The sequence below is a fragment of the Ipomoea nil genome, unplaced genomic scaffold (genome assembly GCF_001879475.1).
Source record: "Ipomoea nil cultivar Tokyo-kokei standard unplaced genomic scaffold, Asagao_1.1 scaffold0179, whole genome shotgun sequence".
Lineage (NCBI taxonomy): Eukaryota > Viridiplantae > Streptophyta > Magnoliopsida > Solanales > Convolvulaceae > Ipomoea > Ipomoea nil.
The window spans coordinates 2,070,821-2,142,909 of record NW_017616607.1 but is presented as its reverse complement, the minus strand read 5'-3'; the positions used below and the strand labels follow the sequence as shown (position 1 = coordinate 2,142,909).

Genomic DNA, 72,089 nt, shown 5'->3' with positions numbered 1-72,089 from the left:
TATGGTGGCGAACAACACCTGACCAGTGGCGGACCCACAGAGAGGGTAGTGGGGCAGCTGTTCCTGTCCCCCTCACCCACCCCCTTATATATGTATGTATATGTATACATATATAACATAACTTATATATAAAAATCCATATTTATGTATGAATTACTAAATGTTATCTTATATATAAAAATCCATATTTATGTATGAATTACTAAATGTTTGAATAACTTAGTTGGTTGAAACTTTAAACATGATGTTAAATAGCTTATGTCACATGTTCGAATTTCACTAGCAATTATACTTTATAAAAACTTAAAGTTGGTCTAACTAAAAGAAATTAAAATTATAAAGTATTTATTATGAATATAATGTCTTTTGTATTCAAATTATTTAATCTAATTGATTTTATACTTTATATTTTGTCATAAATATTTTTATATCATTTTAAAGTGTTTTAAAATTTCACATATCACCTACTCAAGTATATTTTTGGCTCTGCTTCTAACTACCATGTAGTCTATCAAAACATTCTATTATAATATATAATGTATTTTGATTTAAATCTTATTATGCGTGTTTAAATTTGTGATTGACATTTCTAATGTCATTTAAAGTTCCTCCCCTAAGATACTTTTTTAGGTCTGCCGCCCCTGCACCTGACCATCTTCTACCGAACTGTACGCTCATCATTTCCCTTCAATGCAGCTTTCTCAAATTTTCAAAAATTAAATCAATACAAAGTAAATTTTAATACATACGAGTCTTTTTTGGACTAGAGCCTGGCGGCTGCCGTCTTGACTCTTGATGCTACGTGTACCGCCGGCTTTCATGTCATTATTGAGTGTGCATATAATATATATAATAATAGGTGAAAACTCCAATGTATGCATGTCTCTATAAATTAGTTTGAAGGGGTATTAACATGGCCGGCCTGTGGGAGATTAATTAAAAAGAAAGAAAGAAAGAAATATAATGGGGTCGGGCGATTGGGGGCCGGTGGTAATAGGGGTGGTGCTGTTCGTGCTGTTAACGCCGGGCCTTCTGTTTCAGCTTCCCGGCAACCGCCGGCCGGTTGATTTTTGCAACCTACAGACTAGCGGAATATCCATTTTCGTACACACTATTCTCTTCTTTGGCTTTATCACTATCTTCCTTATCGCCATTGGCGTCCACATTAACACTGGATAATCATTCACTCAATATTCCTTCCTTCATTTTGCATATTAATTCTTCACGACCGTATCAAACGGGCGTTATATGTCGACTTATAGCTAGTATCTTCCTTCTTTTTGAAACAATAGTATATTCCTTCTGATTGTACGTTTAGGCTATTATGGATGTTCCTTTAGTTTCATGGATTGTTGTAAATGGTCCCTATTTTTTCTTTTTACCAAGGCCGACATTATATATATATATATATATATTCTTGTTCATATGAGTCATTAAATAATAATATAGTAATTTAACGATAATAGAATTCATAAAAATTAAAAATATATATTCTATTAATATAAAATAAAAAATTCTAAAATAAAAATTGATATGTCAAATTTAATTTATTCTAATTAGATAAAATAGAAATCTTCTATTTAATTTAATGTTTTTATATTATTGAGTGTACGGGATACAATGTCGTCCTCAAGAGATTGGGGGATATGTCACGCAATATGCAATAACAAGAAACTAGACACTAGCATAAGAAAATCAACAAGAAGCTAAGCAATTCATAAAAGGTAGAACAAACACATATTAACAAGATATAAACACAAAACAAAGAAGTACTCAAGCTAGGGAGCATTATCTTCTAGATGCATAGATGCATAAAAGATTAGGGGAAATCACACAACCAAGAGATAGAGGGGATGCACGTAGGAATCCTAGTCTAAACGTCACTCACGTGAGCAAATTAACAAGGACTAAAATAAGGAATTGCCCACTCTCGTGGTGAATCAACTCCAAGTTCTTCAAGAACATAAAGCATCAATAACCTCCAATTTTGCATATTTTCACAGGAAGAAATCGCGTTTATGTAAGGAACTGAGTGGCTCAAATCCTTGACCCAATTCTCATTGTAGCCAAGATCAGAATCCTCCAAAACATGCTAATAAATGTTGTACACCAAACATTAACAATATACAAACATAAATCCTTCATAAACTCAAGAACCCTAGGTAGACAAAAATCTCCTTTATGCAATAATCACAAACTAAGCATTAAGATAGGTAATACAACCCTAACTCAAGTCCAAAAACTAACTACTCATTATTAAATAGCATAAAGAACACAAAAGTACAAGTAATAAACATAAATCTTGCAAAAGAAAGAGATAAAAGGAAGGAGAACTTATGTATTGAAAATGGAAGAACAATCTTGAAATGTTGGAATCCAAGCTTCAAATCCGAAATTACAGGCCTCCAAAATGTTATATAACATAAATCTAAGCCTAATCTAACATAAAAATATGAAAGGAAGTGAATGAGAGTGTTTAGGGTTCAACCTATTAGAAATAATTATATCATAACACTGATTTATATAATAAAGATTGTAATTCCATAAGGTACTCATGTCGATGATTAGTGATGTGTAAAGGCGGAATTACTGGGTGATCGAAATTCCCTCCCTCTCATTCTATTAAAATTTAAGTTTATAAGAGTTAAAAGATGTATAATGGAAAAATGTTATGAGTTTCCTAAAAGGAGGTTTCACATTCCTAAAATGATTTCTATTCCTAAAAGAAAGTTACCCATTTCTCTTGAAAGAGGGTTTCTCATCACATCTATAAATACCCAGGAAAACTCTAGGGATCATCAAGGGTTTTTGGTCTCTAAGTTTTCTAGTCTCTATCCTCAGTAGGTGATTACATACAAATCAAAGAGGTGAAGCATTCTTGATTTAAGTCAATTTAAAGATTACATCTCCAACGAAAAAAGTAAGTTTTATCTTTACTTCTGTTCAAGTAAAAATCCATGATCATGAACATTGTTTAGTTGATTAATTTGGTTTACATGCTATTCAATGTTATTTGTGCTTCCGCATTCAAGTCACAACGCATAAAAGATTATTTAACACAACCATGGGTCAAAACCAAGTTGAAAATGATGAAAACGAGCTTAAATAGGGGCAGAGCACGGGTGGCACGGCCATAGGCATGCCCGTGCCACTGGCCGTATCTTAAAACTGCAACTTTGGGCAGGTTTCTGGAAATTGCACCAAAAATACACGGCTACAGGCACGTCCGTGCAGTTGGCCGTGTATTTTAACCTTCAAAATTTTGAATTTTGGATTTCTAGTCTTCCCCAAACTTGTAGAACTTCAAATTGTCTTTCTAATGGCACATAAATCACTTCATTTGGACATTCCTAGGTTGAGATATGGTCAAAATATTAAATAGTGGTCGATTTTGGACTGTAAGTTTGAAACTTCAACTTCAAAGACAATTTTGACCACTGTAGCATCCTTTTTAGGCTTTAATGTCTTCATAAGAGTTGTAGGCCTTTGAGTGTTCTTTCCAATGGCACAAGAATTACTTGATTTAGAAATTTATAGATCGAGATATGGTCCAAAAACCAAACTGTGGTCATGTTGTGCAAGAATTTCAACTCTTTGATATTTTGCTCCGCATTTGCCTTGGTTTGCCCATATGACCAACACCATTGAAAACACAACTATTAGGCTTCATTTTAAGTGTTGCATCCATCTCCATAGCTTCATGTTTGGCTCCCTTGGACTCCAAATGCATCCAAAACGCTCCAAAATTCTCCACTTCTACTCAAAGGTGATGCATAGTGCCTAATTGGTCAAATGAGCAAACTAAGGATCATTTTGAACACCATTGTGACACTTAATAAGAAAAATAAGACTAAGTATGAGATAGATATGCTGTATAAATATGAACAATTATGCACTTATCAATTATAGATATGTTTAATTTCATTTGTTATATATATATATATATATATATATATATATATATATATATATATATATATATATATATATATGTTATAGAATATTCTGTGATATTGAGAATCCTATATATTAGGAAACCTAGAAATTAGAGTTTGAGATATATGGAACCTTCCATATCAGTTGTCCTCTAGCCCTGCATTTATAGAGAGCTGAAATCCTCTCTAAAAAGTGTGAGACAGACAGAGAGAGAGAGCTGCTCCAGAGGTACTGCATTCTAAACCTAATAACATGGTATCGGAGCCACTTGAATAAATTTTTTTTTCCGGCGGTCTCCTGTCGTCACTGCCCACTCAGAACGGTCCGACGGCGTCCGGCGACCACATTTGCTGCGTTTCCCGGTGCTCTGCTCTGCGCGTGGGCCTCACGCGCCGCCGCCGCCGCCTCCTCCGTCACGCGCCGGCGCGTGCGGCTTCTCCGGTGACCGGAAACTTCTCCGGTCAGGTCCTCCAGGGTCGCCTAAGTCCTGCCGTCTCAGTTCCGGACTTAGTTTGGACCATTACCACTTCGGTTATAAGGTTAGGTTGTTTCGTACCCCTTCGGGCTCACTTTTCGGGATAGTTTTTGATCTGTTTGGGCTCAAGTTTTGGTGGGTATGGCTGATAATAAATCTGTTGTTGTCACTGATATTGTTCCTGTGACTTCTAAGATCACGGACTGTAAGCTTAATGACTCTAATTACTTGGAATGGACTCAAGTCATTCATCTTTATCTCACTAGTTTGGATAAGACATATCACCTAACAACATCTTTGGCTAATCAAGAGTCTACTTGGGTGCGGGATGATGCACGTTTATTTCTACAGATTCGTAATTCTATTGATGAGAGTATTGTTGGCTTCATTAGTCATTGTGGTTCTGTTAAGGAGTTGATGGAGTATTTGGATTATTTGTACTCTGGGAAAGGGAATATTACTCGTATTTATGATGTTTGCAAGTCTTTTTATCGTGCTGAGAAACGGGATTTATCTCTTATGGCATACTTTATGGAATTTAAGAAAACGTATGAGGCACTTAATAAGCTTATGCCTTTCACTACTGACATTAAAACACAGCAACAACAACGTGAACAACTGGCTGTTATGAGTTTTTTGGCAGGTCTCCCTTCTGAGTTTGATACAGCCAGGTCTGCCATTCTGAGTACCTCGGACGTCCCTACTTTGGCTGCTGTATTCCCACGTTTGATTCGTTCGGAGCAATTGCAACCGAGTCTTTCCGGAGTAACCATCCCACCAAGTAGTGCTCTCGTTGGCCGCCATCCTCGTAGTGGGAACTCCCAGGGACAATCATCCAATCCGCCTCATAGTGGGAATAGTAGAAACTCCCAGGGGTACAGTTCCGGTGGTATTGTATGTCATTATTGCCATAAGCCTGGGCACATTAAAAGGGATTGTAGGAAGTGGTTGAGGGAGAGAGGAAATTCCGTTGCTAATGTTGCATATACACCTGAGGCATCTTCCAAAATGGTCACGGTCTCTGCGGATGAGTTTGCCAAGTTCTCTCAGTACCAAGAATCCCTAAAACATTCATCCTCTTCGGTCACTGCTATTGCTGACTCAGGTAATACAACCACATGCCTTCTCTCATCCTCATCCAAATGGGTTATAGATTCGGGTGCTACAGATCATATGACAGGTAACTCTAGTCTTTTTTCCACGCTCTCTTCCCATCCACATAGTTCCCCTGTCACCTTAGCGGATGGATCCTCCTCTCGTGTCCTTGAGTCTGGATCCATTACGCCAATCCCCACGCTTCCTTTGTCATCTGTGTTGCACCTACCTAATTTTTCGTTCAATTTAATTCCAGTCAGCCAGCTTACTCGTGTTTTGAATTGCTCTGTTACGTTTTTCCCTGATCATTGTGTGTTTCAGGATCTTATGACGAAGAGGGTTATTGGTAAGGGGCGCGAGTCTGGAGGTCTCTACATTCTTAACACAGCGAGGCCGGAGTCTGTTGCGTGTTCTGGTGCTGTCACTCCAGTTGAAGCACATTGTCGTTTGGGGCATCCTTCCCTTCCCTTGTTGAAGAAATTGTGTCCGCAGTTTTCTAGTTTGTCTTTTTTACATTGTGAGTCGTGTGAGTTTTCTAAGCACCATCGTGTGCATTTGAGTCCTAGAGTTCACAAACGAGCGTCTGCTCCTTTTGAGTTAGTACATTCTGATGTTTGGGGTCCATGTTCTGTGACATCTAAACTCGGTTATAAGTATTTTGTTACTTTTGTTGATGATTTTTCCCGCATGACATGGTTATATCTACTGCAGTCTCGTTCTCAATTGTTTGATGTGTTTTGTGGGTTCTGTTCTGAAATTGAAACTCAATTTGGTATTCCTGTCAAAATTTTACGTAGTGACAATGCTAGAGAATATTTTTCGCATCCTTTTGTCTCTTATATGCGTGGGAAAGGTATGATACATCAGTCCTCTTGTGTTGATACACCTTCCCAAAACGGGGTGGCTGAGCGAAAAAATCGGCATCTGCTTGAAACTGCGAGGGCCTTGATGTTTCAGAGGGGGGTTCCCAAGCAGTTCTGGGCTGATGCTGTTTCCACAGCCTATTTCTTGATCAATCGTATGCCCTCTGCGGTTTTGGATGGGAAAACACCTTGTCATACTTTGTATCCTTCGAAACCTTTGTTTCATATTGACCCACGTATATTTGGTTGCGTGTGTTTTGTTCGGGATGTCCGGCCCAATGTCTCCAAGTTAGATCCAAAGTCTTTGAAGTGTGTATTTCTTGGTTATTCTCGTGTGCAAAAAGGTTATAAATGTTACTCTCCTGAGCTTGGTAGGTACCTTGTTTCCATTGATGTCACCTTTCATGAGGATGTTCCTTTCTTTCCTGCATCTCCTGATGTTATTCGTGAGGGGGAGGGAGATGATATCTTGATGTATACGGTCACGTCCTCTGCTCCTATCTCTGTTCCTACTCTTCCTGTCTTACAGGTGTATTCTCATAGACCTCGGCCCGCTGCACCCGTTCCGGCACCGCCTCCTGCTTCCCTTCCGGATCCTGTACCAGCTCGATGCCCTGAAACCACCTCTGTGTCATTTGATCCAATCTTGGATGATGATCTTCCGATTGCTCAACGGAAAGGTAAACGTAGCTGTACTTATCCTATTTCCTCTTTTGCGACATATGATCGGCTGTCATCTGCCTCGTGTTCTTTTATTGCTTCCCTTGATTCTATTCTAACCCCTAAAACTGTTACGGAAACCTTATCCCATCCTGGGTGGCGTAATGCCATGATTGAAGAGATGAATGCTTTGGATCACAACGGTACTTGGGAGTTGGTCACTAAGCCTGTAAATAAGAAGCCTATTGGTTGTAAATGGGTGTTTACCGTCAAAGTTAATTCTGATGGGTCTGTGGCTCGTTTGAAAGCCCGCCTTATGGCTAAGGGATATGCCCAAACTTATGGGGTTGATTATTCTGACACTTTTCTCCTGTGGCTAAGCTTACTTCTGTCAGATTACTCATTTCAATGGCTGCCATCAATGATTGGCCTTTACATCAGCTTGATATCAAGAATGCGTTTCTGCATGGGGATCTTCATGAGGAGGTATATATGGAGCAACCTCCTGGGTTTGTTGCTCAGGGAGAGTCTGGAAAGGTATGCCGACTTCGGCGATCGTTGTATGGGTTGAAACAAAGCCCACGTGCATGGTTTGGAAAATTTAGTCAAGCTGTTGAGAGCTTTGGGATGGTGAAAGGGAAATCGGATCACTCCATGTTTTACAAGTGGTCCAAAACAGGTATCATCTGGTTGGTAGTCTACGTAGATGACATTGTCATTACAGGGAGTGACACCGAAGGGATTTCATCTCTCAAGTCATTTCTTCATAGTCAATTTCAAACTAAAGACTTGGGACCACTGAAGTACTTCCTGGGTATTGAAGTTATGAGAAACAAAACAGGTATATTACTATCTCAACGGAAGTATGTACTTGACTTACTCTCTGAAACAGGAAAATTAGGTACTAAACCATGTAATACTCCCGTGACACCGAACATGCAATTATCAAAGGAGGGGGAGTTGTTTGAAGATCCTAAGAGGTATAGAAGATTAGTTGGGAAGCTAAACTACTTGACAGTAACTCGTCCAGATATTGCATACCCAGTTAGTGTTTTGAGTCAGTACATGGCATCCCCAACTATTGATCACTGGGCAGCTGTAGAGCACATTTTGAGTTACTTAAAGGGAGCCCCAGGACATGGAATCTTGTATAAGAATCATGGTCACACGAGGATTGAGTGTTTTACTGATGCTGATTGGGCAGGGTCCAAAGAGGATCGTAGATCAACAACTGGATATTGTGTGTTCTTTGGAGGTAATCTGGTTTCCTGGAAGAGTAAGAAGCAGAATGTAGTCTCTCGTTCGAGTGCAGAATCTGAGTATAGAGCGATGGCACAATCAACGAGTGAAGTGATGTGGATACACAACCTTTTGTATGAGTCTGGTTTCAAAGCTCCAATTCCTGCAAAGCTATGGTGTGATAACCAAGCTGCTCTTCATATTGCATCAAACCCGGTGTTCCATGAACGAACTAAGCACATAGAGATTGACTGTCATTTTGTACGTGAGAAGATACAACAAGGGTTAATCTCCACAGGATTTGTGAAGACAGGAGAACAACTCGGGGACTTATTCACAAAGGCCCTTACTGGAACCCGAGTCAGTTATTTGTGTAACAAGTTGGGCATGATCAATATCTTTGCTCCAACTTGAGGGGGAGTGTTATAGAATATTCTGTGATATTGAGAATCCTATATATTAGGAAACCTAGAAATTAGAGTTTGAGATATATGGAACCTTCCATATCAGTTGTCCTCTAGCCCTGCATTTATAGAGAGCTGAAATCCTCTCTAAAAAGTGTGAGACAGACAGAGAGAGAGAGCTGCTCCAGAGGTACTGCATTCTAAACCTAATAACAATATATATATATATATATATATATATATATATATATATATATATATATATATATATATATATATATATATATATATAAAATTTATATATTTAAATTACTTTAACTGGAATAACTTTTTTAATCTTTCCATGTACATAAAAGGAAACTTTTGTTACAAAGTAAAAAATAATATAGATCAAGTAAAATCTCATTGCTATTTGGTATATAATATATTATTTTTCTTCAATATATATACTAGTACGATCCCCCGTGCTCTCCGCCGTGTCCTCCTTCCGTGCCCACTTTGTTCATCCCCTCCTTGCTTGAGTCGGGTGAGTCTCATGCAAACCCTCTTTTAGAGTTCCATAGCTAGCTTTTTATGAGTATAGTGCCTCTTGCCGAGGACACGCATCCGGTAGACCTACCCTTGATTATTAGTTATTGGTCCGTCCTAGACTCCATTGACTACGGGGTCCTCCCGCCTAGTGATGACGAGTCCATTGACTTAGACCGGTTTCCTTCCCCCTACATTGAGCACTATTACATTGAGTACCCCTACATAGATCCGTTAGCCACGCATCCCCCCTTCATGTTGACTCCTACACCACTTCCGGATCCCTTCCCCTTGACTCAGTACACTGTACTTGACTCCGCCATCCCTCGGGGGTTCGGGTCCTCCTTGAGTCCTCACGATATCGCCATGGCGAAGGCCTTGGTCGGCCCGTCGGCTGTGGTTCACGTCCCGCCTCCCGGGAGGAGTATACTAGAGCCTCCCGGACCCAATTTTTTTGGGGTCCAGGTTACATCCCTCCTCATGGGTCTAGCTTTCCCGCTTTACCCCTTCATCATTGAGCCCCTGAACTTTCATCGTGTATCTGTGGGTCAGCTAGTCCCTAACTCACATCGGGCAATGGCGGCCTTTATCGTTCGATGCGTTGAGGTGGATATCCACCCTAACCTGGACCTTTTCCACTCTTTTTTCACCGCGACCAATTCCTCATCTAAGGAGAGCAAGGGCTACATGGCGTTTTCGGCTCGGCCGGGAACAAGGATTATGGAACATGTACGGGATTTCAACAAGGGTTGGAAGCCCCGGTTCGTGTTCGTCTCTACGGGCGAGGCGCTCCCTTTTGAGGTGCCTTGGGGAGGGTACTTTCGTAAGTGCCGTTGCCCGAAGTCCACCCCGGAGCTTGAGGCCCTAGCCCGAGAGTTTTTGGGCGAGACAGCTGATATGTTGGACTCCCAGGCCCTCGTTGATCACGAGTCCTTGACTAGGGCGGGTTTTTCTTGCGACCTCCCTCCGCCGCCTCCTCGTGGTGCTGCTCCCCCCCCCCCTCCCCGTTCCAGACTCCGCGGGGGAGACCGAGGAGGAGTCTTCGAGCGACGATTCAGAGGATGGCGATGTTATTGAGTTGCGAGCTGGACACTTGATGCCTCCTCCTACCAGTTTTGGTTTGTCACCTTGTTAACGTGCCTGTGTGCCTGCTTGTTTATGCGTTTTTGTTGAAGTGCTTACCGACTTGTCTTAGTGTAGGTATGGTTCCCCGTCGCGCTGCCATCACGAACCTCATTGAGAGCTTGCGGAACCGTGGCGGCGAGGACCCGAAGCGTCGTAAGACTGGCGATACTAGCCATGCTTCCTCGGGCTTCCGGGTTCCTCCAGGTCCCCGGGTATTGCGCCGAGGTGAGACGGGGTCTGCCTCCGACGCGGACCACCTGTCGGATGGCCATCCGACCGACCCCCCTGCTCGAGCTCCGATGACCACGACGCCGCATCAGGGTGCCTTGACTGATTGGTCCGTTCACCTCCCTCCTACTGCCTCGATACTTTGTGGGGATGTTCCTCCGGAGGCCTTTATGCGCAGCCTCTCCCTGCCCCGCGACATGGCGATGCACAAGGACCATGCCATTTTCCGCCCTTTGCTAGAGGTAAGTGCTACTTTCTGATGATGAAGTGTTTTCTTATCCCTTGCTATCTTGTCTTCTATTTATGTTTGTCGTTGTGTAGACGGTTGCCCGTGCCGTGTCCATGGAGAAGGTCCTAGGTAGTACCCGTGGTCAGCTTGAGGCCGCGCGAGGTCAGCTGGAGGCCGAGGCGCGGGCTCGCCAGGACGTGAGCGACAAACTTGTGGCGCTGGAGGGTCAGTATGCTGTGTTGATTTCCAGCCGGTCGCGGGAGCACGCAGCGCATCAGGAGGCCCTGAAGGAGGCTTTAAGGGTAGCCGTTACGGGTTACAAGGACTCCCATGCCTTTGTACAGGACGCGAAGGCCTATATTTCTGTGCACCCTCAGGAGACCTTGAACTATCTCACGAGCTTCCCCGAGGGGAATGAGTGTGTGGGGTTGCAGGGGTTGGAGATGTACGAGGCAGGGGAGGGCTCCATGCAAAGCAAGATCTATTCCATCCATCGCGCCAGAGATGCATCCTTTGACCCCGTGGCGTGGGGCCTGTCCGAGGAGCTGGAGGAGGAGCCAGGTGACCCCATGGATGTAGCAGTGGGAGAGGGTGGCGCGCCCCCACCGTTGGACTCGGCGGCCGACCGCTCGTCGAGTGCGGACTTCGCGGCTGACCTTCTTCGCTTTGTCGTAGTGGATGCCCCCCAGGACGAGACTCAAGCTGATTTGGGTGGCGATGACGGTGCCCGCGAGGTTACGCGGCCTTGATGTCCTTTAGAGCTGGCGGCCCCTTATCTTTATTTAGTTGCTTGCATAGACTATCTCTTCTGTTTTGATTAGATTGGTGTTATCTCGCTGCGTGGGTTGTCACCCGTACGTTCCTCCCGTACGTTCCTTTTGTTTATTTTGTTTGCACTAGATTTGTTGGCTTCGCCATGACGTTTGTTTGCTATGACACTGCTTCTCTATTTCGTCTTATACTTCTGACTGTTTTACTTGCGTATTTATCTTGATTGCTCCTCATTGTGAGTTGCCTTGTGCCCGCCAGCGCGGGACTAAAGAACTCTGGCAACGCAGGAACTTAGCTGGCCCGCCGACGTGGTACCAGCCAGCCCGCCAACGCGGGACTGGCCGACCCCACGGGGTCGACCGGCCGACCTCTCGCTGTCTGCTGCTGGGGTCGGCTGGTCGCTTCCTCTTGCTGGGTTGCTTGTCCGGTGGTGAGCGAGGTCGAACCTCGTACCACCCCTATGGTGTTAAGGTTGCGTTACGCCCGTCCGGCGATAGGTGAGGCCGGACCTCACGTCGCCCCTAAGACGTCTTAGCGATTCTTGGGATGGAGTCCTATGACTCGCGTCCCGAATCCTTCCGTTCGGCGGTAGTTGAGGTCGAACCTCGTACCACCCCTAGGGTGTTGAAGTTGCGTTACGCCCGTCCGGCGATAGGTGAGACCGGACCTAACATCGCCCCTAGGACGTCTTAGCGATTCTTGGGGTGGAGTCCCATGACTCGCGTCCCGAATCCTTCCGTTCGGCGGTAGGCGAGGACGGACCTCGTACCACCCCTAGGGTGTTGAGGTTGTGTTACGCCCGTCCGACGATAGGTGAGGCCGGGCCTCATATCGCCTCTAGGACGTCTTAGCGATTCTTGGGATGGAGTCCCATGACTCGCGTCCCGAATCCTTCCGTTCGGCGGTAGGTGAGGACGGACCTCGTACCACCCCTAGGGTGTTGAGTTTGCGTTACGCCCGTCCGGCTATAGGTGAGGCCGGGCCTCATATCGCCCCTAGGGCGTCTTAGCGATTCTTGGGATGGAGTCTCTTGGCTCGCATCCCGAATCCTTCCGTTCGGCAGTAGACGAGGTCGGATCTCGTATCGCCCCCTATGGCGTGCGTCATCCCCAATGTGGTCGCTGGGCTCTTTGCGTACGCGACCGTCATGTTCGGCCTCTCTAGCGCGACTGTCCTTTGGAGGGCCGACTTTATGCAGACCCCACCTGCGCCGAACCTCACTGAGGTCGGCCGACCTCGTGCTGGCCGACCCCGTGTCGGCCGGCCTCGGGTAGGCCGGCCTTGGGGTGCCCGAGCGTCCGACTCTGTGTGTGCTCATGCTTGTCCCCAAGTCGGGATAGGATAATTGTTCAACAACCTCATTATTCCATTGCGAATGTAAACAAACATTATTGTGGGAAGCCCGACCTTTTATTGGGGAGGGGATAGGCCATACAAACGAATCTCTACTGGTAAAATTTCAGCAAGTGCTCCGAGTTCCACACCCTATCTACCACCTTGCCCGATGTGGTCTTTAGCTTGTAGCTGCCTGGTCGTACTATGGCTTCAATTACATATGGTCCTTCCTATTTCTTTGCAAATTTGCCTCCGTCTTGGGGTCGGCTCGCCTCCCTCCTCCGGAGGACGTAGTCGCCAACCTGGCAGTAGCGGGGTCGGACTCGGTTGTCGTGGTAAGCTTTTGTTTGACGCTGGTAATTTTCTGCCGGGGCCATGGCCTCCTCCCTTCTGTCGTCGATGAGGTAGAGGTCGGCGGCGTGGTGTTCCTCGTTGAGGTCGGGGTCGTATATTGCAACCCTATAGGATGGTATCACAGCTTCGGTGGGGGCCCGTGCTTCGAACCCATATGCCAGCACAAATGGTGTCTCCCTGGTGGCTCTTCTTGGGGTGGTGTGGTATGCCCATAGGACGGTGTCCAGCTCCTCCACCCATGTTCCACCGGCTGCGTCCAGGTTCTTTTTGATGCCATCGACTATAGTTCTATTGGCGTTCTCCACCTGCCCGTTTGCCTGTGGGTACGCCACCGCCACGCGGGTGTGTTTTATATACCAGTGGTCGCAGAATGCCTTAAATTCTTTGCTTTCGAACTGGCGCCCGTTGTCGAAGATGATCTGCATGGGGACCCCGAAGCGGTACAAAATGTTCCTCCGTATGAACTCCGTGCACTGGGTGCTCGTGATGGTGGCGAGGGGCTCTGCCTCCACCCACTTTGTAAAATAGTCTATGGCGACTATTATGTACTTCCTCTTCGCGGACCCCATGGGTAGGGCCCCGAAGATGTCGATTCCCCACCATGAGAACGGGATCACCGTGCTGATAGGCGTGTAGTTGGTCGCTGGCCGCCCTGGCTCTGCGTGAAAGTGCTGACAGGTCGGGCACCCCCGGGCGTACTCTTGCATTCCTTGGCCATTTTTGGCCAAAAGTACCCCTGCAATAGGGCCCTCCTCGCCATGGCGAAAGCTCCTTGGTGTGCAGCGCAGGTGTCTTCATGTATCTCCTCTTTGACGGACTTGGCTTCGTCCGGGTATAGGCATCGGAGGAGGGCGCCGTTGTAGGACCTTTTGTAAAGGGTGTCTCCAAGGAGGACATATGTTGGAGATCTCCTCTTGACCGCCTTAGTGGCTGCCTCGTCTGCTGGCAGGGTACCTGTTATCTTATACTCAATGAGGTGGTCCAACCAGCTTGGGGACCGTGTCTGTATGGGGACGATGGGGTAGGCCTCCAGGCTGGACCTCTGGAGGTCCTCAATCCGTGCTATCTTGGAGACATGCTCCGGGGTGCCAAGGCCGAGCTTGGAGAGCAAGTCTGCGTCCCCGTTTTGGCTTCGGGGTACCTGCAAAATTTCGTAGAGGGTCAATTTGTAACACCCCGAAATTTTAAAACTTTTGAAACTTATATAATGAAGGTAAATTCTTATTAAATTCCAAAACAGAATATAATAGAGTACGGGGTGCTATGCCACACTTGGGTTAGAGAACCCAGGTGCACAACCCAACTAACTAATATCCTCGATAATGTAAATACATAAGCATGGCACGCAGGCCGAAAGGGAAAACTATCTACTCTACGCTCCAAATCTCTAGCGCGCTCCAGTGTCTACTTCTCTGTGCCTGAAAGCCAAATATATATGTTCAGCGAGAGATGCTGGTAACCTCCTCCAACGCGTTGAAATACATTATAGATAGTTATATATAGATATACGAAAACCATTTTGAAGCAGGAAGATATATACTTAGGAGACACTAGTTTTAAAACCAAGAATAGACTCGACGAATCGGGATAAGCACATTTCACAGTTATAATCAAGCATATAAAGATACTAGCATATATCCTATGGTCACAGATTCACTTCATCTCATTCATATCATCATTCCAATTCGTATCTCATGCCCATACATGAGGGTCATCACACACAAGCACACTTTGGTGGCGCCACAGGACCAATCGCATGCCCATACATGAGGGTCAGCGCGTATAGCTCTGACACGGCCCCGCAGCACCCTGCCTCGTATCGCAATACGAAGGGGTCGATCGCAACCGATCGATGAACCGCAGCTCATCATAATGTTTGATCGCAACCAAACAGTGGACCGCAGCCCAAGAGTAGTCATCTGACCGCAGCCAGGAATATGAACCGCAGCTCATGTAAAACGTTTGATCGCAACCACCCGGTGGACCACAAACTGAGAGTGTAATTCTAACCGCAGCTCAGGAATAACCAATTTGATCACAACCAAATTGGGGTAACATGCACACATAACACATAGCAAGCACAGGCAACCCATATTAACACATTGGGAAAGGGGAGAAAACGTATAACGAAACCTATGCGTGGTCATCCACATACTAGGAATAATCCTAAGGGGTTCATACTTCTCTCACCTAGGCCAACGGGATACCAATTCCACTAGCATGCACATATATATACATATATAAGACTCGTTTATCCTACGAATGGTACCCGAAACATCAAACCAGACTTTTAGGCACGATAAACGGGGTCCGTTGGGACACCACGGGGGTCGGGGAAACATCAAATGGGGAAGCCGGAGTCCCGAGTCGGGATAATTTCCAGTGGGTAGCCGGTGGGTGGTGGACCACCCGCCAGCTGCCCGCCGGCGTCAGGTCTCCGGGCAGCGGGTGCCCGGCGGGCAGTCGCCTGCCCGCTACCGGCGACGTCTCTCTCTCGGGCAGCGGGTAGGTGGTGGGTCCCCCTACCCCCCCACTGACTCTTTATCAAAAGAAAGGTCCCGGGATCCGTTGTGGAACCCGAAACCATGCTTAGACACTTTTAAAGGCAATTGATGACACCACGTAGACAATTAACAGATCAAAAGCAATGATCATATAGCACATACCCTATCATGACTTCTAAACATAAACAACACCCGAACATGCGAAATCCCACCAAATTATATCAAGAATAACACAATACGAAATTCCCAAATTTTAACCTAGGGCTCTAATCATATTCAAATCAATAAAACCATAGTTCATCTTTTAATCATCTAAACATCAAGATTCATCAAGAACATCACATAATCATCAAGAACTTCTCAATATCATCAAGATCACACATAAAATTATCTCACAATCGTCAAGAATATATCATAAACGATTCATCAAGACGCGAATATAGAGAGGAGGCGAAAGAAGATAATTATAGCAAGGAAAATAGGTTTTGTTGAGACATGGGTTACCTCTTTAGCCTTATTAATTTCCTTGGCTATGAAGGGTCTTTCTTCAAGATTCCTTCTTTCTTGATTTCTCCTAGGGGGATTCTTAGAACTTCTTGTGTGATGAGGGATTATTGTGGTGTGGGTTCTAGGTGCCTCCAATGCCCCCTATTTATATACCTAAGAGTCCCTAATTAGGGTTAGTTTTATTCCTTCTAGAACTAGGGGATTGGGTTTAGGGATAAGGGCCCATGGGCTATGGTGGGCCTTTTCTTAATTAATTATTGGAATTTAGTCCTTTCTTTTGGGTAATTGATTAAATGATTAATTGCTTTTAGGGGCCGTAACACGGGGTGTTACACTCTCCCCCCCTTAATGGGAAGCTTCGTCCCCGAAGCTTTGGTCCTCGTAAAGTGCCCTCGTCTCTTATCCTATGTTTTTTCCCTAGTTACCTTGTGTGAAGAGTTCGGGATAGCATTCTTTCATTGTGTCTTTGAGTTCCCATGTTGCTTCTTCGGTCCCATCGTTGGTCCAGAGGACTTTTACCATTTCTATGGCTCGCCGGTGAGTGGTTATTGTCTTGGTGTCCAGGATTCTTACGGGTTTTTCTTCGTAAGTTAGTGTGTCGTCGAGGTTTACGGCCTCGGGTTGTAGCACGTGGCTTGGATCGTGTACATACTTCTTTAGTTGGGATATGTGGAATATGTTGTGGACCCGTTCCAGTTCGATGGGTAGGGCGAGGCGGTAGGCCAGGTTCCCGACTCTTTTTATGATTTCATAGGGGCCGATGAACCGGTGGCTGAGTTTCCCTTTCCTTCCAAACCTCATTACCCCTTGCGTGGGTGAGATTCTCAACCAGACCTTGTCCCCGGTGGTGAACTCGGCTTGTTTTCTCCCTAGGTCGGCGTAGGATTTTTGGCGGTCTTGGGCGGCCTTCATTCTTTCTTGTATGTGCTTGACTTTATCTATGGTGTCTTGTAAGTATTGGGGTCCTAGAGTCACTAGGCTGACCATGTCTTCCCAACATAGGGGGGTTCTACATTTTTGACCGTACAGAGCTTCGTAGGGAGCCATGCGGATACTCGCGTGATAGCTGTTGTTGTAAGAGAACTCGATGAGGTCTAGATGTTCTTCCCATGTCCCTTGGAAATCTAACATGCAGGCCCTTAGCATGTCCTCGAGGGTCTGGATGGTTCTCTCGGTTTGGCCGTCAGTAGTGGGGTGGAAGGCAGTGCTCAGATTCAGATGGGTCCCTAGGGCTGTTTGTAGAGACTTCCAGAATTGTGAGAGGAACCTGGGATCCCTATCGGACACAATGTTTCGGGGAATCCCGTGGTATTTTACTACTTGGTTCAGGTAGGCCCGAGCTAGCTGCGTCATGGTCCATGTTTCTTTCATGGCAATGAACCGTGCTGTCTTGGTTAGCCGGTCCACTATCACCCAGATTTTATCCTTGCCGGTTGGTGTTGTGGGCAGTCCCCTGACGAAATCCATGGATATGGAGTCCCATTTCTCTTGTGGTATCTCCAGGGGTTGGACGAGTCCTTTGGGTTTGCGTCGTTCAGCCTTCACTCTTTGGCAGTTCAGGCATTTGCCCACGAAGTCTGCGACTTCCTTCTTCATGTTGGGCCACCAAAACATCTTTTTCACATCTTGGTATAGTTTGTCGCCTCCGGGGTGCACTGAGTATGGGAAGTTGTGTCATTCTTTTAGGATTCGTTGCTTTAGGTGGGGGTGCGTTGCGGGCACGCACCACCTTCCTTGATAGCGGAGGCTGCCATCCTTGCTTATCTCGAAGGGTCCGCCTTTTTCCTGAGTTAGGGTGACTCGAATTTTATTTAGTTCTGGGTCTTGATGTTGCCGGCCTCGATTTCTTCGAATAGCGTGGGTATGACTCTGGCATTGAATAAGCGGATCTCAGAATTGGTTTGTCCTTGCTCTACTACCTCTAAACTCAACTTCTGGAAGTCCTTGTATAGCTGGTCAAGCAAGATCCAGGTGGTGTTGAGGGAGTGGTTAGTCTTTCGACTTAGGGCATCTGCCACGACGTTAGCCTTGCCTTCATGGTACTGGATGTCTAGGTCGTAATCTTTTATAAGTTCCAACCACCTTCGTTGTCGCATGTTTAGGTATTTCTGGGTGAAGATGTACTTTAGGCTTTTATGATCCGTGTAAATCTTGCATTGTACTCCGTATAGGTAATGTCTCCAAATTTTCAGAGCGAACACGATGGCGGCTAGCTCGAGGTCGTGTGTGGGGTAATTTTCTTCGTGGGTTTTGAGTTGTCTAGATGCGTATGCTATTACCTTGCCTTTCTGCATTAGTACGCATCCCAGCCCCCTGTTAGAGGCGTCGCTGAAGACTTCGAATCCTTCCGTCCCGGATGGAAGGGTTAGGACGGGGGCCGTGGTCAGCTTCTCTTTCAATTCTTGAAAGGCTGTGGTGCAGTTGCTGTCCCATTGGAAAGGGGTTTCCTTTTTCATGAGTCTGGTGAGAGGCTGGGCTATCTTGGTAAAGTCGGGTACGAACCTTCTATAATAGCCTGCTAGTCCTAGGAAGCTTCTGATCTCTGAAAGTGATTTTGGGGTGGGTCATTCCTTGACGGCGTGGATTTTGGTGGGGTCCACCTTGATCCCTTCTTTGGTTATTACGTGGCCCAGGAAGGCTACGTTGTCTTTCCAGAATTCACATTTGGAGAACTTGGCGTATAGTTGGTGTTCTCGTAGGGTTTGTAAGGTTGTGCGGAGGTGCCTCTCGTGTTCCTCCTTATTTTGGGAGTAGACCAGGATGTCGTCGATGAATACAATGACGAAATTATCTAAGTGGGGTCGGAATACTCGATTCATGAGGTCCATGAATATAGCGGGTGCATTGGTGAGTCCGAAGGGCATCACCGTGAATTCATAATGACCGTAGCGTGTTCGAAAGGCCGTTTTCTGAATATCCGGGTTGGCCACTTTTATCTGGTGGTATCCAGACCTTAAATCAATTTTCGAGAACACCCCGGCTCCTTTAAGTTGGTCGAACGGGTCGTCGATTCGGGGAACAGGGTATTTATTCTTTATCGTGACTTGATTTAGTTCCCTGTAGTCGATGCACAGGCGCATGCTCCCATCTTTCTTTTTAACAAATAATACTGGTGCTCCCCATGGTGAGGTGCTGGGGCGGATGTACCCCTTATCTAGTAGTTCCTGAAGTTGTGTTTTCAGTTCCTTCATTTCCTTTGGTGCCAGCCTGTAGGGTGGTTTAGAGATCGGGGCAGCGCCGGGTATTAGGTCTATCGTGAACTCGACTTCTCTGGTTGGGGGTGCCCCGAGGATTTCATCCGGGAAGACATCGGTGAATTCGTTTACCACTGGAATGGTTTGGGGTTCGGCTATTTCGGTGTTGAGGTCCTTGACCGAGCATAGGAAGGCTTTGTTCCCTTGGGTTAGGTATTTCTTCATTTTCATCATGTTTACTAATTTGATTTCTGGATCCTTGTGGGTTCCGTGGTAGGATACCCTCTTGCCGTTCGGTCCCCGTAGGACCACTTTTTGTTTACCGCATAGGATTTGTGCTTCGAATTTCTTTAACCAATCCATGCCCAAGATCACTTGTACCCCATCTACTCTGAATTGTATTAGGTTGCTAGGGAATTCCACTCCTTCGATGGTGATTATTATGTTTTTGTACATGCGGTAACACTTTATGATTTCACCAGATGCCACCTTGACCTGGAGTTGTACTTTGGTGCCGGTGCTGAGACCGAGGTGAGCGGTGAATTCGGTGGCTATAAAAGAGTTGGTAGCTCCTGAGTCAAATAGTACGGTGGCGGGGGTGGCGCGTACAAGGAAGGTTCTGGAGACTATGTTACTATCTCCGATTTTGGCTTTGCTTATGGTAAGGATCCTTCCTTGAGTGGCCGGTGTCGCGTTGTTGTGGGGCGAGGTGGTTTTGGCGGCTTTAGGCTCCCAGAGGGAGTCCGTGTGGTTCTCTTTAGATTTCCTTTTGTGTCTTAGGTGTGTTTCCCGTGGTTCGTCTGGTATTCGTTGTAGTTGGAGCGCCTTGGCATAGGCTTCTTCGAGAGTTCTTGGTTCTTGTATAGTTAGGGCTTTCTGGTCCTCGGGATTGAGGCCTCTTATGAATCTTTGGACTTTGATTGTTTCCGTAGGTACTAGTTCGGGGGTGAGGCGAGCTAGCTTGAGGAACTGCTGGTGGTATTCTGTAATTGGGGTCGCTTCCTGTTTTAGGTGGAGGAATTCTTCGTACATGGTTGCTTTCAGGTGACTGGGGTAGAATTGTTCTCGTAGCCGTGTCTTTAGGGCTTCCCAATTGAACCCGGGGCTTTGTTCGCAATTGGGTTTCTCGTGGACCCACCAGGTGTCGGCCCTGTGTCTGAAGTAGAAGAAGGCGGCCTATACTTGGTGGCTTTCCGGGCATCCCGTTGCCCTGAATATTTTGTCAAAGGTTCCGAGCCATTCTTCGAGGGTCATGGGATTTTCGTCCCCTGAGAAGGTGGGCGGTTGGTGTTCTGAGACTTGGCGGTAGATCTCCAAGTTTCTGTTTGGTGGTAAGGGTTGGGGGACTGCATTGTTTAGTGCCTGGGCAATTTGAGCCAAACGTTGTAGATTGTGAGTCAAGAACTCCTGGGTGGGAAGTTTCGGAGTCGTCGTCTGTTTCCCCCTTGGTGCCATCCTGGGGTTCATAGGTTGATATTATTTGGCATCCTTACCTTGATGCTATGTGTGCAGAGAGAGTTTATTAAAATCACGTGCGGGTGAGGGAAAGTGTAAGGTTTCACAGTCTCACCGCGTGTCCTATGATTGCCTAAGTCCTATCTACCTAGTGTTTTAAGCCTATTGTTCTAAGGTCTTGGTCTGAAGAGTCTTATCCTAGGGTCAAACTTAGGCTCTGATACCAACTGTAACACCCCGAAATTTTAAAACTTTTGAAACTTATATAATGAAGGTAAATTCTTATTAAATTCCAAAATAGAATATAATAGAGTACGGGGTGCTATGCCACACCTGGGCTAGAGAACCCAGGTGCACAGGACAACTAACTAATATCCTCGATAATGTAAATACATAAGCATGGCACACAGGCCGAAAGGGAAAACTATCTACTCTACGCTCCAAATCTCTAGCGCGCTCGAGTGTCTACTTCTCTGTGCCTGAAAGCCAAATATATCTGTTCAACGAGAGATGCTGGTAACCCACTCCAACGCGTTGAAATACATTATAGATAGTTATATAGATATACGAAAACCATTTTGAAGCAGGAAGATATATACTTAGGAGACAATAGTTTTAAAACCAAGAATAGACTCGACAGATAGGGATAAGCACATTCAACAGTTATAATCAAGCATATAAAGATACTAGCATATATCCTATGGTCACAGATTCACTTCATCTCATTCATATCATCATTCCAATTCGTATCTCATCACACACAAGCACACTTTGGTGGCGCCACAGGACCAATCGCATACCCATACATGAGGGTCAGCGCGTATAGCTCTGACACGGCCCCGCAGCACCCTGCCTCGTATCGCAATACGAAGGGGTCGATCGCAACCGACCGATGAACCGCAACTCATCATAATGTTTGATCGCAACCAAACAGTGGACCGCAGCCCAAGAGTAGTCATCTGACCGCAGCCAGGAATATGAACCGCAGCTCATGTAAAACGTTTGATCGCAACCAAACGGTGGACCGCAGTCCGAGAGTGTACTTCTGACCGCAGCCAGCTTCTGAACCGCAGCTCAGGAATAACCAATTTGATCGCAACCAAATTGGGGTAACATGCACACATAACACATAGCAAGCATAGGCAACCCATACTAACACATTGGGGAAGGGGAGAAAACGTATAACGAAACGTATGCGTGGTCATCCACATACTAGGAATAATCCTAAGGGGTTCATACTTCTCTCACCTAGGCCAACGGGATACCAATTCCACTAGCATGCACATATATATACATATATAAGACTTGTTTATCCTACGAATGGTACCCGAAACATAAAACTAGACTTTTAGGCACGATAAACGGGGTCCGTTGGGACACCACGGGGGTCGGGGAAACATCAAACGGGAAAGCCGGAGTCCCGAGTCGGGATAATTTCCAGCGGGTAGCCGGTGGGTGGTGGACCACCCGCCGGCTGCCCGCCGGCGTCAGTTCTCCGGGCAGCGGGTGCCCGGCGGGCAGTTTCCTGCCCGCCGGCGACGTCTCTCTCTCGGGCAGCAGGTAGGTGGTGGGTCCCCCTACCCCCACCTACCCCCCACTGACTCTTTATCAAAAGAAATGTCCCGGGATCCGTTGTGGAACCCGAAACCATGCTTAGACACTTTTAAACGCAATTGATGACACCACGTAGACAATTAACGGATCAAAAGCAAGGATCATATAGCACATACCCTATCTTGACTTCTAAACATAAACAACACCCGAACATGCAAAATCCCACCCAATTATATCAAGAATAACACAATACGAAATTCCCAAATTTTATCCTAGGGATCTAATCATATTCAAATCAATAAAACCATAGTTCATCTTTTAATCATCTAAACATCAAGATTCATCAAGAACATCACATAATTATCAAGAACTTCTCAATACCATCAAGATCATCAAGATCACACATAAAATTATCTGACAATCGTCAAGAACATATCATAAACGATTCATCAAGACGCGAATATAGAGAGGAGGCCAAAGAAGATAATTATAGCAAGGAAAATAGGTTTTGTTGAGACATGGGTTACCTCTTTAGCCTTAATTAATTTCCTTGGCTATGAAGGGTCTTTCTTCAAGATTCTTTCTTTCTTGATTTCTCCTAGGGGGATTCTTGGAACTTCTTGTGTGATGAGGGATTATTGTGGTGTGGGTTCTAGGTGCCTCCTATGCCCACTATTTATATACCTAAGAGTCCCTAATTAGGGTTAGTTTTATTCCTTCTAGAACTAGGAGAATGGGTTTAGGGATTAGGGCCCATGGGCTATGGTGGGCCTTTTCTTAATTAATTATTGGAATTTAGTCCTTTCTTTTGGGTATTTGATTAAATGATTAATTGGTTTTAGGGGCCGTAACACGGGGTGTTACACAATTGACTGAGGACCTGGAGTACCACGTCGCGGTATCTCCTCATCCTCTCCTCGTTGGCCTCGAATTCACCATTCACCTGTCCGACCACCAGCCGGGAGTCGCATCGCACCCTTATTTTGGAGGCCCTCAGACCCAATGCCAGCCTGAGGCCACCCAATAGCGCCTCGTATTCGGCCTCATTGTTAGAGAGCTTGAAGTGGAAGCGAAGGGCGTAGTAGGCTCGGAACCCTTCCGGGGTTACGAGGACCACCCCTCCGCCACACCCTTTGGGGCCGCACGAGCCATCCGTGGACAGGGTCCACCAATCTTCCTCATCGCTCCGGGATAGTTCGGCGGCCTCGCGAGCGGTGCACTCGACTATGAAGTCGGCGAGTGCCTGCCCCTTGATCGCGGGTCGGGGCTTAAACTGGACATCATATTGGCTCAATCGCATGGACCAATTGACTAACCTACTTGCGACCCTGAGGCCCTTAGTACTGCCTCGAGGGGTTGGTTGGTGAGGACCCGCACGGGGTGTGCTTGGAAGTAATGCTCGAGCTTCTTGGCCGTGGCGTCCACGGCGAAGATCGCTTTCTCCGTGGGTGAGTACCTGAGCTCGGCACCTCGGAGGCCTCTGCTCACGTAGTACACCAGGCGTTGGGTCCCCGCGTCATCCCGGACCAGTACGGAGAAGATCGCGGCTTGCGAGATGCCCAAATACAAATACAAAACCTCCCCTTTCTCCGGTTTGGCCAGGGGGTAGCGTCATGAGGTACGTTTTTAGGTCCTCGAAGGCTCTCTGGCATTCGTCTGACCACTCGAATCCCTAGTTCTTCTTGAGGACCCCGAAAAACGGCAAGGACCTCTCGGCCGACCTTGAGAGGAATCGGCCGAGGGCCACCAGCCGACCATTGAGGCGCTGGACCTCGCGGAGGGACCTCGGAGGTTCCATCTGATCTCCAGGATGGCCTTGACTTTCTGGGGGTTGGGTTAGATACCCCTCTTTGAGACCATGTACCCCAAGAATTTCCCTCCGTGCACCCCGAAAGTTGGGGTTCAAACGTAAATCAAAATGCCTCATAATGGAAAATACCTCGGTCAAGTCGGCTATGTGTAGGTTGGCCTCCGTGCTTTTCATAATCATGTCGTCCACGTAGGCTTGCAAGTTCCGGTCGAGGACCTTCTTGAACACCTTGGCCACCATTCTTGTGTACGTGGCTCCCGAGTTCTTGAGCCCGAACGCCATGACCCGATAACAAAAGACCCCTTCAGGGGTGGTGAACGTCGTCTTTTCTTCGTCATCCTCGTGCATGAAAATTTGGTGGTACCCCGGGAGGGCGTCTAGGAAGCTCATGAGTGCGCATCCCGCTGTTTCGTCCACTAGCTGGTCTATGTTGGGTAGCGGAAAGGGGTCCATGGGGCATGCCTTGTTGAGGTCCGTGTAGTCCACACACATCCTCCACGTGGGCGGTTTGGGTGCGAGGACTACGTTCGCAAGCCATGCCGGGTATGTGACCTCCCTGATGTGCCCGATTTCGAGGAGGGTGTCGACCTCCTTCTTCACAAACTCTCGTCTATCTGCGGCGAGGTAGCGCTTCGTTTGTTGGACAGGTTTGGCGTTGGGGTCCACCGCCAGTTTGTGCGTGATGACCTCCTGGCTGAGGCCCGGCATGTCTTCGGGACCCCAGGCGAACACGTCTCTGTAGCTGCGGATGACCTCGACAATCCGACCTCGGAGGTCAGCTGGGAAGCCTGTGCCTACCTTCACCATTCTATCAGGTCGGCTGAGGTCCAGGATGACCTCTTCCGTCTCCACCATGAGTTCAGCGCGGGGCCGCTTCTCCTCTTCTCGAAGTGCCCTCTCGGTTACTGTGTACCTGGAGGTCCTTTCTCGTTATTTGGCGGCAGGCCTTCAAGTAGCAGCTCCTGCTAATCTTCAGGTCTCCTCGCGCGACGCCCACTCCAGTGGGGTAGGGAATTTGAGGCACAGGTGCTCCATGGAGATGACGCACCTGAGGTCCTCCAAGGCAGGTCTGCCGAGGATGATGTTGTGGGTGCAACTGATCTTTACCACCACGAACTCTAACTCCCACGTCTTGACGTGCGGTGGGGTGCCGATCTGCACCTCAAGGGTGACGGATCCCTTTGTCTCAATGGAGTCTCCGGTGAAGCCGGATAGCGGGGTACGTACTTAGGAGAGCTGCTTCCGGGATTGCTTGAGTTGCGTAAAGGTGTCATAATACATAACGTTCACAGAGCTCCCCGTATCTACCAGCACCCGGTGGACAATGATGTCTTTAAGTTCCAACCTGATTACCAATGCGTCCCGGTGGGGTAGGGGGCCATCCGGGAGGTCATCGTCGGTGAACGTTATGGGCTCCCTGCGTGTCCTCTTCTCATGGGGTGCTCGGACGACCTCCCCTACGTACAGGCTCCGCGCCCACTTCTTCCTCTCGGCGGGTGTGTCCCCTCCCTTCGGGCCGCCAAAGATGACATGGATGACCTTCTTCTTTGGTGGGCTGTCTGGCTCGGTCTCCTCGTCCTCCGTAAGTTGGCCAAGCTCTCTCTTGCGCGGGGCAGAGGTAGAGGGCCCGTCATCATCCTTCTTCTTTCGGGTGTTGTAGGGGCCTTTAGCGTGGTCTTGCCCAGACCACTTCACGTACTGCCCCAGGTATCCTCGTTGAATGAGCTCCTCAATCTGCCTCTTAAGGACCATACATTCGTCGGTGTCATGCTCACGTTGCCGATGGAAGCGACAGTACTTCTTCGGGCCGGCCTTGGGGGAGATCTTTAAGCACTCCTCGGGGAACGACACGATGCCCATGTCCTCTGCGTGGCCCAGGATGACACTTACAGGTTGTGTCAACGAGGTCAGGTGTCGTAGCGGGGCTAGTCGGGGACCCCGGTCACGGCGTGACCGGGGAGAGCGTTGGTCCTCTTGAGGTTGAGGTGCCCTGTTGCCTCGTCCGCGGCCTTCCTCCTCCTCCCTCTTCCTCTTCTCTGCTGCCTCCGCGTTGGCGTACCGCGCGGCGCGGTCCATCAATTCTGTGTACGTCTTCGGCTCATTCCAGACAAGGTCGCTGTGGAAAGGACCCGACCTGAGGTTGTTGGTGAAAAACGGTATGGCGGACCTTTCATCAAAATTCGTCACCCCCATAGCTTCCTTCTTCCACTTACTCAGGTACTCCGCCAAAGATTCTGACTTATCTTGCTTCAGGTAACATAGGTTGGCGAACTGCTTCCGCCGTTGTATGCTGCCCGCGAAGTGCGACATGAACTTCTTGGTCAGGACCGCAAAAGTGGGGATGGAGTCCCCTGGCAAGGACCCGAACCAATCCTGGGCCTGCCCATCCAGAGTCGTGCAAAATCCGCGACACATGATGACGTCATTAACGCCTGTCATCATCATGACTACCTTGTACCTGTTGAGGTGGTCCCGCGGGTGCCTCGCTCCCGTGTAGGGTTTGATGGTCTGGAATCGGAAGTCCCGAGGTAGGGGCTTGGCCATGGTGGCCCCCGTGAAGGGTGTGGCCAGGGCGTCCCAGGGCTCCGGTGACTCGTCGCGCGCCTCCATCTTGCGCTACAACTCGCGCATCTGTCGGTGCAATTGTTCCATCTCTTCACGCTGGGTACTCAGAAGTTGGCCTCTGGTCTCCCCCGAGCGTTCCACTGGTGGGGTCGGCTCCCGCGGCCTCGGGACACGAGGTTCGTGGCTCCGGGACCTCCGTGAGCACGATGACTCCTCCTGCCTGGCGTGTGTGGCCGGCCTCGGCCCTAGGCGGACTTGCGCCGGCGCAGGCGGGCCCAACCGCCCGAGCGCGGAGGTGGTCCGCGCCGGCCGAGTCCACCTTTCCTCTCGCTGCTCGTGTCGGCCTCGGGTGGCCTCCGCCCCGTCGCGCCTCTCAGAAGGTCATGGTGAATTGACTTCCCCCTCAGCCAGTGCTGCGGGTTCCCGGGGTGCGTGAGTGCTGGGGCCACTGCGCGCCTTCGGAGGGGGTGGAGGTGGGGGTGTTGGGTCACCCTGGCGCAGCCCCGCAGCGACGCGTTTGAGCGCGTTCGCCGCCTACACTAGTATGGCCGCATCTTCCTGGGAGGTCGGGACCTGCGGTGGCGCGGGTGGCGCTGTTCCGCCGAGAGGGCGATTGTTGGTGAGACGACCTCGGAGGTCCTCCACGACCCCCTGCCGACTCCCGTTGATATGATCTCGGAGGTCCCTTCCCGCCACCACGGACATGGTCTGCCGACTTGCCGTGGTCCCGTTGGGATGGTTAGCGAGGGAGAGGTCGCGCGTGTTGTGCGAATCCTGCGAGTTGTGGGTGTTCGATCCAGATCATGTCATCGCTGCGGATGAAAGACAATAGGGAGAGCGCTTAACCTTGTACAGCCGCTCTCAACAAAAGCACCAATGATGGATAATATGAACCCAGGGGTCCGGATTATACAACCCGAATATATGTTGAATACGATGAACGAATAATAAAATGGTAAATACTGTTTTAATTGGACACAAAGTGCTATTAAAGAGGCACGAAATGTGTAATAACAGTACAAATGTTGTTAGAAAGTATGAGATGCCTAATTGGGACACCGGGGGTGTTTATATACCCCCCGGCCGCTACGGGCCCTGGGCCCGCGGGAAGAGCCGTGGCCCGCGCCGCGGGACTCGCTCCACGTGAGGACCCGGCCCTTGGCCGAGCACGGAGCTCGGCCAAGGGGCCGAGCGTGGGCTCGGCCGAGCCCATGGGGCTCGGTCGAGCACGGAGAGGTCGGCCCACGCCGACCCCCATTGGGCCGACCCGGGGTGGTTGGCCGACCCCGTGGTGATCCGTCCTGTACCGCGGGGTCCGACCCAGTCTGTACTATCTTGCTCCGCTCCGGCTCCGTGATTATTCCATCATTAAGAATTATTAGTTTTTTTAAATTTTAAGTATAAATATATTATGTAAAACTTATTCATTTAACAAAGTTTATTTATATAAGAACAATGTTGATTTTATATTTAAGTTCTCCTTTTTATATATGTGGAGTCTAATTATAATTGAAGTATCGTTCAATTATATATATATATATATATATATATATATATATATATATATATATATATATATATATATATATATATATATATATAGGTTCAGGTGCGGTGGACAGCCCCAGGTGCAGTTGTGCGGTGAAAACAGAGCCATTGATTCTACTTAAATCAATGTCCAAGATTACCAATATTTAAAAAAAAAACGTGGTGGTAATTTGGTAATTTTTGCATGTAGGTCAAAATTAAGGTGAGTGGTTTTGTGATTAAGGTGTGTGAGTCTTGTTTGTAACGTGCGTGAGTTTTGTTCTTAACGTGCGTGGGTTTGTGCTTAATGTGAGTAGTTGTTAAAACTTATAGTGCGTGAGATTTGTTCTTAAGGTGCGTGAGATTTTTTCTTAAGATGCGTGAGATTTGTTCTTAAAGTGCGTGGGGTTTGTTCTTAATGTGTGTGAGTTTGTGCTTAAAGTGCGCGAAGTTTGCGCTTAATGTGAGTAGTTGGTAAAACTTAAAGTGCGTGAGTTTTGTGCTTAAAGTGCGTGAGAGTTGTGCTTAAGGTGCGTGTGTTTTGTACTTAATGTGCGTGAGTTTGTGCTAACGTAAGACGTTTTAAAATCTTAAGTGCACGAGTTTTCTGCTTAATGTGCTTTGTTCTGTGCTTAAGGTGCGTGGTTTTTGTACTTAAGGTGAGTGATTTTTGTTCTTAAGGTGCTTTGTTTGTGGGCTTAAAGTGCGTGGTGATTTGTGTACTTAATGTGAGCCATGTTAATGCTTAAGGTGCGTCCAATCGCACAACCGCACGGGAAGCATCAACCGCACCTGAACCCTTCCATATATATATATATATATATATATATATATATATATATATATATATATATATATATATGATTATTTTCAAATACAAACCTCCATTAAAATATAAACTGTGTGCATGTAAATATGTTAATGTGTGCACGAACTAATCCTAGATATTATTGGCAGTGTGCCCAGTGCGCATGTAAGTATGTTAATGTGTGCACGAGCTTTGATGGATGGTTGTGATTTTTCTTTCTACGCGCTGTGTGCATGTAAGTATGTTAATGTGTGCACGAGCTAATCACAGAAATTGTTGGCAATGCGCCCTTTGTGCATGTAAGTATGTTAATGTATGCACGAGCTCAAGTTTGTATTTTAAGGGGGGTTTGTATTTTAAGGGGGTTTGTATTTGAATGCCACCCTATATATATATATATATATATATATATATATATATATATATATATATATATATATATATTTCTATCTTGGTGTGGCCCCATTATAAGATTGTCCTGATATAGACTTTGTTTGATATTGTGTGCGAGATTGAGCAAGGCGTTGGTTCTACAACATACAATTAACCATGGACAAAAACTACTTACTACTCAATTTAATATATAAATTTTTAAAACTGGACAAAAACTTGATATAACATTTTCTGAGCCCAAGCTTTAAGAATAATGCGGCCCAACACCAACTCACTGTTGCAGCCTATAACCCGAAACCCAATAAACCCATATATACAAATTGTTCTCATAACCCTAGTCTTTATCATCCGACCTTTTGCCTTACCTCTGCTGTACTCCAACTTCTCTCTAACGCGACTGTAGTTCCTGCATAGCTTCTACGACTTCTCAAGAGGAGAAACACTACTAATTTGTTAAGATAATCCCTAAAGATGTCAAAATGGGTTAAAATCCGCGAGTTGGCTTGCACCCGCCCTACGACGGATCCTAATGTTCACAATTCCTTCAGTTTCTCAGTTTTCATAGAATAGAGCTTTTAACATGGTCTCGTATAAACTGATTGGTGTAGCCTAATTTGAATTGAGATTTTTAAAAGAACTTACCTGCTGGCCATGGAAGAAAACTTCCTTGGATTTGATTATAGAAGACGATTTTCTCTCGGGGATTTCATACGCTCTCACAACTTGCAAGCGAAGAGCGTTTCTGGATTTCATATGCTATAAACACTTCCTTGATAGTGTTTGTATTGCAGAGGATGTGAAATATATATAGATGTTTAGATATCTTAGTAATTGATTTGATTGGCTTAAACTCAGCAATTGATTTTGATTGGCTGGCTTAATCTTAGTAATTGATTTAATTGGTTTAAACTTAGTAATTGATTATTTTGATTGGCTTAAACTTAGTATTAGATTGGGCAGGAACTTTTTACAGTATCTCATTTTGCTTTTATATATATATATATATATATATATATATATATATATATATATATAGAATCTGGTGCAACCCCCTTTCCAAGTGAGCTCGTGAGCCCTCTTACTATCCATTTATTTTTTTAATTCAATGGCTCAGATTGAGTGATTAATCTGCTCATGTGCGCTTTTTGTGTTTGTATGTAGGGGTTGTTTTGTACTTTGCCATTGGGTTTTATTATGTTATATCTTTAACGTCGCAAGGCTTTGTGCGTGTGTTAATTGATATTTTTGGTCTGATCATCTGTTTATCTTCCCTCGCTGTCGCTTCGTTGAATAGGCTTTGTATTTCCGCATTTTCGTCATCCACTGCAGTCCTCCCCTTCCTTCACAGAGGTCGTTGCGTGTGTTCTTCATGGCTGGGTCGAGCGTCCGACGGTCTAAGCGGTTTCGGAGTAACTCTTCGGGTTCCATGGCAGGTATTCCGTTGTTTGCCCTTTTTTTTTTTAGGTATTTTTCGTTTCGTTTTTTGTTGGTTTTTCTTCTGAATTGAAGGGTTTGGGGGTCTCATTCTCGGGTGTGTAGTCTTCGTGCTTCTTAGGTGGGGTTTCTGTGTTTTTTTGGGGGTTTTCATCGGGGTGTTGGGTTTTCGGCGGTGGCCGGAGCCGGGTAGGCTCATGCGTGGAGGTGTGTGTAGCGGCGGGTAGGGTATGGGTTTTGATTTAGTTTTTTTTTTTTTTTTTTTTTTTAAACGTTGGGGGTTCTGGTATTTGAGGATTCAGTAGTCCCGAACTTAGATTAGGAGGTCTAGGTTGTTACATGTGTGTTTGTTTGGGTTGTTTCCTGCGTTAAGTGGGGGTTTTGGGTCGGGGTTTGGTGGCGGGTGTTTTTGTTGGGTGCGGGTGGTGGTGTGGCGGCGGTGGGCGGAATGGTAGGTCGTCTGTTCTTTTTTTTTTTTCTTTTTTTTTTTCTTTTTTTTTTGTACTCTATAGCTGTGGGGGGGGGGGGGGTGGGTGTGGGTGGTTGTTTTCACCGGGTGCCCTTTTTTGGGCGTTGTTGAATTTTTTTGTTGGGGAGGGTGGGGGGGGGGGGGGGGGGGTGGCCGATGTTCTTGTTTGCGTTTTTTTTTTTCTCTGTTGATTGTTTGTTTATGATTTTGGTTGGTTCGTGTTTAGTATTCATTTGAGAGGTGTGTGTTGTTGATTTGGGTGGGTCATGTGCAGAATTAGTATTTTTTTTGGGTTGTAAAAGGTGGGGTTTTTTCGGTACTAAATATATGTGGTGTGGTTGTTTTATGTCTGTAGTTTGTGTGGGTAGGTTGTGGGGTAGTTCCGTGTCAGTGTGTAAGTAGGCCGTTGTGGAATTGGCATTTCCCCTTTTTTTTTTTGTTTATTTTTGTTTATTTTTTTTTTTGTTTTTTTGTTTTTTTTTTTTTGTTTTTTTTTTTGGTTTTCTTTATTCTAGTCGCTTAGTTTTAGGTTGTGTTTTTGGGTTTGGTTTTGGATTTAGTTATAAAGTCATTGTTTAGGTAGGTGCGTTGTGTGGTCCTTGCGTGTGCTCAAGGTTGTTGGTGTGCTATGTTGTTGCGTAGGGTAGAAAGCCGGGTAATTTTTTCCTATTCTGACATGCGCGTTATTGTTGTGGTGTGTGTGTGTTTTATGGTTGGTGCATAGATGTGTTTCATAGTGTGCAAGCTAGGGTAAATGGAATTTACTTTTGTGGGTGTTTTTTGGCAAGTGTGTGTGGGGTTGAGGTGTGGCTTGTGCGTCGGGTTGGGGGGTTTTGTCTTTAGTTGTTAGCTTTGTGCACTATGGGTATTTGGTGTATGCTTTGGTCATTGTTTTTTCAATTTTTTGATGTTATGCATTTGTGTTGTGTGTTTTAAGTTTTTTATTTATTTTTGGGATCTTTGTTTTGTGTCCAGTACTATGTTATTCAACAGATTTGCTAGTCTTCACGTTTGTGCATAGATGTATGTCATCGTGTGCAACTTAGTCTAAATGGACTTATAGTTTGTGGTTAAAAGTTTATCGGCGCTGCGTGTGTGTGGTTTCATAATTTGTGCGTGGATGCGTGTCATCCTGGTCAAGCTAGGTTTAATGGTATTCGTTTTGGGGGGTTATTTTTTGTAGGCTTGCATTTTTTATTTAGCTTTGTGCACTATGGTTGTTGGGTTTGTCCTTAGGTCATTGCTTTTCAGTTTTATGATGTTTTGTAGTGGTATTCTTTAAGTTATGGGGTTTTTTGTTTTTGGTTTCGGTCTTTTGATTTGTGTCATTTGCAGGGGATGGTGGTGTTGAGCCGGTTGGTGTAGTTGATGTGGTGGCACCTTTGCCACAGTCGAAAGCAGTAGAAGTGCCCCAAGAACCCGCTCAACCGGCACGGGATACGGATGGATCGGATGCTGAGCCTGACGAGGTTGATGAGACAATTTTTTCCCCCTTGAAGATTCACGCCTCTCCAAAGCATCTTGTCAAACCTATCAAGCGGTTTAATGCCTGCCAGAGGAAAGATGTAGTCGAGCTGGGTTTGGGAGAGGTTTTGAACCTTCAAGTGCATGACATCCCGAAGCCGTTGGCTAGGTGGTTGCTTACGAATTTCGATCCCGTCGCCATGCTTTTGCGGCTTAAAAATGGATCGACCATTTCTATGTTGGAGGCCGATGTCTATTATGTTTTGGGGCTGCAGCGCGGTGATGTTGTCATCACCAAAAGGCAGAAGGACGATATTAGTGACAGTTTGAAGGAGTGGCGTTCGAAGTTTGAGAAGTCCAACCATGCAGTTACTTTGGCTATGATTGCCTCCATGTTAAGAGGTAATCTTGAGGGGGATGTCTGGTTTAAGAGGCATTTTGCGGTGTTGGCGATTAGTACTTTGGCTACGCCTATGATGAATGGATATGCCAATCAACTTGTGTACCACTACTTTTGAGGACGTTGATGAGATAAAAAATCTCAATTGGTGCAAGTTTGTGATTGACTATTTAGTTGATCGGCATGCGAAGTGGATTATGGATCCTAACCAGCCTCTTTCCGGACCCACTGTATACTTATTGGTATGATGTTTGCTGTAGAATATATTATATTGTCCGTTATTTTGTTTGTGTGTTCTGCGTGTGAGTCCCTAATATGTGTCATTTTTCAGTTGCTCTATGTTGATAGGTTGGTACACTCGGAGAGGGTTGTGCCCCGGGCGTTGCCAGCCTTGAGGGGTTGGTCTACAAGTGCATTAAAGGCCAGACAACTATCTGAGTTCAGGATGGGTGGTTTTGGACGTGGCGAGGTGGTTGGTCCATATATTCTGGAGGTATTTGTGTTCTTCATTCCCTTCGTTGTTTATGCTTGTTTTTGGTTTGCGTGTGTCCTAAAGTGGTTGTTTTTTTTATGGGTCGGTTTAGGCGCCTGATGCATGAGGGGACGTTCATCCACCTGTTGTTGATGCTCCTGCTAAGGTAATTTGTTTGGTTGGTTCTCAGATTTTGGTTGGTGGGCCTTCATGTTTTAGTATGTGCGTAGACTGTATCCGGTTGGTGCGTTTGGCTGTTTGTTTGTATGTATGATTTGGTTTGTGCATTTATAGTCGATAGTATGTGCATATTGCATATTCAGGGGGGGGGGGGGGGGGGGGGGCTCGTGATAATGGGATTTTAACGTCTCCGGCTCTCTTTTGATTCGTAATGTGTTTTTATTTCGGTGTTTCTCATCTTTTGACGGGTTATAAATTAAATTCTTTTTTTTTAGTGTGTGCTCTGTGTGTAGGTTAGTGCAGTGTGCTATAAACATGTTGTTCTATTAAATAATACCACGTTGTTTGTAGGTCATTGGTATGTGCGTAGCCTAGGCGTGTGAGTATGCATTTTCCGGTCTGTGCGTGCGGTGCCAACAGTGTGTGCTTTTTGCGTTTATTTTTTTTTCGATGGGGCTGTTAATCTTTTGGCATATAGGTTTCTGTTTCTTTCTTCTTCTTTTTATTTTTTAATTTTTTTTTCTGGTGGCGTTTGTGTGGGGTGGGTCGTGGCTTGTTTGATTGGTAGCATGCGCCTTTGCGTACCATAACATGTTTGTTTCTACTAATGTGTCTCTGTTTCATTTGCTTATTGTTTAATGAAATTTCATTACAAAATTGTAGATTAAGGCAGAAATCTATGCTGAAAAGACCGATGCATTAGCTGCAACGTTGGAGGACATGGTCCAGTTTATGGAGCAGCATAATGACCTCCCCCGGCCCACGGATGGTTTCGCTAGGCTTGTTATTGGGGCTCGGAAATTCATGCGGTTGACAGATGAGTTGGGATCCTCCAGTGCAGCAGCTTCTATTGATGCGAGAGCGGCATGTGCGCTTAGTGAAGACGAGATTTGGGCCAACCCGGCAAACTTTGATGCGGTCGACGTGGTTGTTATTGCCGCCCAGCAGAAGAAAGTTGGCGAAGAAGATCTGCCGTCCACCCCGGTTTTGGAGCAGCAGCAGCCCTCTCCCCGGTTTGTAGTTGCGGGAGCTATCGCGGGTCAGCGCGTGGATGCGGATGGGGGGTCTGGATGGGATAGGCCCAATGGTGTAAGTAAGGTTGTACGCCGTTATTAGGTTTTTATTATTATTATTATTATTATTATTATTATTATTATTATTATTATTATTATTTTATTTTTTTGCGATGGCTCTAGTATGTACTTTTTTTTTGCTATTTTGCCCGTAGGTATCTTTGTTGTTTTGATGTGTATGGTTGTAACACCCTCGATTTTCAACAACTTTTAAAACATAAATTAAAGGGATTAACTGTCTAAACATCATCATAAGAAACGCGGAAGCTAATAAACAAGTACGGGAGATGTTATGCCACACCTACACATCTATAGGTGCACAGGCTAGGTCTAAACGAACGTCAAAGTCATACTTATAAAAATCCACGGCTCACAGGCCAAAAGTCTAACTAAACAGTCACAAGGAGCTACACTAACTAACGATCTGCTAGAGCGCTCTCCAAGATGTTACTCAAAACCTGTAAAGCAACATAAAGATAGAGAATGACACCCGGTCAGCGAACATTGCTGGTAACTCATCAATACGCGTTAAATACCATATATAAATAGTATAAGTCAAAACCATTTTCGAAACGGAATACAATATATATCATTTCAAAAGTCATAGAGAGAAGTCAACTTCAAAGACTCATTCACACTCTCAAAGGAAAAGGAAATCAACATCCTTACAACAACAACAAGACAAGAATACCAACTGTAAATAATACAACTCGAGATGTATTCTACTGATCACAAAGTAAAATACATCAAGACATGCTCAAAAGCAAAGAGTACAAATTCACATATTGGCAACTACATGTCACAGTGACAACTACATGTTACAAGATTCACAATTCCAAGTTCTTATACCATGGAGTCAGCACCACGGCTCAATTCATAGTGGATCAGTGTGGAGGGCTCCAAATCATCAACAAACATGTATCACGTAGTCATCACAACGATCCGGATCACATGCATAGTGTCATCGCAATAACAAGGACCGCAGCCCAATGGAAACAGAGCTAGCAACTTTAAGTGTATACACCCTCTATTGAGATTCCAAGCTCAACGGGTTAGTTACCATCTCTGGCAACCGGAATGAGTTTCCCATGTTGCCCACAAGTCACAAGTAACCAAATGGCAGTCCGGAGCTTCACGTACTACCGGTCCGTTCACACATAAGTCCCCACACTGTCCACTTTACCAGCTCAATCATCTCATCGCACCAATCCATCATCTCCTCAAGAGTCAATACACACGGGATCTAGAGATACAGCAACACCTAGATTCCACACAAAGTGTGTACAACAAAGGATAAGCTCAACAATAGCTTAATCAAGGAATAATCATACACACGGGATCACATCAAGGGATTCAATCAAGGGGTTTCAATGAAGGACATGAAATGATACTCAACAACAACAATGGACCTCAATCCAGTATCAACATGATTGGCAACACGAGTTGCCAATCCTCAATAGAAAGAGACAAACAACACATACTAGTATCAATAACACCAAGACTAGCATGCATATCAAACGGGTAAACCAAAATAGTTCCAATGAACCACAAAGACTCAACATCAATCCAACGAATCACAAGGTTGGATCATAAGCACGATTCAAGACACCAAATCCTAACATGGATTCCTAACTCATCGTTCTCGACATACGAAACATCAAGAAGACTCACAAAAGCTCAATAATTCAACAATGGGAGGTCAAAACATTAAATACCAAGAAGAAGGGATCACGGGGAACAATTCCCCGCAATCATCAAACATGTTCCCCGTGGGTGGGGCCATGGGTAGTGCCCTACCCGTGCTCCTGCCCGCGGGGTACATACCCTGCACAATAATTTTCCCTTCGGGGAAATTCATCAATAAAGCCAAGTTCAAGTCCAAAACACCAAAAAATCTAACACACAACAATAATATGACTTGAACCCAAGAAATAACCAAGCAATGACATTCAAGAACCCTAAGAACAAGCTCTAAACATGCATTACTACAAGACAATGCATCAAATCTCACAAATTAACACAAGAATCACAAGTAGAAGCCAAGAAATCATCATATAAGTAAGAAAATAGATTTTGTAAAGCATGAGTTACCTCATTCGCTTAACCATCCAAAAACAACACCAACAAAGGCTCAACTCATAAAGCCAATCTACCGGGAACCTGTGGATTAAACCGGATCTTCGCTAATTAACAAGATTAACAAGAATTGAACCTTAACTTAATCTTAAGATTAACACCCTTCTTACCAACTAAGCTAATCATCTTATTGTGAATTTAAGCAAGAGTACTAATAATTAAACTAATTACCAAACTAATAGGATAGGACTAATAAATAAAACTAACAACTAAAGGTACTTAAACTATTCTAAGAGTCAAATCCTAGCCAAATTAAACACTAAACAAAGCCTTACAACTAAGCTAATCAACATCTTATTAACCTAATTAACAACAAATCTATTTAACACCCAATTAAACAACAACAACAACATAGGAACGAAGCTCACCCTTTTGTCTTTTTCACGTACTGGCAAGCGGCACTCCAGACTGCTCGCCAACTCCATCAGCCACCATGTTGCCTGCCACCATCGGTGCTCAGCTCAGCCACGCCGGGAGACCACAAGCTACGCCAGAGGAAGCCACTGGTTGCTTCATTAAAAGGGTGACAGCCGGTGGTTGCTCGGGAGGTGCAACACACGCCACTCTGCCCGTTGCATCAAGGAGGAGAACGGGAAGAACGCCGCACCTGGAAACACGTAGTTCCCGGACCACCAAGTTACGCTGGAGAAGGAAAAAGGATACCAACGCTACCATCGTCGATCGCGGAGAACAGAGGAGACGCCGAAAGAAGCTTAGGTCGCCGGTTCACCACCAAAACACGTTCAGAACAGCTGAACACCTCTTACTCGAGTTCGAAGCTCCAGGCAGAAGAAGGTTGCTGTTCGCCAAGGTTGCCGGAGGGGAAGCCCAGGTTCGCCGGACCACCATTCCGTCGGAAGAAAGCCACCCACGCCACAGTTGGACGGAAGGTTGATGCTTGTTGCCGCCGATGGTTGAGGGGAGTTACAAGGAATGGAATGGCGTGTTTGACTGATGAAGGTGAACGAGAGGGGTGTTTGGCTGCTAAGCTTGAAGAGGAAACAAGATATATTCATCTAACATAGGATAGGGTTACTAATACTAGGTTGGGGTTAGGTAATTGGGTTGGGTAAATCTTTTGGGTCAAGAACTATACACACCTATAATTTGGGCATACAAAATAGTACATATATATTTACATATACTCATGGGCTTGACTATCTAGGTGCAAGACTTATATAGGAAAAATGTACTTGGGCTCAAGAATGGTTAATAGGCTTTAGAGATTAAAACCATTTTGGGCTCAGGATATTTGGATACAAAAATACTGGTTCACAATACTAGATAGACTCGAGCTAATTTTCAGAATAATTTATAAATATTTTTAGTAAAATATTTAATATCGGGACTATAATTTTTTTTTAGGAAAATACAGGGTGTCACATCCTCACCCCCTTAAAAGACGCTTCGTCCCCGAAGCTTAGAAAATCATTTTGGGGATAGAGCGTCACACATAAAAAAATGATAGTATATAGAGAAAATATTTTACGGGAAAATATATATATATATACACTATGTTTTGAAAAGATTCGGTTCGGTAAGGAAAAGAGAACGAAAGTTTTAGGTTCCAAACTTGAGGACACGCTAATCAGGAATAGGATCAAAGTCATCAAAGTTGCAACTTAGGAAATAAGGTTGCCACCTTGCACAGAATTGTTTAAAGTGAGGGATCAAATGTTAGATCTAAATAGTCTAACTAATACTGAACAATAGTATACGAGAGATCTGACCTCGTATGAGCGGTAGCGATAGCCGTGTATCTCCAACCATAGTTGATGTTCCTGTTGCGTTGCATCTTAATAGTAGTCCGTTAGCCATGTTTTGCCTCAGACCTGACTTAGAACCCTAGATGGTGTATTGGTATCTACTAAGCAGTCTAAGAACCGTAACTGAATGTGCTAACATCAATCATCCTGTATCCCATCAATCCAGGATTATATTAGGCACAGAGTCTGGTTGACTAACAACTTCTAGTTATTCAGTCCAACCAGACCACTTAATAAGCCTAGTCAACTTGCACCACTTAATTAAGACCCTAATATATAATATACAATATACATTATTAGGGAAAATCTTATGCTAAGTAGTTAGTGATTAGTACTAATTTAGTATATATTTTAGTTACTGTCTATAGAAATTTGAAGTTGTTTACAAAAAGTTTCGACTTTGTACTCAAATAAGCTCTTTTTTTATAAAAAAAAATATATTCAATTTTGCAGTTTATTAATTATTCACAAATATCCAACTAAACCGACGGATAGTCGGATATCGGATAGGATTTAGTAACTCATTTATCCGACGGATTTCCAAAAAAAAAAAGGATTGGGGTTAAAATTACAAACCCGCTATCCGCTTGGATGAGTCCCCCGACTATCCGAACCGTCCGAAACCCGTCCGTGCACACCCCTAGTTCATCTTCAACCCCTCCTTGTGTCTCTCTCTTCGTTCAATCTAGCAGACGCAAGAAGCCACCACTGTGAACATGGACGACCCTCCGTCTCTCTACCTTGAACAAGCCACCACCCTCCGTCTCTCTACCTTCTTCTTTCTCTTGCTTCCTCAGTCAGCGACGGCGGAGATGGTGGAGCTCCGGTGATGGTAGATCGAGGCAGCAACGAGTAGATCGGCGAAGCTCGAAGGCGCTTGACCTTTTTCCGGCGTGAATTGGACAATGAGCAGCAGATCTGATGGATGGCAGCAGATCTGGACCAAGTCCTCCTCTCCGGCGAACTGTTGCGGCGGCCTCCGGCGTGGGCAGTGGCGGCAGATGGCATCGGGGCGGCAATAGGGGTGTTTTGATGTATGTATGTATGTATATAATTAATATACTTATTTATAAAAAAGATATAATAAATAGAAAAATTCCGAAGCGAAGAACCCTTCTCTAAATCTCTCCATCAATGCAATTAGGGATTGACTGTAGAATGGCAACCGAGCAACCAAAGCCGGCGCTTGAAGGCGTGAAAATGGATCTCTTCGAAGATGACGACAAGTTTGAAATTGACCAAGAGTGGGAGGACAAAGAGGAGGGGAAAGAAGTAACCCAGCAGTGGGAAGATGGCTGGATGATGATGATGTCAATGACGACTTCTCCCTGCAACTTAGAAAGGAATTGGAAAGCAACTTTGAGAAGAAGGACTAAGCTAATACAATGTAATACTTTGGCATCATTGCATGTCCCTCTAGAATTGATGTCTTCCTCATATATTGTATTGCACTTTATTCTTGTTGAATGCTTGGACCTTCACATTTCTGCTCATTGTTTTTATCAATATGGTTACAAGTTCTAACAAAAAAAAATAGAAAAATTCATATAAAAATTAAAGAAATGTAAATTTTAGATTTAGTTGAGGGGTAAAATAGGAAATATCAATTATAGGCTATTCCTGAGAACTTAGGAATCGCCTAATACCTTGGGGGGGGGGGGGGGGGGGAATCTCTATTCCCCTTGCAAGGGGAATAGGTCATTCCCAGGAACAATGTTCCTGGGAATAGAAATTTCTACCAAACACCGGAATAGGCCTATTACTGGGAATGCTATTCCATTCCAAGCCTATTCCGCGAACCAAACGGGCCATAGGAGTATTCTGGGCTGTCGATTCACAAGGAATGAGTGTATTTGTTTTGTTTTGTTTTTTTTTTTTTTTTTTGTTTTTTTTTTTTATTTTTTGTTTTTGGAATTTAGGGAATTAGGTGCTAAGTGTTGATACTTAAATTTTGATAAATATTAATTATTTTTAATATTAGTATGTTTGAATATATTTTGGATAATATTGATATTATCTAATTTGTTTAATTAGATAACTAGTATAGTACTCGTGCGATGCACGGGATGGATATTGTTCAAGATATTGTCTACTTGTGTGAATAATTTAATACATTATTAAATTAAAATTTTGAAATTACAAAATAGAAACAATAATGAAAATCCGTTAACATACAATATTAAAAAATAAGTGTCACACAATAAAAATTATTGAAGATTTCAGTGTATACCATGTTGGTTGTTGATGTAGCATTTGTTCTTGAGTCGTTGGCAATCAATATTTTAAGACCACTTGGTTGTTAACTCGAGATGCAGCCACGTACAATTGACCATGCACAAAAACTGGTTTTTTAAGTAACAATCCTACTTAAGTATAATCTTACCCTCACTAAAATTCCCCTCTCACTCTAAAAACTCCCTTTTACCAAAATACCCAAAAATCATGTCATATTATATGAATATTACATAAATATTCATATAACATAACATTCATAACACATATTTTGTTTACATATAATTTCCGTGAGGTGTTGGTCACCGCCAGCTCTGGTGGGCAGTGGAGGTCCGCCGCCGGCGCCACCGCCGGCGGCGGCGGAGGAAAGATTTCCGGCGACGAATTTGACGCCGGTTCTCGGGAGATCATATGAGGATCCTAACTGCAGAGGTTGGTCAGAGGTTAGGCCTCACGATTCACTTCGATTTCCAGAGATTAGTGAGACGAGAGGTTCTCCGTTATGGAGTCGTGGGGTAGATAGATACGACTGAGGATGGACCATCGAAGGACTCTGTTCGGATTCTACAAGAGGACTGGCTGAGATTGGCTGAGAATGAGCGCAAATCCACTCTGATTGGGAAGTTTATGAGAAATCTCCCCCCCCCCCCCCTCGCTTGCTCAGATTAGGTCTAAAATCCGCGAATGTGTCCTTGCGAAAGAGTAGGTGCAGGTGGGATCAGTGAATGCGAACACAGTGCTTCTCCGATTTTCGTCCGATTTAGATTGTAAAAAAGCGCTGTTGAGAAACCGAGCGACGATTGATGGCGAGAGCTTTTGGATTGCAAGGTGGTCGCCGGAATGGAAGCCGGGATGCGATTCTCCTCTGATTCCGGTATGGATACATTTTCCGAACCTCCCACTTCATTTATTTGATGCTTGTATGTTAAAGAAGCTATGTTCTCCGATGGGGGAGATGATAGCTCTGGATTCTACTACGGAGAAACGATCGAGGCCTAATGTGGCCTCGGTCAGAGTGGAAATTGACCTCCAGCGACCTGTTTTGAGTAAAATCTGGGTAGCAGTTGGGGTAGGGGGGGAAAGGCTTTTGGCAATCAGTTGTTTATGACAGAGCTGTGCCTAAATTTTGTGCTGAGTGCTATAGAATTGGCCATGAGAGATCCAATTGTAAGAATGTGAGAGCTGGAGATCCGAATGGAATAGTTGAAGAAGATGGCACGCCACATGTTTGTGGAAATGCCCCTGAGAATCTGCCCAACCCTGGGAAAGGGGATGGAGCAAGCTTGAATGGGATAAATGAGGAACAACTGGTTCAGGATCCTATAAGGGAGGTTGCGGACAATTTATTGGATGAAGTTGCCACCAAAGTCTTGAAAGAAAGGGCTATTGAGACTGCTGAAAATTCAAAATCAAAGGAGAAAGCTGTAGAAGCAAGGAAAGGGGAAGCTTATGGGAAGGTCCAGGTGAAGGGGGGAGGGCAGAATTTGGCTTCCAATGGCTTGGGTAGCTCCAAGGACCCTAAAATGAATATCTCCCAGGCCTTAGTTGGCCCTGGTCAGAAGGAAAATGAACAGGGGAGGGATAGCACAAAGGTGGCTGATGCTGAGTTTGAGAATAAAGGAGGTAACATTGGAAACATATCTGGCTCTAAGAGGCTGGCTGGGGGAGGCCCAGAACAAGGGAAGCTGAGTAAAGCTAAGAATCAACAGTCACAAGAAAGGAAATGGGATGATATGGTTGAAGAGGAAGTGCATGGCACAGCTCTGAAAGAACAAAAAGCAGGGCATTCCTTACCTGCAGGATCATCTGAAGGCAGTCAACATGTAGTGACCTCTAAGCAGAGGGAAAAGGGGGCTGTGCAGGAGGATTCTGGTGTGAAGGACAGTTCTGTGGCTGGGCATAGGTCCTTCATAGTCAACAAGGAAGTGTGGGAGGAAGCTAAGCAGGAGATGCACACATACATGGCCAAAATAAAGAAGGAGATGGGGCTACAAGAGTTTGAAAAAAGGAAAGGAGAAATAGTGGAAAAAACAAAGGTGTTATATATGGAGAAATTGAAAGAGATATCAAAAAAGGGTGGGAAGGAAAAGGAGGAACCTGGGGAGCTAGTAAGGGGTGGTGAAGCTGAGCTGGTTCATAATGATGAAGAAGAGGGGTATGAACTAGATGATGATAGTGTAGAAGAGTATGATGAGGAAGGGGAAAGTGAGGGGGAGGGATATCTTGAAGATTGTCAGGTGTGGATGAGTGAGGTAATAGAGAAGGTTAGTTATGATTGGATGGATGGGGTGTTGAAGGTCATAAAGTCCTATATGGATGTGGTATATGATAAAGAGGAAAAAAGACATGTGGAGGATGAGGATGCCATGGCTATAAAGGCTTGCATTATTCTTATTGAACTGGCTAAGTCTGAGCTAGAAGAGGACTGCTTTGATCCATCAACTAAGTTGGGCTGTCAATTAAGGGCAAATCTGGAATTGATTGGAGGGAAGATTTGTAGATGGACCTGGAGAAGACATGGCCCAGGCTATCCTCATGAAAACTGAAATCTTTAGACGGCAGCAACCTATTGGGGTGGATGGCTGCTGCTGTGAACTAACCCCCCTGTGGGGAACCTGGAGTTTTGATGAGATGTTTTGCAGAAGGAAGATGTAGATACAAGGCTCTCTGAGGATTGATGAAGCTGAAAGGGGGCCTGCAGGTATGATCTGCAGATTGCCAATGGTGATTAGAAGTGCTGGAATTTGGAATTAGAGTGGATTTGGAAAGGCTAAGGTTCATATGTGATATGAAGCTGGGATTAAACAAAGAGAATCAGGACAGTACATAATGGATTCTGATCTACAAAATATGAATGGAGTTGTTAAGATATGCTATGGTCTGCAGCCATTTGCCAAAGCTTTCGTGGAAGGAATGGTTGCCATGGGATTGATCCTATCATGGGAAATGATGTCTTGTGTGTGCCTTATATAGAGTGGTATTGTTTTTTTTTTTTTTTTTGGATCACAATAGATTTTAGGCTCATGATGCTCAAGGAATGAGCAGCTTAAGAAGGCAGGAATCTGGGTCTGTGGGAGATATAAGGTTGGTCCATCATACTTGGTGGACCAAGGGATTTTTAAGGAATGTTATGGGCTGTGGGTTCGGTTCTCTTGTTTGCAAGATTGGGCTAATTTAATTAATTAGCCCAAGGAATTTTCTGATGGCGTGGGCCACTTGTGGATATGGGCTAAGCCCACCTGGCTTATTATGGCCGTGGGTCGGTTGGGAGTAGGCCATTATGGCCGGTTATGGTGGAAGGCCTTATGGCCAGTTTTGGGTTGAGAAGGCCGAAGGCCTTGATGATACTTAGGCCATTTTGGCCGTGTTTTGATTTAGGCCTTAGGCCATTTGTTTTATAATTTTGTGTTAGGGTGGTCACTTTTGGGCCACCCTTGTACATATCATACTCTTTGTGAGCCATGGCTCACTTTTGGGGCCAAGGCGTCTTTATGTAGGCTTTGGCCTTTTTGAGATATGAAATAAATGCACAGTTTGGAAAAAAAAAAAAAAAAAAAGTAACAATCCTACATGTGACAATGTTTGTCCTTGACTTTTGTTAATAGTATTGCATATGATAACATCAACGAGAATTGTCTTCGTCGAAACTTGAATGGAAACCTGGTATCAAACAGTGACATGGACATTCTGGGTATCAAGACTTTTGTTCCTTTGTTAGCATCATCCATTAATTCAGCTTCAATTACACAGTCTGCTAACTTGGTGATTACCAACCGCGTACCATTACACAAACCAACTGAGTGATCAATATTTCTTAACAACATGACTGGTGAACCAATTTTTAGAGTTAATGCATGGTTCGGAACACCTAAAGCTCTAATGCCGTTCAAAAATTCAGGTGTGTGAACATCACCAAGTATTCCAGCGTCTGCATCAGCTTTGCATATTGTGTCGCAACTAAAATATGTTCTACTTTCAGCCGTATGCAACTCACTTATATACTCATTCACTGATTTCACTACCTCTAGAGTTGGTGCTAGAATAGAACGCCCTTGAAGATAACTTGCATTAGAATTACCATTTGCAAACATAGGAAATGTACTTCTAACAATGGTTTTAATATGGTAACCATAGAATGGTAGTAACATAGTACTGTGTATTTCTACTTCTGCATAACCATCATTAGGTCCACCAATCTTGCCATCGCCAATTGAAGCTATCCAATTTGCAAAGTGTTGTGAAGATTGTTGTTCTACAAAGTCTTGTACAACATTCAAGCGCAGGTTCTTTGTGAGCTTCATTACCTTGCAACTGTTCCACAAATAGAAAGAATTGATAGCTACAGGAACTATATCTTGTCTAGTACCTTTGGGAATTACGGGTAGAATTTGACGGAAGTCCCCACCCAGTACTACTGTTTTACCACAAAAAGTCTTGTTGGAACTATTAGGGTTTACAAACCGCAACAAATCCCTCATGGTCCGATCTAGAGCTTCAAAGCAATACTTGTGCATCATTGTAGCTTCATCCCAAAATATTAATAATATAAACAACACCGTCTTAGTATAATATTGGAACCTTGTGGTGCCCCATTAATAATAATAATAATAATAATAATAATAATAATAATAATAATAATAATAATAATAATAATAATAATAATAATAATAATAATAATAATAATAATAATAATAATTATTATTATTATTATTATTATTATTATTATTATTATTATTATTATTATTATTATCTAGAAATGGGGAAAGTATACTGTCGATGCTTCTTCATTTCTTGAGTTCTGTCTCTCTCTATGGGAAGATAGACGATGAAGAAATTCGAAACTTCTCACTAAAAATTGAACCATTCCGATCAATTATTCATTCTTTCTGAGTGTTAAATCAATATATCTTTTCCGGAATCTTTGATTTCTGACTGGATTGTTTGATTTTGTATGGGTTAAATCCCTAAGTGTTGCCGAAATTCTCGAACTTGCATGTCCTAGTCACCGGACAACGATATTCCTGGTAGTTCAGACTTCAGAGTTTATCTTCCCGGACGTACAACTCCGATCGAGTCTCAGGTTCCGTCCGAGTTATACTCGTAAATCATTTCCGGCTAACCCATCTCGATTTTTGACCGGCGATTCATGTTTTTATTGTTTACGATAACTTTTTTTTTCACTAATTTATATCGCTTTTGCAGTTTTTTTTTTTTTTTAATTTTTTTGCCAAAAAATAATACTATTCTAATGATGCTCTTGTTCGAATTAGGTTTTTTTTTTTATAATTTAGGAATAATAGTTCATAAATACTCTATTTCGGGAGTTTTAGCTAGTAATCGGCCGAATCGTGTAATGGATTGGGAATTTCTGACAGAAAAGAGGTAATTTGATTAAACTTTGCATAGAAAAACCCTACATGCATATTCAACACTATATGTATCAGCTCCTGACTAAGCATAACTGCCTAACAATCCAGCTAAGATCACAAAAATAAAAGGGAAATATAATTCATAAATGCAAGGGTAAAACGGTGTCGTTGGATGCTTCTCCTACGAGGCCCCAACCGCTTAGCTTCAAACGACGTCGTCTGAACCCTCCTTAACGACTTTCAACTGCTGTATTTCAGACGACGTTGTGTACTCCTATCCTGCCTCAGCTTTCTTCCTTCTTCTTCCAGCCTTCTTCCATTTCTTAATTTCGTTCTTCCCTTCCAAAGTTGTTACAATACCCCATCCTTCAGGGGATCCTTGACCCCAAGGATCAAACAAAGGAAACTGGCTCACCACATGATAGTAGTCCTCCAAAGTGGCCTCCTCTTTGGGCAAGTTAGACCACTGCACAAGGATTTGTGTCACTGCTACATTATTTCTTTCCACCAGTCTTTTCCCTAAGGCAGCTACTGGCTTAGCCAACACCTGCCCCTCAGGTCCTGTGGCTGGAAGGTCAGTTTGGGGTACAATCCCTTCTCCCACCTTCCTCTTAAGCTGAGAGATGTGAAAAACTGGATGGAGGAGTGTCCCAGGGGGCAATTGCAGCTTATAAGCTACTTCACCAATTCTTTCCACCACCATATATGGCCCAAAATACTTAAAGGAGAGTTTTAGGTTATTTATGACTGCCACTGTCACCTGTAAGGCTGAAGCTTGAGGTATACCTAGTCCCCCACATTTAATGTCATCTCACTTCTCCCGCTATCAGCTTGTTGCTTCATTCTGTGCTGAGCAATTCTCAAATTCTCCTTCAATACAGTTAGGACAGAATCCCTTTCTGAAAGCCATCTAAGTTTCCTTCCCCTTGTAGGAGTTCCTACTCCCATTACAGGTGGGGTATAGCCATACAAGGCTTGAAATGGTGAGCACTTAAAGGAGGTGTGATAGTTTGTATTATACCATAATTATGCCAAGTGCCCAAGTGTAACCACCTAGCCCAACTCCTAGGATTTTGAAAAACCATGCACCTGAGGTAAGTTTCAAGACATTTGTTCGCCCTCTCAGTTTGTCCATTTGTCTAAGGGTGGTAGGCAGTAGAGAGATTCAGTTTGACTTGCAGTTTCTTGAATACAGCTTGCCAAAACTTACTAGTGAATACCTTATCTCTGTCTGATATAATATCTTTAGGAAGGCCATGAAATTTATATATATATTTTCTATAAAGATTTCAGCAACACTTTCAGCAGCAAAGGGGTGAGATATTGCAATGAAATGACTGTACTTTGTCAACCTGTCTACCACCACCAAAATGACATCTTTTTGATTGGATTTAGGGAGTCCTTCTATGAAGTCCATGGAAATACTTTTCCAGGCCTCATCTGTAATAGCTAAAGGCTGTAAGAGTCCAGGGCTTGCCACATTCTCATTCTTGCACTTTTGGCAAACATCACACACCTTCACCACTTTTGCTTCTTCCCTTTTCATCCCTTTCCAATAGAATAATTGTTTCATCTTTTGGTAAGTACCTTGTTGGCCAGAATGACCTCCCAGAGGGGATTCATGAAGTTGCAATATCAGTTTTTTCCTTAACTCTCCAGAGGATCCAATGTAGATCCTTTGCTTGTACCTTAGTATACCCCTTATCACAAAAATGTCAGGCTCAGCAGTAGGGCTCACCAAAATAGCTGCTAGTGTCTTAGTAGCCCATGTGTCCCCTCATAACTTTTCTCCACCACCTCTACCCATTGGGGTTGCACAGTTGAGATGGATTTCAGTGCAGGTTCCCCCTCCATCATTTGCCTAGATAAGGCATCAGCCACACAGTTCTCTGACCCCTTCTTATATTTGCTGGTGTAGTCTAACACCAACAGTTTAGTGAACCCTTTTTGTTGCATGGCAGTGGTAATTTTATGTTCTAGGAGAAATTTTAAATTGTGGTGGTCTGTTATAATGGTGAAGTGCCTCCCCAAGAGATAAGATCTCTATTTATCAATGGCATTAATGATAGCAAGATATTCCTTTTCATAGATGGACAGCCCTAGATGTTTTTCTCCAAAGGCCTTACTGAAAAAAGGAATTGGCTTCCCTTCTTGAAGAAACACAGCCCCCACACCCTTATAGCTTGCATCTGCCTCCACAATAAACTCCTTTTGGAAGTTAGGAAGAGCCAACACTTGGGCACTGCACAAGGCCTGTTTGAGTTGTTCAAAGGCTATGTCAGCTTCCTCAGTCCACTTAAAAGCATTTTTCCTAAGCAAATTTGTGAGGGGTCTGCTTATAATCCCATAAAACCTTATAAATCTTCTGTAGTACCCAACAAACCCTAGAAATCCTCTCAAAGCCTTGACTGTTAGAGGCTTAGGGGTTTGCAAGATCTGTTTTTAAGCCTTCCCTGGAGATGAAATGCCTAGGTATTCCACCTTATCTTGGGCAAATGAACATTTGCTCATTTTAGCTAAGAGATCATGACTCCTCATAAGCTGTAAGACCTCCATGAGGTGTTTCCAATATTCCTCCCAGTTGGAACTATAAACCAATATATCATCAATGAAAACTAGTAAAGACTTCCTCAATAATGGTTGAAAAACCTGGTTCATCAATGTTTGGAATGTGGCTGGGGCATTGGTAAGCCCAAAGGGCATCACCTTGAACTCATAGAGTCCTTGGTGAGTCCTAAAAGATGTCTTGAATTCCTCCCCCTCTTTAATCCTCACTTGGTGGTATCCTGATCTCAAATACAGTTTAGAGAAACAGCCTGCCCCTGCAAGTTCTGAAAACAAATCCTCTACCACTGGTATGAAAAATTTGTTTTTGATGGTAATGTTATTCAGTGCCCTGTAATCTATAAAAAAATCTCCAAGTGTTGTCTTTTTTGGGTACTAATAGAACAGGTGAGGCAAAACAGGATGTACTTGGAACAATTACCCTAGCAGACAACATCTCCTCCACCATCCTTTTTATAGCATTCTTTTGATCAAATGAGTATTTATAAGGGCCATTGTTTACTGGTTTAGCCCCTGGAATTAGGGGAATGGAGTGGTCAAGGGATCTTTTGGGGGGAAGTGTGGAAGGCTTAGCAAACACATCCTGAAATTCCTGTAGGATAAGGGTGAGTTTAGGGTGTTCACTGTGGGTTGAGGTTAGGTAAACTGCTTTTCTAGCTCTGTAGGGAAAGGGGTTCTACATTGCACCAGGAATCCTATCACTCCTTCCTTATGCCACCTTCTAACTTGTTTCCCATAAGCTTCTTTCAACAGTATCTTTCTGGTTAATCCTCTTAGAAATACATTCTTCCCTTCTTTGTGAAAAGAAATGCTTGGAGGTCTAGTATGCAGCTGAATGGGAGCATACTGGTTCACCTAATCCATTCCCAAAACCATGTCACATCCTCCTAACCTCAATAATTTGAAATCTTTAATAAATTCTTCCCCTTGAATTTCCCACTCAACCCTTGGCAAATTGAATCATAGCACCTTCTCACCATTTGTCACAGTCACAATCAGTGGCTTAGCTTTCAAGGTTCCCTCCTTAATTGGTTGATTAATTTGGGGTCCAAAAAGCTATGGGTACTACCACTATCCACAAGAATCACCAACTGTTGTTTTTGGATGTGGTCTAATAACTTGATTGTATTCATGCCTTCTCCTCCAACTATTGCACATAGGGAAACCTCAGCCTCCTCACTGTTTTTCTCTTCTTCAGGCTGTTCAGACACATTTTGATCCTCATATTCCTCCTGATCCTCAATTAGGTTGAAAGTAGGTTCCTTACATTTGTGTCATGGCTGCCATGGTTCAAAGCACCTAAAACATCTTCTTTGTGCATTGAATTTTGTCAATTCTGGGAAGGGTGAGTTAGATGATTGGGCTAATGGTATAGGTTTAGGGCTGTTGGATATGAGTGTAGTGTCAGTATGGTGGGAATGGTAAGGTTTTGGTTGTGGGGGTGGTCTGGAATTCCAGGAAGCAGATTTACTAAGCTCATTAGTCTTTAGCCCCTTTTCAAATTGTCTGGCAAACCATTTGGCTTCCACTAGGTTGTTTGGTTTAGTTGTTCTGGCAAAACACCTGAGGTTCTGTTTTAGCCTTGCCACAAAATTATCCATAAAATAAACCTTAGTTAGATAAGGGTGTACTTGTAGCAATTGACTCTTAAACTCCTCATACTTATCTGCAAAATCATCTACTGATCCTCACTGCCTCAGGGCTGCAAATTACTCCATCAATGACACCCCATTGCTACCAAACCTCATACAAATAGCATTAGCAAAATGTTGCCACTGGAACCCCTGCCTGGGCTCACTCACATACCCCTCATACCAAACTTCTACTCTCCCAGATAAGTGGACAAACAGCAGGTTCATAATCTCATATCTGGGAATGTGTGCTATCATAAAAAATCTTTCACATCTAATGATCCAATTTCTAGGATGTTCATAGTCAAATTAGGGAAAGTCAGCTTTATACCTAGGGTAGAAATCCATTCCTATCCTCCTAAGTGCCCAATCTCTTGCTGGAACCTCCATTGGATCATCATCCTGGGGCTAATCTGCAAGAGTTTTGTTAGCTCTCCTGCCCGGTGCCTGACTGGACTCTCCTGGCCACAACTCAGGTGGATCTCCCAGCAGAAGGTGTCCTTAGACTGATGCCTGCCCAGGTGACCCTTCCATCACAGGTGGAGCTGGACGATTCAATCTCAGGATTGACAAGATATCTTCTCTAAAACTTCCAAAATGGGCACTCAACTGGTCCTTGTGGCTCTGATTTTGTGACTCTATGAGGCCCCTGAGCTCCACGATCTGAGCTTCAACCACCTTCATGCGATCTTCCATGACGGGCTCTGATACCAAACTATAATGGACTGGGAATTTCTGACAGAAAAGAGGTAGAGAGAAGAAGAAGAAAGGGTAGGGAAGAGAGAAGAAAGGAGAAAAATAAGGGAGTTTGATTAAACTTTGCATAGAAAAACGCTACATGCATATTCAACAGTATATGTATCAGCTCCTCACTAAGCATAACTGCCTAACAATCCAACTATGATCACAAAAATAAAAGGGAAATATAATTCATAAATGCAAGGGTAAAACGGTGTCGTTGGTGTTAAGACTTAGTAGTTTATTGTTAGTAATAGTAGGCCTATTCTTTTGGTTGGTTGTAACTAGCTTCCTCTTCCTCTGGTTTGTATTCTATATATTCTGATGTCTTGAGTTGAATAAACTGGTTCCATTCAACTCTTACATGGTATCAAGAGCCAATTCTCTAACCGAGATTTTTTTTTTCCTTTCTACCTTCTTCATCATGGCTGCTGCATCCCGAACAACTATTATCCAAATTTATGCCACAACCCACTTCCCTATTAAACTCACTTCAACCAATTTCCCAATTTGGCGAAAACAAGTAGAGTCCACACTCATAGGGCTTAATCTTGTGGGTTTTGTCGATGGCACTAATCATGCTCCGGCCAAATATTCTGACCAGGCATCAACCACCTTAAATCCAGCATACGCAACCTGGTTCAGGAAAGACCAGATTATCCTGAGTGCTATCTTAGGAAGCTTAACAGATACACTCCAACCTGTGATATCATCTGCAGCATTTGCATGTGATGCATGGAAGCGGTTATCCACCAGTTGCGCTGCGTCTTCCCGGGGACGTATAGTCTCGTTGAAAGCCAAGCTAGCGAAGAATCCAAAAGGCACTCGCCCCATTGAAGTGTATATGCGAGAGATGCGAGCCATTGCAGATTCTTCGGCCCTTGCTCAGAGTCCAATCAACGAAGAAGATCTTGTCATTCACATCTTTACACAACTGGCTGATGAGTTTAATCCAATTGTAGCGACTCTCCGTGTGCAGGCTGACACCATCTCATACGATGAATTGCACGGTGTCCTCACTGATTATGAACGATTGTTGAAGGATAATGAGGTTGCTACACAACACTGCATGCCCACTTCTAATGCTACACAACGAAGGTTCAATGGTCAATGGTCATCATCCAACGCTGGTGTAGCTACAGGTTAATGGCAGAATAATAATCGTCGTGGCAAAGGAGGTTCGACGGCGTCCAATGGAAGACAGAATCAGCCGCGAAACACAGGAAATCGTTCCACCCGATTTTGCAATTATTATGATTATCCCGGGCATGATACCAAGTTCTATCGTAAACTTGCCAGGTTTTTGAAAGATAATAATATTACTGTTCTTGAACCACAGAATAGTGGACGTGCGTCTCCTATGGTGAATACTACGAATACCACTACAATGGCGACACAGTCATGTATTATGGATTCTAGGGCCTCACATCATACTGTTACTGATCTTGCATTTCTACAAACCTGCTCAGATTATACAGGACCTGAAGAGATTGTTTAGGGAGATGGTAAGTCATTAAATATTTTACATACTGGGTGTGTCTCTCTACCGTCTGCAAATCGGTCGCTTGTCTTGTCCGATGTTTTGTGCGTGCCTAAGTTACAAAAGAACTTAATTTCTGTTTCCAAACTTTGAAAATCTAATCCCGTTTCGGTTGAATTCTTTGCCTCTCATTTTGTTGTTAAGGATCGTCGGTCGGGAACACACCTAGTACGAGGTCCGGTCGTGAATGAGGTTTACAGCCTTCCAGTCCAGCGTTCTGAAGTCAATGTGTCTTCCAAGTCCTCAATTCCAAGGTGGCATCATCAATTTGGTCATCCATCCCATAAAGTTTTAGCCTCTATTCTAAAAAATAATAATATAAGTTTTGATCACCAGACACTTGACTCATTTACTTGTACTTCGTGTCATATGCATAAGAGTCATAAATTGTCATTTTCTTTTAATTCCATGTCTAGTTCACAAACTTTGCAACTTGTTTACACTGATGTATAGAGTTCATCAACCACGTCGGTTGATGGGCTCCGATATTACATTAATTTTTTTGACCATTTCACAAAATAAGTTTGGTTGTTCCCTCTTAAAGTCAAATTTGATGTTCATGCCGTTTTTTTGAGTTTCAAAAATATGATTGAAAATTATTTTGGGTACAACATCATCTCAATTTTTTTGATAATGGTGGTGAATACACCAAATTAATTCCTACATTTAATCATATGGGGATTTCTCACTTCACCTCTCCACCTCACACTCCGGAGCATAATGGGTCCGCCGAAAGGCGTCATAGACATATTGTAGAGACAGGTATGGCCTTATTACACTATGCATCTATACCCTCTACATATTGGTCTTTTGCGTTTCAGGCGGCAGTATATTTAATAAATCACATGCCCACTCCTATTCTCCAACACTCAACACCGTATCAAAATTTGTTTAATAAAAAACCAAATTACGGGAAAATTCAACCATTTGGGTGCTTGTGTTTTCCTTGGTTAAAGCCATATTTTCCAGCCAAGTTAAACCCAAAATCACTACCTTGTGTCCTTTTAGGTTACTCATTAAGCAAGTCTGCCTATAAATGCTTAGAACCGGCTAGTGGTCGTATTTATATTTCACGACATGTCTCATTTGTCACTAATGAATTTCCTTTTCAAGCGCTAGTTAGTAACCAACAGAATAATTCCTCTTGGTCATTGGCCGCTGAGCAACCACCACAAATCATAATTCTGACACCGTTTCTGTCTCGCCTACTCCACCATTTGCTCCGACTTCATATGAACAACCCACACAGCAATCTCCAAACATTTCTTCTTCCGCTCATGTGTTCTCTGATCCTACCCTGTCTGCGGCGCAATCTCAGCTACCGTCTGTCCCTGAAGTTTCAGAGTCCTCCCAAATCTCACAGCCAAACGTGTCAGTGTCCTTACCATCTCCTGAACAGTCCGACCAACCAACTGTTGTGGCCAGGCCACGACGGCAGCGACGCCCAAATCCTAAATATTTTAATGACAAATTGGTGAATGTGACGACAACACATCCTATTGCCTCATCTATTGAACCACGAACGGTGTCACAAGCCTTGCAGAATGAGTTGTGGATGACTGCTATGTCTGAGGAGTTTAATGCATTGGTGAGGAATTCCACGTGGGAATTAGTCCCTCGGGCTAATCATGAAGTGGTTGGCTGTAATTGGATTTTTCGGGTGAAGCGTAGAGTCGATGGCTCGGTGGATAGGTTCAAAGCCCGGTTGGTACCAAAAGGTTTTTTGCAAGAGCCGGGTCGAGATTATTTCGAGACTTTTAGTCCTATGGTAAAACCAGTCACTATTCGTGTTATTCTTACAATTGCTTTGTCACAGGGATGGTTGTTACGCCAACTGGATGTCAACAACACCTTCTTGAATGGTACTTTGTATGAAGAGGTCTATATGGAGCAGCCAAAAGGTTTTGTTGATTCGGTTTTTCCCAACCATGTATGCAAGTTGAAAGAGGCAATTTACGTTTTAAAGCAAGCCCCGCGGGCTTGGTACTTAGAGCTATCTAATTTTTTTTTATTGCCTATGGCTTCAAGAAGTCTATAGCTGATTCGTCCTTATTTATTTATTGTACTGATTCTGTAGTTGTGTATTTCCTGGTGTATGTTGACGACATCATCATAACAGGAAACCACTCTTCTTTCAATGCTTTGTTTGTGCGGTACCTAGCTGATCGGTTTTCACTTAAGGACTTGGGTCCGCTCCATCACTTTCTTAGTGTTGAGGCGGTTCCTACGTTTGACGGATTATTCTTGTCACAGAGTCAGTACGTGATTGATATTTTGGACCAGTTCGGTATGACGGGGGCGAAGGAAGTTTCAACGCCAATGTCACCTTCGGTGGACTTATGTGCTGATACTTCTCCTACCTTTGATGCGACGATGTATCGCCAGGCTATATGTCGGTTGCAGTATTTGGTCATTACCAGACCAGAGATTTCCTTTGCAATGAATCGTCTAGCTCAATTTATGGCGTCCCCAGCTGAGGTGCATTGGCAGTCTGTGAAGCGAATTTTGCGTTATTTGAAAGGTACTGTTCACTATGGCTTGCACTTTCGGGGAGGTCCTTTTGGTTGTCTTTTGGCTTATTCTGACTCGAACTGGGGAGGTCTTCATGATGGGGGTCGCTCCATGACGGAATATGTTGTGTTTTTTGGTGTCAATGTTGTCTCCTGGAGATCTGCTAAACAACGATATGTGTCTTGGTCTTCTACGGAAGCTGAGTTTCGGGCACTTGCTAATTGTGCTGCTGAGGTCATTTGGATTCAAAATTTGTTAAAAGAGCTTGGGATTCGGTTACAACGTTCACCTGTGCTGGTTACTGATAATTTAAGTGCTTCGTATGTGTGCAAGAATCCAGTTTTTCACTCCTGGATGAAACACTTGGCGCTCGATTATTTTTTTGTTCGTGAGCAAGTTAGTTCAGACTCTCTTCGGGTCAAACATGTCCAGTCTTCTGAACAGGTTGCTGATATCTTGACAAAGCCATTGGGCCACCGCTTGTTTGTTGGTTTTCGTAACACGATTGGTCTCACTAATGGTGCGCCAATCTTGCGGGGGCGTGTTAAGACTTAGTAGTTTATTGTTAGTAATAGTAGGCCTATTCTTTTGGTTGGTTGTAACTAGCTTCCTCTCCCTCTGGTTTGTATTCTATATATTCTGATGTCTTGAGATGAATAAACTGGTTCCATTCAGCTCTTACAGTTGGATGCTTCTCCTGCGAGGCCCCAACCTCTTAACTTCAAACGATGTCATCTGAATCCTCTTCAACGGCTTTCAACTGCTGTATTTCAGACGACGTCGTGTGCTCCAATCCTGCCTCTATTTTCTTCCTTCTTCTTCCAGCCTTCTTCCATTTCTTAATTTCCTTCTTCCCTTCCAAAGCTGTTACAAATCGTAGGTTTTTTCTATGAATGAAATAATATATACTGTTTCTTTTTTCATAATATTGAACATGCAAGCTCACAAAGTTATTTATGAATACATACATATTTCAGTGCAGCCAAGAAGAACATATATACAACCAAGAATGACAAAGGCATGGAAAGATGCATTTCAGAAGCTCAAATAAGTTGTAACTGGTAAAAATCTAAATTTAAACTGATGTGGTGTTATGTTACTTTGTCTGATATTCTATGCTTCCTCTTGCTGCCTATAATAACTTAACCAAATATTTGCCTGTGTTTTTATAGAATCACATTCTCATTTGCAGTTTACATGCTTATAAAAACGTAATGATTACTTTCAAATTTCATTTATTATAACACAGAGTATGACTATTCAATTTGCATTGAAATGACCAATGTGTGCTACTTTGGTCCCAATTAAATAATGATGTTACCCCATTTTTGTTTCATAACATATTAGTGTTGATGTTAGATTTTTTTTTCACATTAGCTAACATTTTATTTCCAAGTTCTTGGCATATGAAGAAATTAGAGTTCTGATGCCATAGGTTTAAGTTTAACTGTTTTATGACAAGTATTGAAAGCGTAAGATGAAAAAATTCAACTATATCACTCACAGGTTATTGTTAATTTTGGAAAAAAATATTTACTGTTGGCATATGATGAAAATAGAATTCTGATGCCATTCTCAAGATTTCTGTTCCTAAAACTTTGTATGGAAGATGAGGATTATACCTAATCTGATGTCTTATATTTTTTTTTTGATTTTTTCTAAATGATCTTAGATTACGATCACCCTGTTCACAGTAAATGGCAACAACAAATAAGTTGGCATGGACTGTCTATGATCTGTAATTTCATCATGTTCAGAAAATGTTTTTACAGCAACTCAGTTGCCATCATGTGATCTGTAATTTCATCATTTTTTTGCAATAAGCTGATTTTATTCTATTTTCCAAGTTATTTGCTGACTCTTTTTTTTTTTGTTTTTTTTTTTTGTTCAGTTCAATGAAATAATGCATCAGTTGATAACTGATATGGCATTGATTTATAAGAGATAATACTGCTCTAGGTTTCATGATGTTTGACATATAGTCCTTTATTTGTTTCAAAGTCAATTTTTTAAAAAGTTATTTAGTTTGCCAGAAAAGGTTTAAGTGATATGCTAATTACTTAAATTTACTCTTTCAATTTTGATTTCAGTATTCAAATATTTTTTGTGCTCCAAATCAAAGTTTTGTGATATTATTTTTTTTATGACTAAACTATAAGTCAAGCTATACATCAGTTGCATAACTGATATGACATAGATTTATAAGAGATAATGTACTGGAATAGGTTTCATGATGTCTATGAGCAGTTCTCTTGATAATATAAAATAGTAAGCCAATAATGAAACCAAAATAAAATTTCATGCAGTCACAATTGTCCCAACCACTTAGAAGCACACTGTTTTTACAGACAAAATGGTGGCGAATACTTTTTCACTTGACACATATGGCCCAAAAACTGTCCTGAGTTTAGTTTCAAATGCACCATAAACCAAATCATTTTTTAAAAACCATACATTACTTCAGCTCACATGTGACCTTTTCCAGTTTCACAGCCAATAGCTTATTCTCCTTTGAGCTCTGTGTGGATGATAATTCATCCCAGAGACACGTGGTGACTGTACCACTGCCATCACCACTCCCTTCCTTCACTGATTTTCCATTAGTTAAGGGACTTTCAGCCTCATCCTCACCATCAAGCAAGAACCCCTAGATTCCAAGTCAAATTTAGTTAAGAAGCTAATCTCATCACTGTCAATGTCATCTTCTGGCTTTAGAACTTTTGAACTCAAATAATTTAAATGCTTTTTCTTACATCATATTATTTTTTTGTTGCACAATGCATTATTTCTATACAATTTCTCTCATTTCTGCAAACTACAATACTTTTGATATGCTAGCTAAGTATTGGGCTACACCTCTTGTGATTATATACAAGTAAATTTGTAATGATTTAATAGCTTTCTTGTTGAAGCATTTCCTTCAGTTCTAAATGTCATACAATATCACAGGGATAACCATGTGTTGACAATGCAATATATGTCCATTTTATTTCAATTTATTTTAAATGCATCATGCATATGAACTCCTTCAATTGATAGATTTCCATATCCCCAGATAGCGATACTGAATAGGAACTATACTCCCTATAGCTTGATTGTGAAACAATACTCCGCATTGGAGTCTGCTTATGGCGTATTCTATGAATTACAAATTAAGAAACAAATTAGTTTGTAATTTAGATAACTTAGGAATAACTTTCTTAACCTAGAATGAGGTGTAAATATACCTTGCTCTAAACTCCAAGAATTCTGGAGTTTCTTGGTTAAACAAGAGCTTAGTGTGTAAGATTTTCCCTAATAATATATATTGTATATTATATATTAGGGCCTTAATTAAGTGGTGCAAGTTGACTAGGCTTACTAAGTGGTCTGGTTGGACTGAATAACTAGAATTTGTTATTCAACCAGACTCTGTATCTAATATAAACCTGGATCGATGGGCTTCAGGATATTCATTATATAGCACATAAAGATATGGTAGTCATACTGCTAATTAGACACCAATACGCCATCTAGGGTTCTGAGTCAAGTATGAGACAAATATGGCTCACGGTCTACCGTTCAAGAGGCAACACATCAAGAACATCAACTGTAGATCAACACGACTATAGCTTTCGCTTATACGAGGTCGGGTATCTCGTATTATTATTCAGTATAGTTAGATTATTTATATTCTACCATTTGGTATCAGAGCCTTTATAATCTCTGCCTGGTTGGTTGTTATTGCCTAAAATAAACATTAATTTCATATACATCGAGTTTTTGTATATGCTTTGGTTTACAATTACATTAATCCTAATTCATCAAAATGTGCATCTAAAATATATCTAAAATATACCTTTTGGTTATGATATAATTGAGCAAGTATATTTTGAATGAATAAATGGTAGTTGTTTTTTTGGATTGCTGAAATTCAATTTTGGCATTAAGCAAAGATGGTAGTTTCGTCCATATTCTTTTATCTTTTGCCTAAGTTTATCAGATTTATTTTGCCATGCATAATCACCAGATCCTGTTCACCGGAATTTGGACTCCGAACGTAGAACGGTGGCGGATACCATTGATGGCTGAAGCGACAGTAAAAAAAAAAAAAAAAAAAAAACCAGTTTTTCTGGTTATTTTTTTTTTCTTCTTTCTTCGTTTTCCCCTCGTCAGCATTAAGGAAGGTCGTCGGTGCCTTTGGTTGTCAGTACTGAAAATTATGAAATTTCCGACCACCTGAATGTGATCTTAAATTAAGTCAAAAGCCTTGTTCCGACCACTTTTGGTATCCGGAAAAACCTTTGTTGCTATTTCCGACAACTTTTTAGTATCAACTTGATTTAAGATCTCTTTCATGTGGTCGGAAATTTCATAATTTTCAGTAGTGTGTCGTCGACATGCGGTGGACAGCGTTGGCGGAGGTGTCATCGCGACAAAGAGAGAAGGCTGTCGGCGGTGGCGTTGGTTCTCTGTTGGCGATAGAGGGCGGTGCGGTGATGGTGTTCACGTTTTTGCAGTAGCAAGCTTGGGCGGCGTCGCGGTGAGAAAACGGCAGGGTGAAGTTGGGTTCCCCGCAACGTCCTGCTTCATCTTCTCCTTCAGGCGACACCGGTGCTGTCGCTGTTCCTCAAGCATCGTGGACGAACGACAAGCTTTGGGTATCGACGTCGTGTGCGGTTGGCGGCGTTGCTGACCTGAAGTTGCGACGAGGAGAGTCGGCGGAGGCAGAGCTGGGTTCCCTTCCTCTCCTTCAGGCTACGCCGGCGGGTATCTTCAGCAGCTAGGGTTTCGGCTTTTGGTTGAGCTATGAAGAAGATGATGGATGATGATAGGTTATAAGTTTTGGGCCGGGTTAGGGCTGGTCCAACACTTAAAAAAAATAAAATAAAATGTGGGCCTATTTAGTATTTTTGGGCTTGCTTCAGTTTTCATTCATCATATTTGGCTTCTTCTATCTTAATTGTTAAACACTAATTTCGCCTTCATTCATTATTAAATTATCATTTAATTGGGGACAAATATTAAATTTTAATTTGCTGTTTGAATTTCAATTTAATATTAAGATGCAAATTGAATTGTCTCAAATTTTACAATTTATGATTAATAATATATTAATATGCAAAATCCAAGCATGCTATGTATATTTATTAAATAATTATTTTATTATTATAATTATACATTCATAAAAGTATGCATTAAGGTTGGATTTAGCATATTATTAATTCATAAATTCATTATTAAATATCATTTAATTATGAATCCTTAGGTCAAATTTCAAAATCATGACCTACTAAGGCAGCTTGTTTGGTTTTAAATTTAATTTTGAACATATTCGTCGTTTGTAATAATATTAAGTTGGTATATTTCAGTACTCGACCATTTTTCATCCATGTTATAATTCACTTGGGCCATTGAGGTTTATGAGCCTAATTTGAGTGATTAAGTGCTATAATTATTGTCTTCGCCTGAGACATTAAGGACTTAAGGATTTAATTGTTATTTTGGCGGTTAAGAATTACAAACTATTGTTTAATTAAGTTGATTATGTTTTGTTTTAATATCAATAGTTTTCAGTGCCTTAATAATAATATTAAATCTTTAATTTTATGGAAAAAGCAATATAGTTGGTATATTGTCTGTATAATGATAATTTGGTTATTACCTTAACTTCAGTCCCCCTAAGTATCATAATAGTCATGGTTAATTATTATGTGGTAAATTGAGATTAATATTTGGCATCCCTTAATTACAGTTTTGCCTTTATTGTAGTTATTATTAATTGACATTATTAATTACTATTTCAGGGGCTAATCTCATTTTATTATCTTTCATAATAATTATTATTTCATGGTAATCTGCTAAATTTGGTACATTGGCATGATTACCTACTTCATTCTACATTACTATTAATGTTGATAATTAAGTCCTACCAATAAAGTTTTTTTAACGTACCATTGGACGCTACATCGAGTTTATTGACACCTATAGTGATCGACGATTGGGAGAATTCTTGAGTTTTTTCTTCTCTTGTGGATCATCATCGTTGTTAGTGCAATGAAGAGATGCGATTTGCATTATTAAGGTTAGTCATTAACTATCTTTTATATTTATTATTGATAATTAGTGCTACAGTTATAGTTAACCGCTAATTTGGACTAGTCACATATTTTATTCTTTAGAAAAATGGAAACGTTCGAAGGTGCATTACCATTCTTTAGTTTGTCGTTATTATTAATGTTAATAGTGATTATAATGTTACTTATTGCTATTAATAAGAAATTAATGATAGCATTAATATTGTTATGGTATTCAGATATCTATCTTGAACTGTTTTCCAAATAAATTTATGTGACAATATTTTAGTACATAAAATAATTTTCTTGACATTAATATTTTTCGGACTTCAAATTTTGTTAATTTTCCAAAATTATATCTGAAAATGTTTATAAATGTTAGCGGTTTTACCATTGTTTTTTCATCTTTAGTCTCCTACTTAATGTGGTAATATTATTATGGCTATTTATTGCGATTTTGGTTATTTGCAACTTTGTCATTAATAATAATAATAATAATAATAATAATAATAATAATAATAATAATAATAATATTATTATTATTATTATTATTATTATTATTATTATTATTATTATTATTATTATTATTATTATTATTATTATTATTATTATTATTATTATTATTATTATTATTATTATTATTATTATTATTATTATTATTATTATTATTATTATTATTAACTGGTTATGAAAAGTGATTTCGAATCAATTTTTTTTAGAAAACATATTTTCTAGGCAATTGACTATTGCCATTAATTTCATAATTTATTTAGTTCTTTGAATTATGATTTTAGTTCTTATTGCCCATATTTGGTTAAGCATGAATAAATGAATATTTGTTATAAATTCATGCTCTTTAGTTGGTTTATACTCTTTAGATAGTTTTATGCATTCAATAACATTAAGTGCATAATATTAAGTTTAATTATGCAATTAAGATTTGTGAGTCTTTAATTTACAAATGACAATTATACTTTTGGCTTGATATTATTTGAATTTGTAAATTCAATCTATTTCTCACAAGTTTGATTGTATGCATTAAAACATTTTGTCATGGGCTTACAGTCTGAATCTTTCAAAGTATTTATCCATTATTTCATTATTCAATGTTGGGTCCTTTTGGTTTGGGCTCATATTAGTACATTGAATATTAAATTTTATATTTTGAAATTAATTTGATATTAAAATTGTTTTAAGTTATGCAATTTGTTTGGAATATATGAGTTTAATGTTTAATTTTATGCATACTTGTCCTAAGCATAATATTTTGTTTTAAATTATGCAATTTTATAATGCCTTTAGTATGGAATTATATTAGTTCCTTATTAAGTTGGACTTATGCATAAACTTTAGTTACAGTTGTGCCTGAATTTAAGCACGTTTAGTCTGTTAATTTAGTTCACCATTTAAACTTTAATAATAAGTGAACCATACAGTTTTTTTTTTCAGCTTATACCCCAGACAGTTATACATTAAGTGTATATGAATCAGGGAGGCATACTAGTATTAATGGCCATGATTTAAGAACATCTTGTGCCACTAGTCTTCTTAAATTGATACTCTATCTAAGGAATTGGTTTTTCAGTGAGACTTAGTCTCTACACTACAAGAAAAATGCACATAGACAACGGTTAATAACCATTGTCGTAGGGGTATAATTTCTGTTGTTGAAGCCGATGTTGTTGTAAGTCCCGCGCAAAAACCGTTGTCTTTTCTAGAAACGACAACGGTTTTTTAACCGTTGTCTATTAAGTGTTGTTGAAACCGGTGTTGTTAAAAGTCACGCACATAGACAACGGTTATTAACCGTTGTCTTTTCTACCAACGACAGCGGTTTTTTAACCGTTGTCTATTAAGTGTTGTTGAAACCGGTGTTGTTAAAAGTCATGCACATAGACAACGGTTATTAACCGTTGTCTTTTCTACCAACGACAACGGTTTTTTAACCGTTGTCTATTTAGTGTTGTTGAAACCGTGTTGTTAAAAGTCACGCACATAGACAACGGTTATTAACTGTTGTCTTTTCTACCAACGACAACGATTTTTTAACCACTGTCTATTAAGTGTTGTTGAAACCGGTGTTGTTAAAAGTCACGCACATAGACAACGGTTATTAACCGTTGTCTTTTCTACCAACGACAATGGTTTTTTAACCGTTGTCTATTAAGTGTTGTTGAAACCGGTGTTGTTAAAAGTCACGCACATAGACAACGGTTATTAACCGTTGTCTTTTCTACCAACTACAACGGTTTTTTAACCGTTGTCTATTAAGTGTTGTTGAAACCGGTGTTGTTAAAAGTCAAGCACATAAACAACGGTTATTAACTGTTGTCTTTTCTTTAAAAGACAACAGTTATAAACTGTTGTCTATTGTGTGTTGTTGAAATCGCTTTTGTCACACCCATAAACTGTTGTCTTTTGTCGAAAAGTCAACAGTTTCTAACTGTTGTCTATTGTAAAATAGACAACGGTTTTTAACCGTTTTTCACCTGCTTAAATTATAATCATATAAAAAAAAATTATCCATTCACCATATGTTGCAAAGTGTAGTTACCTAATTGTGCACAAGCTAATAAGGTTCAAAATAACAAGTCAAAAGACTTCCATGACCAATTCTAATTATCATCCAAGTCATAATACTACTACACAAAAAACAATTCCACTAACCAATTCAAGTCCAAATGATCACAACGTTCTAATGACCAAATCATACCTACTCTATATGACTTGATAGAATATCGGCCCATTCAGAACGCACCAGATCAATAACCGCTTTGTAATAATCAACTTGTTGAAACTACACGTAAAAAGTAAGAAAATAAATTAGTATAGATATAAATAATTTGCAATGAAATGCAAAATAAGTTAGGAGTAATTCGGAAAGCTCTCCAATCTGGAAGGTTATAGTACAAAAAAGCTAGACAGGAAACACTAAAATGGCAACTTGCTAGACTGGAAACACTAAAATGGCCTACTAGTGTCTATTCAAGTAGAGTAAAATCAATGCATTGGCAATACTTTCCTAATATGAATACAAATGCTCCCAATTGGCAACTACCATGTGGGATGGATGGCATTTATCAATCTACCAGTCATGCTTTGCCTACTTTCTATTTTTCTCTTCCTCAAGGCCCAAGCAAAACAAAACACATTGCATCCTCTATATAATGCCACTGCAACCAAGAATATCAATACCAAACCACAAGCACACTTTAATTTGTATATGACGATTTTGGCAGGCAGGATTTTGGAACTTAACAGCAAACCACAAAGATTAAGCACACTTTAATTTGTATATATCAAAACAATATGCTTTCTAGTCTTCCAAAAAGGAAAGATAAGAGATGCATTATCATTATTCATCACCAAAAAAGGTAAGGCATCAAGAAAATAATTGCTGACCATATAATTTCAATGAACAACAAATCAGAACAGCACAGTGATTCACTTATGCACATACAAACAGTTAAGCTCACATGATTCTTCATTTCATGACTATATGCTCATTTTAAATAATCACGTAATGCACTTATATATGCACATACAAACAGATTTTCACTTCAAACAGAATCCAATGAAAACTATGCACAAACATATAATTATATATTACATCAACACAAAATAATATATGCAGTTCAATCAAATTTCTAGTTCAATACTGTTTAAAATGAACTTTTCTTGATTTTGAACATGAGATCTTTGTATAAGTTATAGTCAGGATGATAAGAATAAGAGCACATCGATTGTACTAACTACTAAACATCAAACAATGTCCATAAAAGAAAACCACGCACATCCAATGTCCTATAAAACAAGTATGCATCATACTTCATTAGGCAGGCAGTAAACAATGACTCTTCAATTAAACAGAAAACTAAATCTCAGTATACTTCAATTGCAGAATCGCAGGCAAACAAAGTATAAATGTATATTAAGAAAAGTCGCGCTGTTAATTAAAAAAAAATCAAAAATAACGGTGCCGTTACCGTTTGGGACCGTGTTCACCATGGATTGTGAACACGGTTCCATGGCATAACGATTGGAGTAACAATATTTCTCGTATGAATAGCGAGAGCATATTTTTAAAATGATAAATATAAAATTAAAATTTCGTCACTAAATCAAAATTTAGGGTTAGGGGGTAAGCTCAGAAGGATCCATTGGTTTTATAATCACAATAGGTAGTTTTGGAACATCATAGCCAGTACTCAAACATTGAATTCAACATCAAACCTAATAATAAAGTAGAAGCTTACAAAAATAATTGAGAGGGAATTTATTTTTTGAGAGGGAAGGAGATTATTTTTTACAGGGTGTGCAAGGGAATTTTATTTTATTTTTTATTTTTTATTATTTATTTTTTTTTTTGGAGAGGGAAGGAGATTTTTGCAAAGTGTGATAGTCTTGAAAGTCAAATTTTAAAGAAGACTGAATTTCATTTTTGATCTTAGATTTATATGTAACAGTCTATTTGTAATCCTTTTTTTTTTTTTTTATCAAAATATTCAATTTTGGTCGTAGTATTATTTCGACATGATCAATTTTGGTCATCTATCAATAAAATTGTTGAAATTAAATTAAATTGAATGACATTATGATATTTTTAATACAAAGTGCGTTGACCAGTTATATTTTTTATGAAAAAAATCATAATTGAAGAGCGAAATGTCATGTATTTAACAAAATTTCAACAATTTTTTTTTTTTTTATAAAGGACCAAAATTAGTAAATAAGAGTTGGTGTGACTTGGTGGGTTTAGCTTTGTTTGTTATGTTAAAGGTTTTGGGTTTTATCCTTCCTGGTGGCATCCTTAACTTATATTTTATACAATCATTGTCTTGGTTCTCAGAGACAACACATATCCAAACTCGTTATATCTTAGATGTTGCGCTTAAATGCATAAGTGTTGGTGTGGCTTGGTGGGTTTAGCTTAGTTTGTTATGTTAGATTATGTTAGAAGTCTTGAGTTATATTTTTCTTAGAGGCATCCTTAACTTATTTTATAAAATTGTTGTCTTGGTTTTCACAGACAACACAAAAACAACCCATTTATATACAAGATGTTGCACTTTGACACATAAGAGTTTGTGTTGCTTAGTTGGTTAAACCTTAATTACTATGTATGAGGTTAAAGGTTCAACTCTTGTTGTTAGCATCTTTGTTTTTATTTTATAAAACTGTTGTCTTTTATAAAATAATGATGCGCAAAGACAACAGTTTTTTATAACCGTTGTCTTTGTAGTGTTGTGTATTCAAAAATACGCTTAAAGACAACATACCAAACACAACGTTTAAATAAAACCGTTGTCTTAAACAAATAAAGAACGCGCAACGACACCGGTTGTATAAAACCGTTGTCGTTGTAGTGTTGTGTATTCAAGATCTATTAAAGACAACACATAAATGACAACGGTTAAATAAAACCGTTGTCTTTTATAAAATAATAATGCGCAAAGACAACGGTTTTAAAAAACTGTTGTCTTTGTAGTGTTGTGTATTCTAGTGCGCTTAAGGACAACACACCAATGACAACAGTTAAATAAAACCGTTGTCTTAAACTACTAAAGAACGCGCAACGACAACGGTTGTATAAAATCGTTGTCATTGTAGTGTTGTGTATTCAAGTTCTATTAAAGACAACACATAAATGACTAATGGTTAAATAAAACCATTGTCTTTTATAAAATAATAATGCGCAAAGACAACGGTTTTAAAAAACCGTTGTCTTTGTAGTGTTGTGTATTCTAGTGCGCTTAAAGACAACACACCAAAGACAACAGTTAAATAAAACCGTTGTCTTTTTTAAAAAAAGAGTGCACAAAGACAACGGTTTTAAATAACCGTTGTCTTTCTAGTGTTGTGTATTCTAGTGCGCTTAAAGACAACACACCAACGACAACGGTTAAAAAAACCGTTGTCTTTTTAAAAAAAAAAACGCACATAGACAACGGTTTTAAAAAACCATTGTCGTTGTGGTGTTGTCTTTTCACAAAATGCACAAAGACAACACACTTATAACAACGGTTAAGTAAAAACCGTTGTCTTTGACAAAAGTCTTGCATCAAAGACAACGGTTTTGGACCAAACTGTTGTCTTTTATACAACAGACAACACTTTTCTTAAAAACTGTTGTCTTTCTAGTGTTGTCTATGTGCATTTTTCTTGTAGTGCATAATATCATTGGCTTAAAACTAAAAAAGACGGCTAAAATATAAAAAATAAAAAAATTTATTTCCAATTTGTGTTGGGAACTGATAATGTAACACGTTCTTTTACAAAAGCCTAATAAATTTTTGGCCATCTATGAAACGGCATCGTAGCTCGTGGGCGGGAACGTTTTATGCTATGTCATTTTGCTTTAATATATATAGAGAATATAGAGATATCAAAAGTGTTTGAACTTATCAAAACTCTTCTATCCTATAGTTATAAATAGGACCTCATTTCTATGTATTCATCCCTTAAAATAATTATGTAAACATCCTGAAAATATTATTCAGAGATTACATTAAAAATATGATCTTCAAAGTAAAAGTCCCTCATCCAAACCTCCATTGAAGATCAAGTCATTTGAACCCAGAGGCCCTTCAACGAAGAACAAGCTATATATACAAGCCCTTCTTTGAAGATCAAGCCACTTGAATTACGGAGGCTCTTCAGTGGTGGAGTGTTCAAGGCATCTAATTGAAGAATCAGAGGACGTCCAGAGATCTTGTACCCACACCGCAATGATACTTGACTTGATAATCAGAATTTTGAATATTACTATATACTCATTCAATTTTCTGTGTTCACACTAAGCACAAAGTGGGATTGATTCTTGTGAAGCTATACCTAGTTCAATTGTAATGATGTGAAAGTAAGGAAACCAAATAAATCTTACATATAATAAAGCTATATGGTTGGAAAATAATTAATGTTATAATTAATTACTAACATTATTATTATTACTAGCTATAAATATAAAATAGCAACAACATCTTTTACTATTAAAAAAATAATAAAAAAGAAGCACAACATTTGAAAAATAAAATAGTTATTTTTTTTTCTCACCCATAACAAAGGATTACATTTATTGAATTAATGGAGTTATTAAATGTTATGATATTAGGATTAGGGATTCCGATTCCCGATTAATAGAAAATATGAAACGATGCAATATTAGTTAAATCTCTGGCTTTACAATGAAAGTCTATTTGATATGCTTTTGTTATTTATGGTGGTTCTTGTGATTACAATATTAATTAAATTTTCGATGAAAGCCTGTTCAATATCTGAAACAATGCAATTAATGCAAGCCTCTACATATAATTTTTCTCCATCTCAAATGCTTCAAAGAAATGGCAGAAGGGAGAAGGGATGAAGAAAGCAAATGTTGCGGGCCGTGGGTCAATTATTGGACTTCATAATTAAAAAAAAATCATTTAAGCCATAAATAAAAATTTAAATATATATAAATGTATATATCGTATGGGTCTTTAATGTTTTTATGGATGTCTAAACTTAGGATTTTTAAAAGAAAAAAAATACATTTGAATTATCTCCACAGAAAGTGGTCTTGGACTTATAAAATGACATTTGAGTTTATGGAATGTCATGTGCATAAAGAATATATTATATAATCATATAAAAAAAATGTGTTCAATTAGAATTTAAATTTACTCATACAAAATTTTAAATTTGCTTTCTAAATGTAATTATCTTAGTTATTATTCGTATTGTGAAAATTATAATATAGATGAAATACAATTAAGAATAAATCAATGTAATTATGTAAATTCTCTCTATAAGTTTATTTGAATATGTACATAATTAGAGATTATATTAACAATACAAAATTTTAATTATAATTTTGTATTCTATAAAAATAATAAATACTTGACCAATGGAAGCTCAAAAATATTATTATATTAAACAATTTAAAATATTTTTATTTTTTCTATTTTTATTTATATTTATAATAACATAAATTTTTCCCCGTGCATCGCGCGGGTGAATTACTAGTCTAAACTAAATGTAATAAATGAGGACATATATATATATATATATATATATATATATATATATATATTGAAAATTTGTAAAGCGCAGCACACAGTGATGTTGAAACTGACGTTGTAACACAAACGATCTGTAACACAGTTCGGGCAAACAACCCTAATCTGCGAGGCACTTCTCAATTTGAGAACTTGCCTAAATCCACTAAAAGCTCAATATTTAAAGTACACTGTTTGGAACCTGAGATTACACAATAGAATGATCTTTCCTACCAAACTATTGAAACCTGAGATTACTACTTTCTAAGGGAATTTAGTATCCTATTCTCAAAGACTCTCGTACCTCACAATTAGATGTTGAATGCTTGAGGTCTACAATAAAGGACATCCCCTATTTATAGTAGCTATTCCTAACAGATTCGTGAATAACAAACTATTCCTAATCAAAATAGAACTAGAAAATCTTCAACAACAAATCCCCTTAGAACTAGTATTCTTCAATAACTATTCCTCTTAGTACTGATATTCCTTTATAGAACTGGAATTCTTTTTGCACATAACTTTGACAAAATACTTTGAGTCAACATTATATTCTCCCCCTTTGTCAAATTTTTGGCAAACACCTTGGTCTCTGTCTTTCTCCCCCTTAGTTGATGCCACAGTGGTGTTTGATTGATGGTAGATTAATGACAGGTTAGATCACTATCCCATGTGTAGCTTTTATCAGATGATCTTTTCCCCATCATAACACATTCATGTTTTTGGTTGTAGACTTTACAATTCTCTTTGGAAAATTCTACTTTGAGTTCATCATCACACAGTTGACTTATAGTGATAAGGTTTGCTTTGAGTCCTTGTACCAAAAAGACTCTTGGTAATCTGGGCAGTCCATGGACATTCAAGGTACCACTTGCGATAATATGTCCTTTTCCTCCATCTCCAAAAGTGACATGCCCTTCATTTTTGTACTGGATATTCTCAAGATAATGTGGATTTCCTGTCATATGTCTTGAACATCCGCTGTCAAAATACCAAACACTTTGTTCTTGGCTTGTTTCTGAGGTATACGCAACAGCTTGTGTTTGATCCTTTCTTACCCATACTTTCTTGCTGTTATTTTTGCTTTGTACTGTCCAATCTCTGTTGTTTTGTCTGTAATAGAGATCATTTTGTCTTTTGAAGCAGTATGCCTTTATGTGTCCCAATTTGTGGCAGTAATAACATCTGATTCTCCTTCGGTGTTGAAAGTGATGTTGTGACACCTCAGGATTTTCAGAAGAGTGGCTTTCACTGGACGCTGGATTTGGAGATCTAGGCCTTCCATCTAGTGCCTTGATTTCTTGTAACAGTTTGGCCTCTCTGTTTTTAGATTCTAATAATTCATTTTGAGTTTCTTTGAGGCGCTTTTCTTCTCTATCTTTTTCACCTTTTAGAAACTGATTTTCTTGCATGAGCTCTAGATTCACTTTGATGATTTGTTCCCATTTAGCATACAATTGGGTATATGACTCTAGCAGCTCTTGCATATCATTTTCGTTTTCGTTGTCATTCTCATGATTTGCGATGAATGCTACGAAATTAGTGTTGGTGTCTTCTTCACTATCTGAGTCATCGCTTAGTGTTGCCACATATGTTTTGTTCTTCCTTTTAAAATATGTTGGACATTCTGACTGGATGTGTCCAAACCCTTTGCACTCGTAGCACTGAATTCCTTCAGGTTTTAGACTCTCCCTTCCTTTTGAAATAGATTGATTTTGTCCAGTTGGGAAATTCCCTTGATTGATTGAAGCACTTTTGCTTCTAAATTTGTTGAATTTTTTGAGAACTCTGTTGAAATTCTTTGTTAGGAGAGCAATTGATTGTTCCATGGTTTCAGTATCAATTTCTGGACTCTCTTTCTGCTTTGATTGGAGCGCAATTCCTTTGTCATTATTTTTCCCTTTTTGCAATATCTCAAGCTCATATGTTTGAAGATTTCCCATTAGATCACTGAGTTTGTAGGTGTTTAGATCTTTGTTTTCTTGGATGGCTGTAACCTTTATCATAAATCTCTCAGGTAAGGAACGTAGGACCTTTTTGACGAGCCTAGGTTCAGGAATAGGTTCGCCTAGGTTAAACGCATCTCCAGCAATCCCTAAAACTCTTGCACTAAACTGTGAGATATCCTCATCTTCTTCCATTTTTAAATTCTCAAATTGTGTTTGTATCATTTGCAGCTTGGATTGCTTAACAGAAGTATTTCCTTCGTGATGATCACATAGTATATCCCATGCAATTTTAGCTATGCCAGTGGTAGCGATTAGTTTGAAAGTATCTTCACTTACCGCTCCATATATGGCATTCATTGCTTTCGAATTGTAATTATATTCTCTTCGCTCTTCTTCATTCCATTCTGCTTTAGGTTTTTGATTACCTTTATCATCAACTGTATTCTTCCATTCTTTCTCAACGGCTTCCCAAACTCCTTCTCCTTGTGCCAAAATATAGATTTTCATTC

The 72,089-nt window shown here is 41.5% G+C and overlaps 2 protein-coding genes and 1 long non-coding RNA gene across 3 annotated transcripts; all 3 read right to left on the bottom strand.

Annotated features, from left to right (window-relative positions):
* Positions 1 to 25,493: 25,493 nt before the first annotated feature.
* On the bottom strand, positions 25,494 to 26,876 carry LOC109179669. The gene has a single exon (XM_019329158.1). The coding sequence runs from the start codon at positions 26,874 to 26,876 to the stop codon at positions 25,494 to 25,496; it is 1,383 nt and encodes a 460-aa protein (XP_019184703.1).
* Positions 26,877 to 35,805: 8,929 nt separating this feature from the next.
* Positions 35,806 to 38,160, bottom strand: LOC109179588. The gene is made up of 3 exons (XR_002053937.1): positions 37,556 to 38,160; positions 37,143 to 37,211; positions 35,806 to 36,312 (listed from the first exon to the last, which is right to left on the bottom strand). It is a non-coding gene; the product is annotated as an uncharacterized LOC109179588 (long non-coding RNA).
* A 5,620-nt stretch (positions 38,161 to 43,780) lies between these two features.
* On the bottom strand, positions 43,781 to 45,702 carry LOC109179655. Its single transcript, XM_019329151.1, has 2 exons — positions 44,846 to 45,702; positions 43,781 to 43,979 (listed from the first exon to the last, which is right to left on the bottom strand). The coding sequence occupies exons 1-2, from the start codon at positions 45,700 to 45,702 to the stop codon at positions 43,781 to 43,783; spliced, it is 1,056 nt and encodes a 351-aa protein (XP_019184696.1).
* Between the last annotated feature and the right edge of the window lie 26,387 nt (positions 45,703 to 72,089).

Bases quoted from the DNA above. Each gene is read 5' to 3' on its own strand.
- LOC109179655 (XM_019329151.1), bottom strand. From the start codon at position 45,702: ATGATGCACAAGTATTGCTTTGAAGCTCTAGATCGGACCATGAGGGAT. The intron at 43,980-44,845 runs GTTTCCATTCAA...GTTTAATCCCAG, and splicing joins ATGTCACTGTTTGATACCAG to CTTCATATCACATATGAACC.
- LOC109179669 (XM_019329158.1), bottom strand. From the start codon at position 26,876: ATGGAGGCGCGCGACGAGTCACCGGAGCCCTGGGACGCCCTGGCCACA.